Here is a 71,256-nt window from a genome sequence, read left to right as displayed (position 1 = left end):
ATGCAAGGGAGGCTTTGGGTATCTTCCTGTTGTAAACAGTAAGCCAGGCTTTGGCCAATGAGAAAGGAGATGCATTTGGATACGATTGAGAGGTGGAGGAAGATTTGGAGTAACAAGCCCATAGAAGAGTTGGGTCTCCTCAGATGGCTGCCCCGCATGAAGAACTACAGGTGTGGTATAGAGGACAAGGTCCTGCTGGCAGAGCTCTTATCTGGCAGACCACAGACGCCTCTCAACTAGAGATGAGACATGAGGATAGAGATGTGAGGGAAATGGGGTGGAGCAGAGCTGTCGATCATCCCTGGTCGATTCTCTATTAAGGAAGATCAGCGGAGAATGGCCTGCTCTTGGCTGCTGGCCTAGAATCTTGGGACAGAGAATAATTCGTTTGAGGACACCAGAGGAGGGGGAAGCAAGAAGGTGTGGCTGAGGATGGAGCGGGACAAGGGCTAGACAGGGATGCTGTGAGAGTATTTGAGAGGATTTCAGATACAGGACTGGCAAATTCTGGTACTCTATGGCTCCACACGGTAAAGAGAGTTAACAACAATGCAACTTATGGTAATTAGAAGATTCTGAATGAATGAATCATAATGCAACCATGGGTGTTTGCACTATGCTGAGTTGGTCACTATCCATTTACCCAGAAGTAAAAATATCACAGTACACGTCATAAGTATGAACAGATCTCATCTATCTATCAAAGACGAAAATAGAATGTATTAGCTCATAATTCATGTACAATGTCTTTATTCAGTGTTTACTGTGCGTGTACCCAGAGGGGAACCTCAGATTAGACACAGCAGGTCTTTCTGCTTCGGAAGCTGACAGACTGCAATGTTTGCTGGAAGGGCATAAAGTGTTCAAACCCGAAATTCCAAGTGTTTCGGGTGGTTCTCCAGGCCCTCCTAACATTCTTTAAAAGCAAATGTTTAACATTATTTTACAAATTATATTTTCCACCCATTTCAACTTTCAGTGGTTTGGATTTATTCTTTCAGACTCTGCCTCAGCCAGCACGTTAGAGTTAGATTGCCTCCAGGCTTCTGGTTCTGCTTGCTGCAAAATACAAAAGTCCTTGAACCTGCTTTCCTTACACTGAACATCGACGATGGTCTCCAACGGTCATCATTAAAGACCAGAGTTGTCCCTTATGCTGGCAGTGCATTCTGACTCTCCTCACAACAGACACTGCATGAGCGGTATGAGAGCCTACCAAAAGGCGTTCCTCAACACTTCAGGATCTATCTCCCCTCTGACTTACCAAATACACCATTTTATTTTTTGTTTGTTTGTTTGGTTTGTTTTTGGTTGTTGTTATTTTGTTTTGTTAGTTTTTTTTTCCTTTTCTTCCTGTTGCCATCATTTGAGTTCGGTCTGTCCTCTCCAAATGCCATATTGACAGTTGATTGCCACGTGGCAGTGCTCAAGGGTAGAGCCAAGAGATAAGTCAATCACCTAGTGATAAGGTCCCTAAGAGAGACCTTAGTGTCTTATCACTTAGTGACCTTATCAGTAAGAGAGATAGGAACTTCCTTTCAGGACATCAACCCAGAACCTGGTCTCTCTTCCTCAAGTGCCTGCTTGCCCTTGCCCTTTCCACATCGCTGTGGGCAAGCCCAAGGTCATCCACCAGATGCAGCCACTGACCCTAGCCTCGCAGCCTCCACATCTGTGAGCTAAGAACCCATCTTTCCTCTGTGAAATACCTAGGCTCTGGATGTGCTCAACAACAGAAAGCACATGAAGACATCTATCTTGGTTTGCTTCACTTTGATGCTGAAAACGGTGTGAAAATGTGAACAGAACCAATGGAGAAGGAACATTCCAACGCCTGGACCTGCTAAAAGGTTCCTTGCTTTGATCTGCATCCTGTTTAGCAGCTCACACTGCGGGCTGTTGCCAGCCTTTCTGGAACATTCCTGCTGATCACTAGGCAAGCTGAGTAACGTCCAGGTTGAGACATGTAGAGAGGGACCGTGGCAGAAGGCGCTGTGTTCTTTTTTTACTTTGAAGCATCTTATTATTCTATTTTCTCCCTCTATTCTTTCTATCTGGTTATGCCAAGGCTCCACTTCTCCCTTTGACACCTGTGTGGGTGGTGCTGGAGCCACTGGAAACCAAGCTGGAAAGGAACGAATTCGCTGAGGCTAGAGCAACTGAGAATAAAGGATGGAATTTGGGAATCTGAAGTCCCAGGAACACATGCATTCAAAGACATGGAGAGCTGTGTGCTGTGAAGCGTCAGCAGAATTAAGAGATGCTAAAATGCAGAGGCAAGGCTTTTTGTTCACAGGTGAAGGAGCAAAGGTGGTTTCCAGCCCCATCAGCCTGCAGACATGTAATTAGACATGCCTTGCCCTCCAGAACGGTGTAGGTTCAGTGCTCTAAGGAGCCTTAGGGTTTATGTCCGGAAATGTGGCTGCCCCCAACCCCTCTGAAGCTATAGGTCAGAGAGTTGCAGTGGTTGGCAATTTACATAACCTCTGGCTGTTTATTTAAAAATTCTGTTCAATGCAGAATTGAAATGTCTTGCAATGAGTCTGCAGTGCTTTAGGTTTGATCTTAGGAGCTGGAAATTTCCATTAAATTCTGTAGAGCTGGTAACTCTTACCAGTGAATCTGGGGCCAAGGAGACTACTATTAAAAGCCCAGATCCAGTTAGAGAATCTCACAGAAGACCAAACTAGAAGGTCTATGGTCCCCAGTGGACACTAGGAATAAGGGCAAACCCCTAAGCACAGGACTTTGGCATAACTCTGGAAACCTGATTTCTGACCATATCCTGTCCTTGGTTACTACCAAGGTCTCAGGCCATCCTAGCAAGAACAGAAGGAGAGAATCTTCTAGAAAAAAAAAAAAGATTGAGGAGATCACAGTCCTATGGAAGCCCAGCTTCCGGGGAAGGAGTTTCCTGACCAAAAGGCTATCACCAGGGCACCACATGCCATGAAGTCCTGGGTCTAATTGCAGCTGAGGCAGGAAGGATATCTGAGAAGCAAAAGCATTCTCAGGTTACCACACTCTGAGCAGCGAAGCCACTGAGGCAGGCAGAGCTCCATTCAGTAGTCACAGGGGAGCACTGCATATCCAGGACCAGGAGTTAGCCATCAAAGCCAGCACCATGCTGAGAAAGAAGGGAAGGCCTGTGCACGGGGCGACTGAGGACTATCTAGGTCTGCTTGCGGGCCAGGGTTACTCTCCTTCTTCCCATTGGACAAGTCTGTTAATACCCTGTATCTAGAGCAGCCAGCATCCACCTCTGACTGACCTCATTGATACAGTTTAGGAACCTTGATTTTGGGTTTGTCTTTCCTGCCAGTTAGAGAATTAAGAGGCAAGACAACCTCACAGCTCATAGCCACAGAGAAATCCAGTGCTGCAAACAGGAGCAGAATCAGCAACGGAAGAAAGACAGTGATTGGGGGAGGAAACACACATAACAAGCACACAGAGGAAACACACTCACATAACAAACGCTCAGAGAAAAGGACCCTGTGTGAAAGAAAGTGGGGGAACCAAAAAACAGAAAAACCCAGTTTCTTCCTCAGGGCTGGGGTTTTAACGTCTCTGAAGAATTTTCCTCTCTTGATTTAGGACAGATGAGTTTGCGAAAAGACAGGATGGCTGACTGGTTGTCAACTGCTATGTAACATGTCCTGTTCTGTCCTCAGTCTTGCTGAGGCAGACCCTCAGTAGAGTCCTGCTGGTGGGATACAGAAGCCATCGAGGCCTTTATTTTAAGCAACCAGACTTTTGTCTCAAGGAGGCAAGGCAAGGAAGAAGCTGGCCACCTTGGAAATCTGGCACTTTTATTAGCCAGCCATGGATTCTTTCTCTACCTGTTTGTATACCAGGGAGTCTGGCTAATTCCTAGTATCTCATAATTTGCACTTGACATAACTTTATTGATGATATTTCTCTGCGTGGTCTCCATCTGTGTCAAGAGTCAAACACTTCCTTTTCCCAGTTCCAGGACATTTCTGCCACTTGTGAGCCCGTAGCTTCCTCTGACAACTGACTGAGCAGCATGCCCGGTAAGAGACACATTATGCACATGGCATGTGCCGGGCTTCATGTGCCAGGCTTTTTGAGGATTCAAACCCTATCACCTCTTATATCCAACAACAGCTAATAGCAAATAGACAGAAGGCAAATGTGTGTCTGAAGATTCCTGTTTGGTTTCAAGGCAACCCCATCCAGTCACTGCAACATCTTCCCACACCTGACATCTTCACATGTCCCTCAGGGTCCAAATATCTATGGACCAAACAGTTAACTCCCCCTCCTCCCCCTCCTCCCCCTCCTCCCTCTCTTTCCCCTCCTCTCCCTCCTCCCCCTCCTTCCCCTCCTCTCAGTCCTCTTCCTCCCCCCTCCCCCTCCTCTCCTCCTCCTCTTTTTTCTCCTGAGTTGTTGCTCCAGACAGGGTATATGCATTATTATTCAGTTCAGGTTTTCCTAACACTTCTTCTAAAATGACATTCATTCTAACCTAGAAGCATCCTTAGACCTTGAACCCACATCTTCTTCCTGAAGCCCCTCATCTCTGCCTGAGGCACTGTGCAAACTGCAATAGACAGACTGAAAATTGCCATCAAACAGCTTCAGAATGCTCCCTGCCCCTGCCCATGGGGAACAGAGCTTCTACCATGGGTGTGCCACTTGCTTTCTTTGTGTCCTTTACAAGACACAGTGCAGAATATTGGCTACAAGTATTTGAACAACTTTAAATGAAGCTCAAAGTGCTATGGGTACACACTGTTCCTGGAAATGTCAGTTGAACAGAAAGCACCTGATCAAATGTCCTCTGGCCCCTAGAAACTCAGTCCTGCAGAGCTCTGTGAATGCATTAGCCTCCCATTCCCCTGGGCCCCTGAGCAAGGCTCCCGTGCAGTATGCTGGACTGGTACACTCTGGGAGTAAGAACTGGAAATAGCTGGTTCTTGGCGAGCTTCATTCCCAGGTGTTGAAGCACTAGAGGGTTCTCGTGGTGGTCAAAGGGAAAACTAGTGCCCCGAGGCTCAGGAATGCCCAAAAAGGTTAGTCACTCATGACTTACAAGCCCACGTGTCCTGGGCCCACAGTTCCATGTTAGGAATTCTCTGGAAAGAGGGAAGGACAAAGTCAGCCTGTGGCTGCATCTGAGGCCTCCCGGACTGGCCACGGCCAGTCACTCATCCTGGCCCATTTCTATGGCTACAGTTCAGAAGATGGAGGTCACCGGGAATACTGGACACAGTCTTCCTTGCCAGCAACCCAACAGTCCAAGCTCTCAGCCACTAACCTCTACTTCCCCCTCAACTGGCCAGCTTTAGCAGACAGTAAGCATCTCTCTGTAGTCTTGTCCAGAAACCCAAGAAGTGAGACCTATACCTGGGCAAGGCTATGAGAAAGGCCCAAAAAATTCCAGAATGAATGTAGAAGGAAGTCTTGGTGATGGGTTCATGTTAAGAGCCAAACAGGTGTCAGATCTTTAGTGCACTGCTTCTTGGCTGTACCTCTTTTTAAGGAAAGTGGCTTCTCGCCGCTGATTCCTCATGGTACCTTCTGTTGGCCTTTTCTTTTCTGCTTGACACTATCTGTGAAATCATGCTCCTCCAGGGCCCTGGATGCATCTTATGAGTCAGACCTGTGCAGAAGCACTGGAGGCTGACCCATGACCTGAGGGATCTGCACTTGCAATGGTGGCTAGTCCTACCCACCCAGTCACTGGCTGCAGTCTAGATTGACAGGATCCTAGCCCAGCAGTGATCACCACTATTGCCGTATGGTCTGCAAAAACAGTGTGCACAGGGCCTGAGGAAAGAAAGGCATGCTGGGAGGGAGGCGCCGCTGGGTACACAGATGACTTTTTAACTAGACGTACAGGACATGGGCCACTCCAGTTCATCTTGTGCTAGAACCCTGGGGGGAAGGGCCAGATGCCAGATTCTAGAGCTGGCACAGTATGTAATTTAATTTCTGAGAAATATTGGCATGACCTGAATTTTGGCTCAAGTAACAACTTACCAATGTGGACATGAGTGTACAAAGACATGCATAATCGTGAGAGGCAGCCATTGCTGCCTTTGCTGTCAAAATGAGCGAAGAACATGTGTAACATGTTAAAAATCCTGCTGATTTATCAGGCGTTCTTCAAAAACTCTTTCTTCAGTACTTCCCGTATCAGCCAAAAAGATCAATTAAGCAAAAAGACAAAGACCATGGCATGGGGCAGCTAGCAATACACCGGAGCATCTGGTCAGGGAGAGCTGTGGAGACCAGCAGGAGGAGGCAGCGCAGGCATGCTGATGGGAGGGAACATCTGTTAGGGGGTCTCTGAGGAGGCTACATGGGCAGAGATGGTAAGAAGGGATGAGTCATGTCTTATGAAGGCTATGGAGGACTTAGTGGTACAAAAGCCCTACTAAGACAGGTGTCTGACCTGTTCAGGGAGAAAAGGTCAGAGTGACTATGACAGAGAGGGGTCAAGTTAAGGGTGAAGAGAGATGGTAGTACAAACCTTTATATACAAAGTTTATATATATTACTTTATATACAAACCTTTATATACATATACTCATATAAACTTTATATGTATACAAGCCTTTATATACTTGTAATCTGTATAAGCCAGGGGATCACCAGAAGGTTTGATCACTTTTCAACAGATACGGTGGCCTCTGTTGAAAAGTGAACCAATCAGGAGGCTAGTAACATATGTGGTTTAGACCAAGATGGTAATGGTAAAAGGAGATTAGGTTCCGGAAGTGTTTTTCAAGTAGCTCATTGAGTTCATTCATGAGGCAACTCCGAAGTTGAAAGGTGAAACAGCCAATCAGGTGGCGATAGGTCTTTGCCGGAACCATTGGAAGGATGGAATGGCTGTTTGCAGAAACAGGCATGGTGGGTTGTGAGAGAGGGCACAAGTGGGTTTTGAGTTAGTGTTTTGCATGGGGTATTGTTTACCAAGGAAAGCATATGTGCAGGTTTAGAGCTCAAGAGAAAGTGTGAGTTGGGATCAGCAGTCTAGGGTGAGTGTCTTCACGGCTGCACAGTGTTCGAGGCCAGAACTGAAGGGAAATTTGGTGCTGTGGAAGAGCAGTCTGAGGTAGTTCTGGATGTCTGAAGTAGTTCTGGGTGTTTTGGGACTCAGATGTCAAGAAGCAGCTAAGAGTCATGAGGAAGTGAAAATCTGAAGAGGAGGAAGAGTCCTGAAAGCTAAGCAGGAAGTCTCCTTCTAGGATGGAACAGGGTCACATGATGCTGATGGACCAGTTAAGCTGGAAACTCATAAACGGTGGTATGGTTTGTATATACTTGGGCCAGGGAGTGGTGTTATTAGAAGGTGTGGCCCTGTTGGAGTAGGTGTGTCACTGTGGGGGTGGGATTTAAGACCCTTATTCTAGCTGCCTGGAAACCAGCATTGTGCTAGCAGCCTTCAGATGAAGATGTAGAATTCTCAGCCTCTGCCTGTACCATGCCTGCCTGGATACTGCCATGTTTCTGCCTTGATGATGCTGAACTGAACCTCTGAACCAGAAAGCCAGCCCCAATTAAATGTTGTCCGTGGGGCTGGTGAGATGGCTCAGTGGGTAAGAGCACCCGACTGCTCTTCCGAAGGTCCGAAGTTCAAATCCCAGCAACCACATGGTGGCTCACAACCACCCATAATGAGATCTGATGCCCTCTTCTGGTGCGTCTGAAGACAGCTACAGTGTACTTACATATAATAAATAAATAAATAAATAAATAAATAAATAAATAAATAAATCTAAAAAAAAAATGTTGTCCGTATAAGAGTTGCCTTGGTCATGGTGTCTGTTCACAGCAGTAAAACCCTAACTAAGATAAAAAGATTTCCTGATTTGAGTTTCCTGATGTTCTTGTCAAAGAATATCCTCATGATGTAGCTGAAATCCAGTCAGGGAAGATAAGAGGGAAGAAAGCAAATATTTACATTATGAGAGAGAGAGAGAGAGAGAGAGAGAGAGAGAGAGAGAGAGAGAGAGAGCGAGCAGAATCATAATGTAAATGTTTTTGGAGATAGGGTTTGGCAAAGGAGTTGTGACGCACAAGTTGAGAACCACTTCTTGAGAAGACACAGAGTTATATGCATAAAACACAGGAGCGCTTTTATTTTTGCTTTTGTTTTTCTCTTTATAGATTTTTGTAAAGTGGGCTGTAGTTTTTTATAATAGGGAATGGATTTCACTGTGACATTTTTATATGTATCTTTCATTGTTTGTTACTATTATTCCTCTTTCCACTGCCTGTCAATATGCCTCCTGCACCATTCTACTGGTTCCTCGTGCCTTCTGCACCATTCTACTGGTTCCCTTCCTTACCTTAGAGTCACCTTGTTACCATGACATATATATTACACTAACTATTCCTTTTCCCCTTTCCACTTAGACCTCCCCATCCCATGTAACAGAGCCTGCATAGTTTGCTTTCTATTGCTATGATAAACACTGTGACCAACAGCAGCTTAGGGAGGTTACAGTGTGTTCATCTTACAGCTGACAGTCCAACAGGAAGAGAAATCAGGGCAAGGACTCAAAGCGAGGCAGGACCATGGAGGTAGGAACTGAAGCAGAGACCATGCAGGAATACCCTTTACTGGCTTGTTCTCCATGGCTCTCTCCGATTGCATTTGTTTTTACAACCCAGAACCACTTGCCCATGGGTGATACAGCACACAGTTGGCTACTCCCTTCCACATCAGTCATTGATCAAGAATGACCCACGGATGTGCCAACCGGCCAGTGTGATGGAGGCATTGTCTCAGTGAGATCCCCTCTTCCCAGATGACTCTAGCTTATGTCAAGTTGACAAAAACAAAACAAAAAACTAACCAACTCAGACTCCTCTCTACTGTCATACAAATACAATATACACAATGTATACACACACACACATATATATAAATACAAATAATATATATACAAATGTACATATATGTGTACATAGATACAAGTATATATAAATTTAAATTCAGATTCTACCCATGAAAGAAAACATGTAATATTGTCTTTCTGTGTCTCACCTATTTGTTTAATGTCGTCATCTCCAGTTCTATAAAACTGTTTCCAAAAAACATGATTTCATTCTTTATAATTAAGTGCAATTCTATTGAGTGTGTCTCTTTCTATCTCTTCTTTTACGGAAGCACTGTAGGCTGATTCACCCTATCTGGGCACTAGTGTTATTCCTACAAGAAATGTGTAAGCATTTCTCTTTTCCAACATCTTCACTGCCAACATCAGTAGTTTTCTTCCTGGGGTCAGATAGAATCTCAATGCAGTTTTAATTTACCTTTCCATGATGGCTAGGGGTGTCAAAGCACTTTTTCAAGTATTTCTTGAGTATTATCTATGTAACTTATTATCCTATAGATGGATTGAATTAGTTGAGTTTTTGTTTGTTTATTTTTACTGTTTCCCTCCTGTTTAAATTTCGGGGTTATTTATAGATTCTAGATAGTAATCTCTTGCCAGATGCACAGTTGTCAAACATTTTCTCCATTCTGTAGACTATCTCACCATTTTGCTGATTGCTTCCATTACTGGGCAGAAGTTATAAAAATAGTTTTCACAAAATCCTGCTTGTTGACTTAATGATTTGCCGGGTTATTTCCTGTGCTCTTTGAGTCCTTCAGAGAAAGCCTTCACCTATGCCCGTGCGTTAACGTGTTTAGCTCAAGTTTTCCTCTATCAATTTTAGAGTCTCAGGTTAAGATCTTGGTCCATCTTGAATTGATCTCATTTTCTGTGCTGCTGAAGACATGCAGATCTAGTTTCATTCTTTTACCTGTGGACTCTCAGTCTTCCTAGGGCTGTCTGTCTGTTGAGCAGTCTGTCCTCCAATGTCTCTGAGGCCGCACAGGTGGCTACAACCCCGTGTGTTTAATTCTAGACCCTTCCTTCTGTTCCACTGTTGATATGGGTTTTTGTGATTGATTGATTGATTGTGCCATGCTGATTTTATTACTTTGGCTCTGTTATATAACTTGAGAATAATACTGTGATTCTCACAACATTGCTTTATACTTAGGGCTGCTTTGGGGTGCTTTCGGGGTGCTTTGTGCCTTCATATGCATTTTAGGATTGAGTTTTCCTAGTCCTGTGTAGAAAATAATTGAGATTTTAATATGGCTCGTATTGCATCTGTGGATTGCTTTTAGATACTACAGCGATTTTCATCACAATACTGCCGTCATGTGTGAGTGAAGGAAGTCTTGCAGCATTCAACTGTTGTCTTCAGTTGCTGTATTCACTGTCTTAAAGTTTTCCTTGTACAAAAGTTCACCCTCATAATTGGGTTTATTCCCAACTTTTTGGTTTGGATGAATCAGCCAGCCTTCATTTAGGGCCTGAAAGCCATTTTATAATAAAGACAATTAAGTTTCATTCTTGTTTATAATTAATTTTCTGCTTCTTAAAGACTGGGCTATGCCCCACCTGTAACTCTAACTATAAATGGTACTGTACTGCCTGTTGCAGAAACCAGCAGCCTTTTTGGTTTGCTTGTTTCAAAAAGTTGTTATGACTACCTTGCAACTGTGCCTTTGTTTCTGGAGGTTGCTGTAACTATTTTGCAACCCTACCTCTGTTTCAAAAGATTTATTATGACTGCCAGCTGTTCTGACCACCTTGTTAGGTTCTGCTTCTGTAACCCTGCCCATTTGCCTGCCCCTCCCTTTGTAATCCCCCTACTCCTGAGCTACAAAAACCTGTCTTCCTCCATCCACCACTGACCTCTTGAACCCTGACTTAGGGGGAGCAACCCAAGTTCATGAGTAAAAACCAATTGTTTTAATCTAGCCATGATAATTTGGGTCTGTGATCTTTTTCTTGGCACCTTTGGGATTAACAATTTGATTTTTAAACCATTATGAGTGGGATTTTTTCCTGAGTTCTTTCTCAGCCAAGTCATTAGAGGTATATGGGAAGGTTGCTGATTTATTTTAAATACGCATGTGTATGTTCAGGCACACACATACATGCATGTGGAGAGCAGAGAACAACCTTGTGCATCCACTTCGTTTTAGACATCTTTTCTCACGGGCATGATTGCTTTAACACCTGGAGCTACATTTACCCACTCACCAGAACTGCTTTCCAGGGCTGTTTCTCATATTGGGCTGTGGCAGGGTAAATTCAGTCATGACTCTCCCTTCTTCTTCATCTCTCATGTCCTCCCCTCCGCTGTTCCCCCCCCCCCGCCCCCAGGGATTCTCCTGCCCCTGTGTTCCCAGTGTTGGAATTATACATGTGCCACTATGCCCTGCACGTTTACCTGAATCCAGGGGTCTGAACTGAGATCCACACTGTTTCCAGGCAAGTATTTTAGCACGTAGCCATCTTCGGAGCCTGCTGATTTTTGTATGCTGGCTTTCTAACCTGCCACTCTGTTAAATGTTTTCTTTTTAAATCAGACCTATGTCTGCTGGTACAGTCACTACAGGTCTCTAAGAATAGGCTCCTATCATCTGGAGGCAGGGATAACTTAACTGCTTTTCCTGTTTGTATCATCTGCACCCAGCCCCCCTAAAACACTCAACTTTTTCTTTCATTTATTCTTGGACTGTTCTTTTAGCTTCTGTTTCTTTCATCTCTGCCCTGATCTTCAACATTTCTTTCCATCTACTGATTTTAGGTTCAGTTTGTTCTTGTTTTGTTATTTTTTTCCCAAGACCTTGATGTATATCATTAAGTTGTTTATTTGAGCTACCTCTGGTTTCAGAATGCAAACACTCACATTATAAACGTCCTTTTTAGAATTGCCTCAGTTGTATCCCAAAGCCTTGCTGTAAATTATGAGAAAGAGAAGAGTAGACAAGGTCCACAGACCGTTGAGCCTGTGTTGGACAAGTGTCCATTGTCACCCAGAGCTGTCCTTACTGCAGCAGCTTTGCTTCTGTGCATGCCAGAGGTCTTTGCTGGCAGGCTAAGCAGGTTCTTGCACACTTATGGGACTTTGCAGACCCTGTTCTCTTAGCTGGCTTGTGTTGGGCAATGTCTTCCAAGTACATTAGGAATGTGGGAGACAGTGACAGCCCTGGGATCTACACAAGCATTTCAAAGTAATCTGCTGAAGCCCCAGAGTTTTGGGACCCCACAGCAGTAATGGAAGACACATGGCTTCAAACGCTGACTCACCTGCTGACCTCAGGCACAGGACTAGGGAAGCTCTGAGTTACTCCCCACAGATGGGGTGACCTGTTCTTACCACAGTTGTTTTCCAGGGCTGCTTTGAACATTGGGTTAGTTAAATTCCAGTAGCGTGGCCTGTGATGCTTCCAAGTTCTCAGGTCCCCAGGGTCGCTCAGTTTTAAATAGGTTCATTCTCAACACAGAGCCAAGCCACTGTCTTCTGAGTCACACAGAGTGATTAGAAAGTAGAGATGGCTCAGCAGTTACCTCTGCTTTCCTCCGAGCCTGAGGGTTCAATCCCAACAGTCAAATAGTGGAGAGAACAGACTTCTCCGAGTTGTTCTTTGACTTCTCTGATACAGATATGCATGCACATGCATGCATGAGCATACACACACACACACACACACACACACACACACACACACACCCGCATGAGGGGAGGAGGGAGGGAGGGAGGGAGGAAGGGAGGGAGGGACGGACTAGGGAGATGAATAATTAAATAACTGTTTAAAGTGAGATTTCTTTCTATTCCTGACAGATCTATAAAAGGAAACACTGTCTCATCAAAAGTTGCAACAAAACTTGCAAGTCCATTTGCTGTGGGCTTCTCCAGTGACAGGAACCACCAGTCTTTTCTTATCAGAGCCTCTAGAACCTCCAAAGTTTGTCTACCTTAGTTTACTCCCAAAGTTTACTCCCTTTGTTCTGTTTCCTGTCTCATTCTCTACATTTTCTAGTCGTGTTATTATTGTCTCTGTGAAGTTCCAGTGTTATTCCTCTCTGGAATAGTGGATGATTTTTTTTTTGTTCCTTTTCCTGGCTTTTGCTTTGTTGGCTCACAGCAGGGAAGCAACATCTATTCTGCAATTTAACTGGGAGACAATTATATTCTCTTTGAAAGAGAAGATTTATTTTTATTATGTGTATCCGTGAGTGCCTGCATGTGTGTGTATGCACACTGTATGCGTTCCGGTATGTGTGAAGGCAGAAAGAGTGTGTCACACATTGAGGCTGGAATTACAAACTGTTAGAAGCTATTCTTTGTGGGTGCTGATTACCAAACCTGGGATTTCCACAAGAGCAGAAAGTTCTTTTAACTATTGAGGAATCTCTTCAACCACAAACTTTTATTTTAAGCAGAGATATATGTTAGCATGTTGTTACAGAGCAGGCTCATCCAACCTGTTGCATGTACCCCAGGATAGCTACAAATGCAGCCCACTACAAAACCACACGCTTACTTAGAACACCACAGGATTATTTTTAGTTACTTGACAGCATGGTTTTTGAGCATGAATTTTCAAGAAGACAGTATCATGCCACAACACCATGCAAAAACAAGCCTATTTGTGTTCTTGATATTTGCATGCATGTAATGTCTTCAATTTTACCAAGGTTTGTGGTTTTTCAGTTGTGTTATCTTCCAGGCAAATGCTCAGAATGGCCCACAGAACTTACCTATGTTCATAGTTAACTTGGAGAGTGTAATGTGGCTGTTGTCAATGAAGTCTTAACTTTCCATTACAAATTCTAGGCAGTTAAAGTTACTTGGAAGACAGGTAAGTATTTTGATTTGATTATGAAGGGTGCTCCTCACTTCAGCTATGACTCTTGGGCTGTCAGCAGCCTCACTTGGCCCTCTGCCTCCCCCAGCAGACCTTGAGTCAACAGCAGACCACTGTACCCACATCCTTTGCAAGTCTGAATGCCCAAGCACCCCTCGCCTCTCCACCCAGGTGGCTCCCTTCCATTTTCCATTTTTATCGATAACCAAAGGGCCTGGCTTCACTCTGCTCTGTTTCTATTTGGTCTTCTTGGTGGACCAAGAAGTAGACGCTACTGTTTACCCCCAAACTTATCAGAGCACTGTTGCTGAAAACTGAGAGCAGTTTATGACCTAGTAAGAGCACCAGCTCTTTGCTGTTGGTGTTGACTTGTGGACACCAAGTCTCTCTTCATATATGCTCTAAACACTCATCATGATCAGGTGCTGGGAATAAACCTTCATGAGCTTACAGCTCAATAGATACTCTAGGATGGACTTCACCTAGAAATTCACGGTCTTCAGTTTATCCTTAGACATCCAGGCTGAGATTGGATTCTGAGACCCATCATGGACCTGTAGGGCTACAGCTCTGGACAGGACAGTAGATATTCAACTGACTCCCACAGGTGATTCTGGGCCACTCAGTTTGGTGCTCATGGGTATCTTTAGGGGAGGAAGAATATCCAGGCTCTAAATGGACCCTAAGCAGGTTCTATATGAGGAGATCCTTGGCAACACATCTGAGACTTTTATCAATCTAGGGTGACAGGCATAGTCTAGGATGCTTCTATAGTCTCGATAATCTTTTCCTAGAGTTCCATCTAAAACCAGGATGTGGGCTGTAAGATCTCTGGGGAAGCTTGGCAAAGAAGTAAGGAGACCTCTAGCAACTTCCTGTGCAAGCACAGGCCTGTGGCCTCCATATCTGATTCACTTGGCCTAATTGACTTAGAAATGGCTAGTTGGGTGTTATTGGAAGATGTGGATCTAACTGGAGTCCAGGGTAGGGAGTATGGACCACTGCTAATGCCTTCTGAGCCTCTCTACCATACGTTCCCTTGTCTCTTATCTACATCTCTCTGAGACCTGTTGATCAAGACTTAACCTTTTCTGCCTTCTCCTCTGTCTACAGTCCTGAGTGTCAAGTCCTCACTATGAGCACAGAGAAAAAGGAGCAGAAGGCGAGGCTCTTTGCGACATATCTCTGTAACCCTGGAACAAGATTGGTCCACAGCTGGCTTGGGTGTCCACGCATCCCGTCACTGTCATGGTTTTCTCACACCTTTTCAGACTGCTGGGACCTTCTCACCAAGGGCATCAGTACCGCCTTTGATCAATCTATACCTCTCCTAAAAGGGCACAGCCAGAGTGAAGAAGCAGATTCCTAGCTTCCTTAGCTGTGCTGGACTCCCCACGTGCAGCCCCTATGGAGCAACTGCTGCTTCTAATTCACAAGGATACCTTCTGAGCCCTCATGGCCCAATGTACTCAGTAGACTGGCTCTCAAAAGAGCTCACTTTTCTCTCCTATCCCAGGGACCTTTCACTGTAGCCTGAATCAGACAGCTTTCTGTTCTGACCTTCCCCGACTCTGTGCTGTATGCAAATACCCAGCCTGTTTCAAGTGCAGAGGGAAAGGGACGTGATGGGTTGTGTGTGGACTTAAGACTGTTTACAGTGAGAACTGGTGATCAGTTCCTGGTGCCGGAATAGCAGCTTACTGTTCTTGAAGGAATGCTGCTCTGACCCCAAGGAATCCACGAGGACCCTCATTGGCCTGGAGGAATAGGTTCAAACTCACAGGGCTTTGCCGTAGGCTGTTTGAGAAGCAAAGTCAATTGCTTTTCCTCTAGTTCATATCACAGGAGGTATAAAGAGGGGACTTTCTGGAAGCATGGGGTGGGCTTTTCATTCTAGCTGATCCTGTATCTCTCTCAGTTTAACTCTGTTATGGATGGTATATGACTGAGACCCCCAAGAGCAATTAGTATATCTCAAGTCACAATGTGGGCAGAGAGAATGGGATCCAAGCTCTTGCCTGTTCCTTACATTTTCACACCCATGCAGTCAAATAGTCCCACAGTGCCTTTCCTAGAGCCTCCCACCCTTCTAATTCTTGTGTGTTAATCAACTTAGAACTCACATGAAAACTACCCTATAAGTAATGGCAAATGTGTTGGTATGGAGGAGGCGCAGTGAGATCTCAAACACTGCAGATTTGGATATTTGGAGCTGGTGCTAGCCTCTCTTTTACAAAAATGGCTGAATGTGGGATAAAGAGAATCTGAAGACCAAACTATAAGAGACAAAGGCTCTGTCTGTTGGGGAAGCAGGATTCTTGGAGGAAGCTGGCCAACAGCAGTTAGCAAATTCCCCTTTGACTTCCATTAGCGTCCTCACCCAGGATAGGAACATGCAGAATATTGTGGTTTCCAGCTGTCTTACAGGGACAGAGTCCTTCCTCTGTCACCTTCCACCATGACCTGCATGTGTAGTGTGGGCCTTCCTCTTCCAAATTCTTGGGACTGTAGGGAAAACTCCTGGGACTTTACCCTAAGCCATTGCCTTGTACAGTGCAAGGCTGTCTGACCTCTAAGGAGCAATCCAGGTCATGTGGAGAAAATGGAACACCTCTCCCTGTAGAGATCTTCTGACACCAGCAGTTAGACCAAGAGTGAACACTAGGACCTGCTAAGCTCTTCTGCTAAGACTGCACGGTCAGAGTCAGGTTTGAGGGGGTAAAACCAAGTGTGGAAAATTCCACATGGTAACATTCACTGAGGATGCTTGGCAGCTATATTTGAATACAGAACTTTATTAGGAAAATGGTAGGTGAAGATACATCACTTTCATCGATAATGACTTCAAAGTAGAAATGGCTTCTCAAATAACTGTCATATATTAAAAATAAGAATAAGAAAGCACACGCTGCATATAGGAAGCTGCCTTCTCCTGGACCGTTTTCACATTATCTGGGAGACAGAACTGAAACAAAATACAGTATTCACCACACACAACACTGAACCCATCGCTGCTTAGACACTGCTAGCCCGTCGAGGTTGGCAACTTTGCTGAGTGGGTTTTGGGAACTTGGCGAGGGTAGAAGTCTGCTGGGGGAATTTGGAGGATTCTATGGAACATTTTGAAGAATGAGATTACCTTAAAATGGGCCAGGGTAGCTGTTTGGAGAGAATGCATCCCTGGCTCTCATCCAGCTGAAAAGGGTGCACGGCCTGGGGATGACTGACTTCTGGGAGGAAGCCCCTGGTGACACCACTGAGATAATCACCCATGAGAGGATAAACAGAACCCACTGGAGAGGCCCGAAAGGCCTCAGGCCAAGTCCCTCAGAGGAATGCAGCCCCTTGCCCTCCAAACCCTCTCTCAAAGCCGATCAGGCAATGAACCAGAGGGCTCTTTACCCCTCGGCTGCACTTCCTTGCTAAAGTCCCACTGTCCTCGGGAGCCAGCAGCAGTGTATAAACACAGGGTACAAATCTGGGTTTCAACACAAAGCAGACTGTATGTCTCCACCCCTTTCCCTATCCAGATGCAAAGGCTTGTAACAGAGGGACTGGCTACCTGGCAGGTTGCTTGGCGCCCAAGGGAATTCTGGCAGCCCCAGGACCAGCAGGGACAGCTAGGTGCCCTGGGTCAACAGCCATTCAAGGACTGCTGTGCTTGTATTTTGAAAGCAAGAGAATGGGGGATTAAGGTAGGGAGAGACTTTTCCGATGTAAATGTCCTATTTAAATTCGGATTTGCTTTAAGCAGGCTGTCTCCATCTAGAAACTGACTGTCAGCGGAGGAATTGATACACAAATCCGGCTCCCTAAAGTTTCTACCCTTCTCTTTTTCCTCACTGTGAAGGAGACTTTGAAAGGATCCCTAACTGGAGTGAAGATGGAAGGCTGTATTTGTTTCCTCCCAAGCAACACCCTTCAAAGCTTGGATTAGATGCAAAGTGGCTGGTGCACAGCAAGCCAGTGTGTGGTTTCTATTCCAGGGTTGAAAATAATTCGCTATCCTCCTGAGGATCCAGCTCTGCAGCTAGCCCTGTGCTCCTCATCGCAACCTGCTCAACAGTTTTAGGTTTTTGGGTTTTTGTTCAAATTTGATCAAAATTTTGCTGGTTGGATTTTTCATCTGCTGTAAACTCAACTTAAAGGACTATTTTGTAGAAATCCCCCCACCACCACCACACACACCCCACTAACAATTCTACAGAGTATTCACTCTCAAACACCTGTTTTTGAAGACTATCTTTCTGTAGCTTACTTCCCCGTCTTTCTCGAGTGTCCAGCCAGCTGGCTGCCACCCTCCTTCCTTTCCTTACTCTGTCTGTTTTGTTTAAGGAACTAGAGACTGGCTTCTAATTGGGCTTTTGTCAAAGTGGCAGTGAACTTGCATTAAAAACTGCAGAGGACAAAACTCCTGGGGCCACGCTTCCCAGAGCGGCACCAATCCCACCCTTCGGCTGTCTTGAGGAGAGGTAGGTAGTTCACCCCCTTTCCAGGGAAATGCCTGCCCATCAGGGCCCAAAGCCGATGCTCTTAGTGATTGACTTTTAAAATTAATTGAAAAGAATTGAGACCTGTTACTCCTCAACAGAAGAATGCATTTGGTTCCAGGAAGGTAAAACCCCACAGTTTTAAGCTAACAGTTATGGAAATATGGAGGCTCGAGCTAAGCACTGTTGCAAACCACCTTTCTTTGGGCTTTGTGTGTCTAAAATGGGCCCCCTGAGAAGGGAGACAGCAGGGCTCTTTCCATGACTACAACCTGGACCTCGGGGCCATCACCTCACACTCAGCCTTTGCATTTGGGTTAGAGACAGTGCACAGACAAGACATCGATCATGAGTGAGAAGGACATGAACAGGGGGTTGAAGAGACAATATTCCAAACAAGACATAGATGCGCGCAGGGTAGGGGCGGGGGGAGAGACACCAGACATTGGCTTTTCCTTCTTGCTGTCCCATTTGAATAAAGGATTTCATCTCGAGAGTCCTTTTTCAGGGTCATGGAGACAGTCTTGCGGACACATGGCGATGAATGGATGGATGGATGGATGGATGAGACAGAATGATGAGCATGGTGGGTTGAGGAGGACAGCGTGGGATGAGGGTGAAGCTCACTCTTCCCTGGCCTCACGTTCCTGCCTCAGCTTGGGAAAGCCCTGCAGTCCTTGGGGGGTGGGAACACCCAGTTCCTATTCAGAAGAATGGGTGAGCCTCCTGCCTCAGCTCAAAGGACAAACCTGGGGAGCCACTACTCAGAGAAGGTCCTCCAAGGGAAGGATACCAGAACAAAGGAAATAACATAGTGGCCTTGGCCTGTCACCAATGACGTTGGAAAATCAGGCTAAATGAAAAAAAAAAAAATCACCATGTATCTTGCTACATAATAAAATGTGAAAGTACAGCAAAACTGTGCAAAGCAAGTCCCTTGCAAACGGCTTCAGCCCTGCTCAGGAGCAGAGGAAGTGGCTATGGGCCCTTCCCTAACACTGACTTCAGACCTAGGCTCCTCCTGTAAGTTCCTCGGGCGTCTGACTCACACCTCTCACATCTTGAGCCTCCTGTTGACAAGAACAGAGGAGACACATTAAGGCAGTTTCTCACCACATGCCTGGGATGCTGCGTGCGTGGCCTAGCGCTGAGCCACAGGCCCTACTCCTTAGTTCAGCTCGCAGCCACCGATCTTCCTTCCGAGGCCTGAGAGAGCGGGAGAGCAGGGAAGGGCACAGCCGGGGCGGCCGCTGAGGATCTGGATGGTGGCGGGAAGCAGAGAAGATGGGTGAACATGTCAAGCACAGGGTGAGGCAGACACACACTGGCACAGATGGCATGGTACAAGGAGCACATGACAAGGCGCACCGCCTTAACCTTAGGACACCGGTGCTGAGACTATGCATTGGCCCTAACAGCAGCAGGTGCCCAGTGTTCCTGGGCATCCCCAGGCCTCAGAACTCCAAGAGAAGAGGCCATTCCCATAGCATTCATCAAATAATCACTCTTCCTTGAAATCTCTTGGCTGGTTCCACACCACCAGAAGAGGTCTTGGTGCTCAGGAGGTGGTCTCTGGAGCTGCAGGTCCTTCCGGAAGGCGTTTATGCTAGACAGTGTAAGGACTACCCCTCTCACCTGCCTGAGAAGTCGCAGGAGCACATCCTACTTCAACCCATCCTTAGATGAAATCAGCTTCCCAGGCATTTCCATGAGGACTCTGTCCAGTGGGCTGGGGTTGCCCACCAGACGAGCTTCATAAGCACAGAGGGTTCCCTGGAGCTTGCTGTGCCTCCTAAGAAACAGTCTGCACAGACAGCTCTGCTAGGAGTGAGAGACGAATGGTTGGGAGGCAGAGTCCATGGGCATTTCAGAAAGTGGTCTTCCAACTCAGGGCAGCCTCAGTTTGGCCTTTGGTTTCTAGGGGCCAACAGTTCTTCCCAGTGTCCGGTAAGGGTGGGGCATCCCTTTCTAAGCAGAACTATGGCTTGAGCACAGATCTGGCCTCCAGAAGCGTTTTATTAATAACAGGAAGGGTCCAGATGAGGCCACTCAGACGAGACTGTAGCCGGCTGCCACAGGACAAACAGTAGCCCTGGGCTTGAAAGGTGCCCACCAATAGTCCAGCCTGCTATCCTCAGATCTGAGGAGAAGATACAGGGTAGGAGAGCTGTCCAGATAAAGGGTAAGAGCTGGTAACACGGGTCTTCCCTGAATCCCCCTAGCAAGACTCTTCCTCAGCCAGGACCATGAAGGGCTTTATCTGTTTAATGCTAGAACCTCTAAGGAACATAGAACTTAGGAACCCAAGAGGGCATGACACACAGGGCCCTGGGCCTTCCTTCCCCTGCAATCCATTTAACACATCTTCAGATCATTTCTTCTTTCTGCACCAATTATGAAAATTATACCCAGAGGTCTGGGGTACAAGATGTGTGTGTGTGTGTACACATGAGGCAAAGAGGAAGGTGAAGAAAAAAGTCCTTTTCCAAAACACTACTAAAATCAGAGCCTTGCCTTCTAATTCAAACTGGCAAAAGACAAAAACAAACAAACAAACAAACAAAAACAGACAAATATTGCCAGGTGAGGGTAGTGGATTGGGATAGTAGATAATTCCAGAGCTTTAACCCAACTCACAGAAGGCAGAAATCTCTCAGGAGTGAGGATGGAGACCGTGGTGCCCAGACAGCACACCATCCCAGGGATGTTGGGACCAAAAGTGGGGAAGGACAGACTAAGAGTCCCTGAAGCTGCTGGTCCTTCAGAAAGTTCCAGAGCACATCTATCCTCCCCACGAGAGACCCGTTTAAAGACTCTAAAGTGAATTGTCCAAAGAAAAGATTTCCTGAGAAGCAGCTGACATGTGTTCTGAGATTTCATCCTTTCTGCGTCTCACCCAACACAGTCTGCAGAAACCCTTCTGGACTGGAGTCAAAGCTGCTCCCACAGGCAGGGCAGCAGGGCTGAAGGCTGCAGGTATTTGGAAAAGCTGCGGGTGGGCCTGAGAGCAAGTCAGTTACCACATGTCCCGAGAAGGCCACAAGGGGCAGTGTGGCCGAGGGGAAGGCACTTGCCCTTTCCTGGCTAAGCAGACCACCCTGGCCTTCATGGGATTGTAGGTGTGAGCCTTGTGAAGTCCTGGCCAAGGGGGCTCAGCTCGGGGCAATGCTGCCAGGCTAGGCAGCTCCTCTTTGGCTTAGTCTCCACCCCAGTCTCTGCACATCTTTCTTCATAGCTTTAGCAGACAGAGCAGGGCCTTATGAAGCACATAAATACAGCAGCTGGTGTGGCCACCAGGGCAGGAAAGCCTAAGCACCCGCCCCGGGGTATGGGGTCTGCCCCCGAAGAGGGAAGAGTTTACCGTCAGGTTTGAGCACCTGCCCGGAGTGTGGGGTCTGCCCCCGAAGAGGGAGGAGCGAGTTACAAAGCGCCAGAGCAGAGCGCACTGCGGTCCATCGGCAGGAAGCGGGGAACTAGTTTTTCCTTTTCTGGGCAGCCTTTCTCTTCTTCTGTCGCTTCTTTTTTCCTATCTTTTCTTTTTTCCCCACTTTTTCTTCTCTGCGCCCCCTTAGATAAAATTAGTAGAACCATTAATCACATTGCAACATAGAGGAGTGTATCTATCTCAGTTCCCACAATCTTCATTCAGCATTGCCTTCCGAGTCGATTTAGCTCGGTCTTTGAGTTTGAGGCCTGGAGGCCACTTGGCAAATGTGGTTCACAAGCAATTTATCAAAGAAAACCAGATACTTTCCCCACCCCAAAGTTAAACAGGGGTGCCCTAACCCTATGACCCGGGAACCGCTTACAGGGACTGCCAGTTTGTCTGGCTGGTCCTGGTTTTGAGCATTCCTACCAAAGCTCATCCATCCTGAGACATAAATGCACATCTCAGAGGGCAGGGAAGGAAGCTCTGGGCCTGCCTTCCCTTTCAATGCAGAGGTGAACTCTGCCTTCACTACAAATCTGCATTTCAAATTATACAAAGCAGGGGAGGTGGAGGCCACGGGCTCAGGCAGCCCTCCAAGAGAGGAGGGGGAGAAAGGCAGGATGATTGATCCCACTTCTCTTTTCTGGATGCTGGGGAGCATCCCTAGGGATAACTGAGATTGTTCTAGAGAGCTAAGGAGAAGGATGGTTAGCAGAGTTTTTATTAGAGCAACTGGTTTGTGACTGTCACATTAAAATGATTCAAGCTGAATGGTATTTAATGATTTATGGGGTGAGGCCACCTGTTCCCACAAAAGCCTGATATTAACATGGCCCAGAGTCATGGGATTTTTTTACATGGGAAAATAGGAAAGCTTGATATTACTGGAGTTGAGTCTGGGGATCACATGAGGATGTTAGGAGAACTGAGGAGAAGGAGGAGGAGGGGAAATTAGTGAGTCAAGTATTATTCATTAGAAAACTAGCTTGGGTTAAAAAAAATACACAAAAACTTTCACTGCAGAGGCAGCCTGTTCATGAGACAAGCCTGCCTCAGTGTCTGTCGCTCACCAGGACTGCAGGGCAGCCCACAGCACCTGATCAGCAGGCACACCTGTTTTTCTCCATCTTCAGAAATGTATGTGCACTCCATCTAACAACTAGTAGATTTTATTTCAGGTAAATAAATTCCCACATACGGTAGGAGGTTTACAGCATGAAACAATTAGCATTTTATTGCTAGTGCATATAATGTCACAGTTGATACAATTTCATTCCAAGTGGAAAAATACACCGTGGCTGACACCGGAAAGCTACAATACATTTATATGTCATATATATTTCTTTACAAGTTGCCAGTAGCTCAAGATCATAGAGATATCTACTGGCATTACTATGGCTCCACTTCAAATATATGAATTGACTACAAATATATTCTGAAATACATTTGTCTTCCAAAGAAACATAAAAAGTGCACAAAAATATATGTAAAAAAATGCCTTGTAAATAGTTACCAAAAACCACCAGGGCCGTCTGTGATCATAAGAATGTATGCAAGTTTTATCTTGTCTCCATTTCTGATTGGAACCCAGAATCCCCACTGTGGCTTCATGGCAAGATTCTGGCTTATTCGTTATTATTATTATTATTATTATTTTCATCACTGATATTCGATCAGAGCCCATAGAGCCACTGTTGAAATATATAGGACTCAGGGACAATTACCAAAGTCCAAATCCTCATTTAAACTTCCGTTTATGATTAATTCTCAGACTTGTGTTTTGTGGGTAAATCTAGGCATGTTCTCACATTATCCAGGATGGTCTGGCTCCATTCTACAGGAGGCCAAAGAAAAATCTCACAAAGGGCCCAAGTGAGAGGAAAGCAAAGGGAAGAGAGGGAGGGGGCACCCCACATCACTCTCCTCCCTTCCATTGCAGCATTGGTCCGTCAGGCTACAGAGGTGAGAAGCGGAAGTCAGATGAAGCATGCGTTTGGAGGCAAGCAGAGAGCAGGAACGGCTAGGAAAGGGTCTCTGAGCACAGCTTCAGGGATCACTTCTAAAGGAAGCTTCCCGACCCTGGCACTGAACTGGATAAAGGAGCCTCCCTCTGCCGGATCTTGTGTTGACTCAGGACAAGGCATCTGTCGAGGAGCGCCCCCTGCAGGACAAGCCCTGCAGCGTTCCTCGGACTCTGCTCTGGTGGAAGGTTTCTCTCTAGGGCTCCCTGCAAAGCCACCGTCTATAACTGTGCCCAGAGGCCCCAGGGCAAAGAGAAGCTCCAAAGCAAACTGAATACAGCCCTTGAAGTAATCACTGCTTTTTAAAATGAAGATGAGGATGAGGAGAATGGGGATGAAGCTAACTGGTTAGGGTAATACAATTCCTTAGAAAAACCCCAGTTATAAAAGCTCCATTGTGCACGGGCGAGGGCAGGGATGAATATAAGCTGCAATATCGTACCATATGCTATGGCGGAGTGTCTTTATGCTGGCAAACCTTAGCATGACCCCAGTCAGTGCTGTCCCGCCGGCCATCCTGGCCAGGGTTCAGGCCCTCCTCCCCACCACTGCCCTTGCATCTCCCACGGATGTCAGCCTTCCTCGGGGGTCTACTGGAAAGTCCTTTGGGCTGTTGTGCTTACTTGTTTAAAGCTTTCTCCAGGTACTCTTGGATCCACTTTAATTTCGGGTCAATGCACACTTGTCTGTTGTTGTTCTTCAGCCGTGCACTGCCAAAACACAAGGGGAGAGACGCTGTACAGCCAAGCGGGAGAAAGCGATCCTGTGGGCTCACCCAACACACCCAGCTAAAGGTCCTCACTGCAGGGCCCAGCTGCTGCTCCCGGAAGCTTCAGTTTTGGAAGACATAGCACTTGAATCGTGTTGGGACCACCACCGCAGAGTTAGGGACGTGCTAAGGATGTCTCCCAGGGGACACAGAGAAGAGACCACAGTGGAGGCATTTGAGCTTCTGGCCAAGTTGGAGCTTGGCAAGTGAGGAAAGCTAAAGGAAAAGGAAGGACGAATATCCCACAGGAGTCAAAGTGCCCAAAGGGTGTGGAGGAAGAACCACCCAGAAGGCGCGGATGACTGATATCATGGTGGGGGGGAGGTCTTGGAAAATTCTGGAGAGTGCCAGAAGCAGCCTAAGAACTTTTGACAGAGCACCTTGATAGTACATGGGACAACCTTAAAGGTAGCTCTGGAGGAAGACGGCAGGAGTCCAGAAGGGGAGGAACAGGGCAGTTCAGGTGGGCAAGGAGCAGTCTAGACAAATTGTCCAATGGTTGCCTGAGCGCGTTTACAAGTTCACAGAATGCTTCAAGGTCTTAGCTTTGTGGATTTGTTAATTGACGCCGTGTTCTTTCTCCCATCCCTAGAACTTCCTAATGGGCAGATGAACCGGTGAGCTTAGCTCTGGTTATTTTCCATCAAGTCCTGGATGCCAGATAATTAAAAAACCAAAACCAAACAAAAACCAAAAGCAACCAAACAGAAACTACGGGAGACGACTCCTCTCCAGCTGGTGAACTGTCTTCTAGGAAAAACAAATGCCTGTTCAGTGTCCTAGGGACAGGTAACCCTCTTCAAGCAGGCTGCCCTGCAGTTGACCAGTCGTTCAGAGGGATGTAACTTCAACAGGGATCAGGGGTGTCAGTCTGGATCCTGCCATTTATTAACTTAGTGATCACCCAGAATCAATAGTTGTATTTGACCCTCTAAGTTCAAGGGCCCTTCCCGGGACAGTGCACCAGCACAGCCTATTCAAACGTAAACTCATCATCTTTAAAATCCCTTTCTCGGGAGAGTATTGTATTTTAATCAAAACAGCAAAAATAATATTCATCATCTAGGTCTCTAAAGCCTACTGTACATAACACAGCAGCGGAGGCTGGAGAGGAAGGCTGATGAGCACAGAAAGTCTGAAGCAGTCACCGTTGGGTGACAAAGCCGTCAGGCTAGCATTGCTCCAGCTGCTGCATCCTTATACTGTTGTTAGTGTTGAGTCTCCCGAGGATGGGAACCCCTGCTGGGGGGCAGTGAGCAGGACAGACTAGCACAGGACACATCTCTGCCAAGTCTACCAGACTCTGAGTGAGATATTCACATCATTTATACCTTTTTTGGGCTTTTCTTATTTCCCAGGTAAATTTAAATCAAATACTGGCAGCTACCATCACACTCCAGCAAACTCTAAAACTCTAAAACAAAAATGACCTCTGAGCAAGTGAGTGCAAGTGAGTAAAACTGAACCCCCCCCCCCCCCGTGCCATCCGGGTCTTGTAATTTTTTTTTCTATGTGAGAAAGGATTAACTTTGGACACCAGAACCTTGAAACTGACAAGACAGACCCAACTGTCAGCTGAGGGCTGACCTCCATCAAGTCCATGGCTTTTTCTGTAGAGAGGCGGCCCACTGTGCTGCAAGAAACAGCTTGGAAAGCAAGAGTGAGAAACACTGAGGACATCAGGGCTCTGGGGAACAAAAGTATCCTTTGAAACCCATGTCTGATGGCATATCAGTGTCCCCGTGGTGGTGGTGGTAACAGCTGCCCCTAGTTATGCCAAGTCCGAGGCTTCTATACCATGCTCCTCTTTGGGGGATGGCGGCTAGGACTTACACAATCTGAAGGGCACAGTTTGGAGTGTTGAGGATTTTCAGATGCTTGACGTTGGCTCTGGCGATGTGGCTCTCGAAGAACCGGCAGGGGCATCGGTAGCTCAGGCTGACTGGTTTACCTAGAGGAGGTGTAGAGAGAAAAGTGGGGCCAGTCATTATCTGCCTGGTGCAGGGGGTTTGGTGGCTCTTGTGGGGAAGACTCAGGAACATCAGCAGGAATGGTTACAGAAAGTTTCTTGCAAAGACCATCCCCTCGGCCAGGGATCACAGTGAGATCTGACTGGGCTCAGCCTCTAAAGGACAAAAGGACCCAGGAGAAGTGGGGTGGCAGAGTTCTGGGCTCCCTTGTGGCCCTCTGGTGCAGGCCTGGAGGTGGGGGGCTTCACTTCTACCACCTGCAGTTTTCCCTCCTCCCACTCACCCTATCCTAAGCCCTGGAAATCACAAAAGAATCCAGAGGGGAGGACCCGGATTTACCTTCTATCCAGCTTTTCCCAAAAGCTGGGGTCAACCGTGGCTTTTATGGTCACTACCTGGATGCCTAGGCCTCCTGGATCCTATTACCAGCTTTGTTTGCCAATTCACCAATTTGCAAAATGCTATAATTGACACTCATTAGTGTAAATTAGCAAGGGGCTCCTTTAGAACCCCCCCTTAAGAACCACCCTTTAAGTCTAGAATTGCAAACCCTGAGGACTGCTGGATTTGTAGCTGCTCCCCCAACAACAGGGTTTTATCCTAGCTCTACTGAGCATCCCCAAATGTTTCAATTTATGGGTCTTTTCACCAAAGTTTAAAAGTATGACTGAGAATAGTTAGCCCCAGGATTTTAAGTTTGCTTATTTAGAGTTCCAGGAGACTTCTGGGTATTCTGAAGTTCACTGCCTTTGGGAAGCAGCTGGAGAAGTGGACCGAATTAAATATATGATGGGATTATCTTCTTCTGCAAGCATTATTTAGCTAAGGGATGCATGCCCCAGGAAGGGTAGTGTCTTTAGACTCTAAAGCATAGGAAAACCAGACTTCAGGTACAGACCAAAGTCTAATCCAGCTCTGCTGCCACCCTGGACTTGGGAATCTAGAGAGCTTGGCTTAGGGAACCAGGGGTCCATTCAATCTAACAAGCCTGGCAAGCCTGCTGCTCTGGGTTTAACCAAAGAAGCCTCCGGTGTCTACTATCTAGCTTCTGAGTTGGAGTAGCTGATGGGAAAAGACAGGAACCACAGCAAGGTTAGCCGTGCTGCAACTTGAGGGCTGTGTAAGATCAGAGGGCACACAGGCACTAGGAGGTAAAAAAGTTCATTCGGGCAGCACAATGGGGTCCTGCCTAGAGAACAGGTCTGATCCAGACACTGTCAACAATCCGACTCTTCCTAGGGTCAGAATATGTTGAGGGTGAGACAACTTTTACTCTGGATAATTGCACTCCAACCTTGAGGACCTGAGTCCTACATTCTTGCCCCATACCTAACTTGCCAGAGGCTGTGACCCTTGCAACATCACCAGCTCATTCAATTATTAATGCCCAAATCAATGTGCTCCATGACGGGGCACTGGGGGACCAGTGGGAAGGCTCAGCCTCCCGGGTGTTCTCGGTAACAAAAAAAAAAAAAAAAAAAAAAAAAAAAATCGAAACTGCCTTTCATTTCTTTTTTTTTACTACTCCGATCAGCAACTGACTATTCTTTTACAGAACATTTCCCTCGGACTAGGCAACTCCAACCATTCCCGTACCCCGTTGTCACAGGGAAAGAACCCAAACGAACGAGTTGGTGTACTTGGGCAGCATTTAGAGCTCAGTCTCACCAAGAGCCCCGACTGTCCCTCAGTTCTCTCCAGGAAACACCACTGCGGAGGAAGGCAGGGGATCGACTAGTAGGATTTTGTTTTGTGTTCAGAGGCAATGGTTTGTTTTGTTTTGCAGCAACGGTGTCTTGTAACAGCGCTGAGAGTTTTCTCTTCAGTGTCAAAAAAAGAAAACAAAATGAAAGCCCTTTCCCAGTGAAAGAAGACACCACCCTGGGTCTGGGAGACTGAACTCCGCTGCAGCTCTCATTCCAGAGCTGAGGACTCCGGGGCTGGCTACAAAAGCGCCCGTTTGCAGGTGTGTTTGGGGGTTGGGGAGAGGTGTGCATATAGCTTGGGTAACTGCTGAGCCTTTGTCTAGTGACCCGGGTAAGAAGAAAAAGGGGCAGTGAAGAGACGCGTGCTCAGGTCCGCGTCGCTACGGACCAACGAACTGTGCAGAAGCGCGGCCCTGGCTGGCAGCGCGAGTTCAAGAGCTGCGCTGCGCTGCTGGTGGCCCTGAGCCCCTCGAGGGTGCTGTAAGAGAACACGCTACACCCGCAGGGGACGAAACTCAGCCTCACCACTGAACCTATAGCCAAGCCATGCACTTCGAGCTACTTGACCGGTCTTTGAGAGTTTGCTGACACACGCACCACCCGAGTGAACCTCTTGCACGGTCAACTCCGGGACCGCGCTGCCCTTCGCCTCTGGAAACATCTGGGCGCCGGTAGACACTAGCTGAGTGCAGCTGGCGCGCTCCGGGGCCCAAGCCCCGGACACAATCGCCCACGCTTCCATTCCGCGCCGAACCCACTCTTGCCCAACAATCCTGCGGGTCCTCCCCTGCAGCCCTCTCTAGGTCCTATGGCCGCACTTCGCAGAGCACAAAACCTCGGTGCGACCCGTGGGACACGGGAAAGGGCACCCGGTGGGAGTGCGCCCTGCAAAGTGGACTGCCCCAAGTTCGCTTGTAGTGAACGGCGCCGACCGAGTTCTTTCTCCGCGACTTCGGCGCGGGCAGAGGAACCGCGGACCCGAAGGAGCTCCGGCGCAGAGCTGCGAGCCTTTCCCGGGCCCGGCCGCGGATTGCACTCACCGTCACTGATGCAGAGCGCGGCCAGCACCAGGGCCAGCACGGCGACGACCTTGGCGTCCATGGCGTGGGCGGGAGGGCGCGCCGGAGGCTGCAGAGCTGGACAGCAAGAGGACACCGAGGTGGACCGAGAGTGAAAGTGCGGCAGCGGGAGGCGAGCGCTGGGCGCTTTAGAGGCGAAAACCAGGCGGGGCGGGGCGGGGCTCATCAAGGGGCGGGCCTGGAGTGTGGCTGGGGTCTCTGACGCGCATCCCCTGCGGAGCAGCCGCCCTTCCAGTTCCCTACCTACCCACCCCCTTCTTGGCGCCCTCAGTGTCCGCGGCTCCGCTGGGTGCTGAGACCTTTGATCTTCCCAGTCCCCAACTTGGGCGGGCTCTTTGGACCTGAATTGTAAAGAGGCTGGGTCGTAGAGCTTAATGCTCCCATCCTGCAGATAGAGAAACTAAGGGGCTGTCAAAGGCACAAGCCGTGAAATAAGAACCTGAGAGACGAAACAGTCTGTTTCGCCGCATCCAAAAGTTGCCAGAGTACCCTTTCTTTCGTGCCAGGAACTTAAGCTGACCCACCTCATGTCCAGGGTGTCTGTGCCGCAGTGGACTGCTAGGCTTAGGGCAACGTGGACCAATCTACAGTTAGAATAACTTGGATTCCCAGCCAAAGTCTCACTACAGTCATTCCCGGGAAGATGCATTCTAACGTAGGGCTGCGCTACCGAGCAAAGAGACCAAACAGGTCTCCCAGAGATACTCAGTATCGTGAATTTTCTTTGCCACCTCCCCTCTGTACCCCTATTCTCTCGACTGGGGGTGGGTGGATGGTACGAATAGTGGGTGGGTGATTACAACTCTCACCCTGCAGAATGGAAACGGAGGAGAAATGACTGGGTCTCACTCCCGCGAAACGTCCTGATTCTCTGTGCTTGGTTTTAATGTGTGTTCAGTTAATGGAAGCTGGAAACAACTTCTTAAACTTCAGTGTTTCCTGCCTTTCCAGAAGAAAGTCCAGTGTTCTAAAAAGGACCAAAGAGTTCCCTAAGGCCCCGCTCCCTAAAACCCTGCTTCAGAAAGTGGTCATTGGCGCTTTACAAATAGACCCATTGGTGTTCAGCCCTGCCAATAGATCGTTGTGTTCCACTCTGGTCAACCAAAACAACCCCAACCCGGGTGTGGGGAGACACGGGGGAGGGGGCAGACTGAATCTTGGAGGGCTAGAGGCTTTGGGCAGCGTCCTTTGGACCTTCCACTGCCACAGGCAGTGTTGGCCATGCTTCGACCACTTTTCCCACATAGCCAATTAGCGATTTGGATTCTGTTATCATGTTCACCCAAGGGAGTGCACAACAGAGACTTGCCTCTGTCTCAGGGCAATCTGGGAATCATATTTGTGAAGCAGTGGCCAGGACCTTTGGGCCTGGGGCTCCACCTAGGGACTAAAGAAGGGTGGAGAAGGTCAAGAGGAAAATGTTCCAGCCATGAGAGTATCTTAAACAATTCCGCTAAGCACTTTGCATCCATTCATTTGTCAGACACACTTTAGGGACTCAGCTTCAAATCTGGAACCGCGCCGACCTGGTCCCTGTGTTTAAAAAGTAGCATTTCAGAGAAGGCAGCCATCCATTTCTACCGGCTTTTGCGCTATCCTGAGCGTTCAGTATGCTAAACTCTGAACTTGCTGGCCCTGTTGTACTGCAGGATCGGCAGAGGCTAGGCTCCGGCGCCCTCTGGTGGTCTTATCTCCCATGCTCCAGTAATCCGAGATCAAGCGCTTGGGATACCTGATGCCTGTAAAACAGTAAAACAGTAAAAAAAAAAAAAAAAAAAAAAAAAAAAAAAAAAAGACCAGATGCTCCTAGGCAAAAGCTCTGAGCACAAAAACTTGTCTGATGCTCCCATTCAGTACATCTCTGAGGCAAGGCAAACCTCTCCTGTAAGTTTGTCCAAAGCAGGTAGGTGTCCAGATCTCTTGGTGTTTGCTATGAAATCGGGAGAGAGGGACCCACTCACAGCCAAGGAGTGAGGGTGGGGGGAGGGGTGTCCTGTGCAGGCTAAGAGCAAAGCAGAGGCCAACAAAGACTCTGGCAGACTGAGGCTCCAGAACAGAAGCCGATGCGGGCCACATCTGTCCCTACCCTCCAACAAGCATTCACTAAAATACGTTCAGTAGGTCCTCCTACGATGAGCTAGGCATGCACTAAGAGTTCGAAATATTTAAGAGAAAAAAATCCCGGGGTAGGGAAAGAAGGAGATGTTGAGCAACATAAAAGCCAGCCATCTAACATAAGTCACATAAAACATAAAACGCCAGTGAGTGGAGCCACCGCAGTAAGCGCTTAGGATTCAAATAGGGTGGCCAAGGACCTGGATTTTAGATTTTAAAAAAGAAAAAAGAAAACTCTACGATTTTACACTTGGTGAATGATTTTTATTTAAAACCATGTCCACTTTAGAAGACTCCACAAAGAAAGAGATGCGGGGTGGGGTGGGGTCGTGGGGGTTGGTCATAAGCCTTTTGAATTTTCTCTATGCTCAACCAAAGAAGTATCTCCCAAGCTTGGGGCTACCTTTGTTTATGCAACAATCTCTGCTCGGTTTCACCCAGTTCCTCTGTGGGAAGCCTTGTTTCAGGGAAGGCACACAGGCAGCTCACGTCTCTGTCAAGTCTGCAGGTCTCCTCCACACAGCAAGGGAACAATGGGGGGTGGGGGTGGGGGGGAGGCTGCTGCTCATTGGTCACTATCCCTTGGCCACTACTCCTTGGCTTGTGGTGTAGACTATCCAGAAATCAAGATGGGAGCCTGGAGGCTGACTTTAGAGTTACAAAACAGGCATGTCTGCACGGCCAGCCTCTGGGTCCCTGGTGCAAGCATCTGCCCCTTACCCCTCTGCTTGGCAGCTCCCTGCAAAGTTCACTGGCTAGCCTTCCCAGGTTGGCTTCTCAGGGCACAGTCCTCATTTGCAGTGTAACTGCTAAGATAACTTCTGTTGTCTCTTTCTGAAAGCAATATTATTATGGTCTTTTAAAAAAAGACAGCAATAGTGCACAGCAAGCAGTTGCATCGTGATACTTGCATGCATGCATGTAATGCATCTTGAGGACAGACACTTGCATGTGTGCATGTAATAGGCCTTGATGATATTCACCTTCCTATTAGTTTTATCCCCTCTTCTTCTCCTCACTTCCTCCTCCTTCTTCCGCATGCCCTGTAGTGTCGTGGCTTCCTTTTCTTCTTTTCCCTATATTCCGCATATGAGCGGAAACAGGCAATGCTCATTTTTTATGAGATTGAACGTATGTTCCCTTGCCAATGACATGGTTTCACCTGTCTTTATGGCTGAGTATAACTCCGTTGTGCATATAAACCAGATTACCCACTCATCCATTGGTGGCATCTAAGCTATTTCCATAATTTGGTGGTACAAATATTCCATAATAAAATGAGCCCAGGAAGCACTGGTTTTAGATGTAGATTTATGCATTTTTAAAGTAATATAAAAATATGACCCATACAACAGTTCAAATATCAAGACTGGTCCTATTTTTATATATGATTTTAGTTTTACAAAGCGAGTTGATTTATGCTAACATATGATAAAATGATCTAGGTGGCTGGGGACAGCAAACCTTGAAAATAATATAAAAAGTCCAGAAGTCTTATATTGCACACTGTCTTAGCCAGGCTCTCCATTTAAAGTGAACTATTTGGCTTCAAAGTGGTGAAATGTAAAATTGAAAAGGAAGTCCTCATCGTCCTCACTTATACCTGACTAGGCAGGAAAGAGATGACCAAGGAGTGTGCAGATGCTAAGAAGAGGGTGAGTCCCAGGGGTCCATCCCATAATCAGCCACCAAACCCAGACACTATTGCATACACCAGCAAGATTTTGCTGAAAGGACCCTGATATAGCTGTCTTCTGTGAGGCTTTGCCAGTGCCTGGCAAATACAGAAGTGGATGCTCACAGTCATCTATTGGATGGAACACAGGGCCTCCAATGGAGGAGCTAGAGAAAGTACCCAAGGAGCCGAAGGGGTCTGCAACCCTATAGGTGGAACAACATTATGAACTAACCAGTACCCCCAAAACTCTTGTCTCTAGCTGCATATGTAGCAGAAGATGGCCTAGTTGGCCATCATTGGGAAGAGAGGACCCTTGGTTTAGCAAACTTTATATGCCCCAGTACAGGGGAAAGTCAGGGCCAAGAAGCGGGAGTGAGTGGGTAGGGGAGAAGGGCGGGGGGTGGGGTATAGGGGACTTTTGGGATAGCATTTGAAATGTAAATGAAGAAAATATCCAATAAAAAAAAAGAAGAGGGTGAGTACATGTAAGATCCTTGGGCATCTTTGGTCCTCCCACCCCCATCAGTGCTCCTGGTCCCTCCTCCATGCAAGTCTAATGGGGCTCTCTCAGCAGACAGAAGCTTATGCTGTCCACCTCCCCCTCCCCCCGCCACACACACTGTCTCTGCTCACACAGCTCTGACACCTTGTTTAAATGTCCTACTTGTATGGTAGTGGAGCTGAAGTAGCCAAATGCCCAGAGCCTTGTTGCTGTCCCTTGAACCATTTGTATGCACTCCATCGGTGGTGGGGCTGGGTGGCTTATCAAGTGTCAAAGCACTTGCCCCAGAGAAAGTACTTCAAAAGACAATTGACAAGTCTATTTCTGTAGGACTTGGGCATCCTGGTTCTGGGTCTATCACATTGGGCTTTCACTAAGACTACATTTTCAGTATAAGCCCTCCTAGCTTCCAAGACAAGAAGCTTGGACTGACATGGAAGAATCATCCAGGGAAAATGTCGCAAGTGCATGTGACCACCAGTAAGTCATAGAAACATATATGGGGACATAAATCATTTGTGTGACAGCCATCTAGGGGTCTCTTGAAGGTTTATAGTGAAGACTGAGGCTCAACATGTGCTGAGCTGGCCATGGCTTCCTTGACTGGATCCCAAACTGAAGTTCTTAAAAATCCTCTGCCACCAGGTGGGGAAGGATCCCAGGAAACCTGAGTCAGATAGCACTGAATTCGGGATACATGCATAGGCAGGACCACCTGCAGGGACCACCTGCAGGGAGCACGTATGTCCATCAGACCAGAATGTCTGTCTAACACCGTCCTGCTCAGGATGACCAGACCCTCTAAGCACAAGTATTTGCTAACGCACAGCTAGAACAGCACCTAGATTTAATGTTCTGTGGAAAACTTGAGTTTCTCAGAGTCCAGGCGTGAGGGTAGCCCACTCCAGCTCCCAAGCAAGGAGAATCAGGTCTGGATTTGTTCCACCTCTCCGTGCCTAGCCACCTTGACTTTAGCCAACCTTCCTTTCAGCAGACAGGGCTCAGTAGCTAGGGTAACACTAAGAATCTAAACTGGAAGACAGCAGTTGTACCTCACCAGAGGTATTGATTTCTGTGGTTCTAGTCACCTACAGTCATGGTCCAAAAACACTCGGTGGAAAATTCCAGAAGTCAATAATTTCACGTTCTAAATTGTATGATGTTCTGAATGTGATAAAATCTCTTACCCTATTCGTCATAGCCAGGATCCCAGTCATCACTCGGCCCAGCATATTCACAGAGCATACACTACCTACTTGTCTTTTAGTGCTGCCTCAGTTACAGATGAAAGCCACAGATCACCTTTCCAGGACTTGGTGTTACTCATGGTTTCAGATATCCAGGGTTGTTCTCAGAGCACACTTGCAACTACTGTGTGTACCACGTTCTACTAGCCACAAATCTGAGTGACAGACTGTGAGCTTGGGAGCATGTGTAACACCCAGTCACTCAGTGACCCATTCATGTCCCCTTTGTGTCCTCACACCTGCCATGTGAGATTAGTTCAGTGTTCACTGCTCAACTTGCAGAGTCAGATCTTCCCACTCCTTTTTATTTTTTATTTATTTATTTTTAACTCCGAAGACCTGGGATTTAAATGTAGTTTGCAAGAAAACCAATTTGCTACACAGAAATTCAAGACACCTTTGAATTTCAGATAAATATATGTTGTTTGTTGTTGTTCTTGTTAGAATGTCTTGTGGGGTATGTTTATGCAGAAAAGAATTATTCGTTGTTTATCTGAGATGCAAGCTTACCTATATATCTTGTAGTTTCTTCGGTAAGTCTGACAGAGCTACTTCAGGATCTATACTTTAAGAGATCCCCCTCCCTATGGGCTTTCTGCCCATTCAGAACTTGTGGATAGAAAGAAATAAGAGGCATATTCTTGAATTGTCCACTTTCTCATTGAGGGGATAAATTGAGTTTTATCAAGACAGGGATGCTGATGGTAGTGTGTTGATATTATAGAAGAATGCCCTTTCTCTGTTCCTTTTCTCAAGTTCAAGCAGACATTTGTCCCAGCCCTGGTTCTTACCCTGAGCATTGCCCATGCCCCCCACCCCTCCTCTAGCAGAAATGCAAACAGCCCAGGCACTGACATCCTTTCTGATACAGGATGCTTAAGCTGACTATCGGGAGGAAAAGATGATACCCAGAAAACAGCAGCACATGAATGTATCCTGGTGGAAAGCCAGGGAAAGGGACAAAAATTCCTGGGAGTTGTGGAGGGCTAAGCCTGGTGCTTGCCTGAGCAGTCATTCCCCACTCCCACGTCAGAGAAGCCAGAATTCTGTCCTTGCTTGCTGCTCTTGGATAGAGGGGGATCCTGTTCTCTGTTCTCCACTCCATGTCACTTTGGCGGAACAGCTGGAAACTGTAGTACACAGACTCCTCATAGAACTTTTCAAGGCCAAGTTTGAAGATAGGTACCACTGAGAGCCTGGCCCAAAAGATATGAGTAGAAGATGAACTCTTGAAAATAATCTTTTTCAGCATGTCTTAATTATTCACCTACCTGACCACGTGTCTTAGTTTTGTTTTGTTTTGTTTTGCTGTGACAAAGTACTCCAATAAAATCCACTTAAAGGAAGAAGGGTCCTTTTTGGCCTGGGGCTCCAGGTTAGAGTCCACCATGACAGGGAAGTCCCAGTAGCAGTGGCTTGAGAAGTGATCACTTTATATCCAGGGTGATGTATTATATTTCTTCAACATCGAGCAATAGAATACCCATGCCTGTTCAGCTTTCTCTCCCGGTTTCATTCACTCTGTGGCCTACAAAATGGTACCTTTAATTAAAAATTCAGAATGGCCCCGCTCACTCCAACCAAAACTCAATTCCAAAAATCTCTCATAGGCATGCTTATAACATAATGTGATCAAGACAACTTCATTAAGACTCCCTTTCCCAGTGCCTTTATATTGGGTTAGGTTGACACTAGTGACTTTTACATCATCTCTCTACCCATTCATATATCTATCCATCTATCTACCCAACAATCACCTGTCAATCTAGCCTACTCAACATCTGTCTGCCCATTGACTTACCCATCTGTCATTTCTTCCATCTGTCATTTCTTCATTCATCCATACATAAATACCTTCTCCTTTTACACCTTCATCGGTCTCCACCACCACACACAGCGCTATTTATCTGTCCACTCACCTCTCCATCCTTCTAGCCTTACACTCATGCATAGCCAGCGATTCCACCTGGCTAAGTTTCCATCACCATGTCTCCACTACCCTCTGTTCATCCACTCACTTCATCTACCCATCTATTTACTACTGGTTCTTTCTCCCCAACTATGCCATGCCAGTGACTTTAAGATGTTCTAAACTTAAAAGGCTTTCTCTAAATAAGATACATGTCTTCTGCAACCCTGAACCCAAAGCAAAAAGACAAACAAACAAAACAAACAAAACAAAAACAAACAAACAAATAAAAACAGGTCCGAGAAGATTATAAACATGAAGATCATGCCGCAAGCCTCGGTCTTTTGCGGATTAAAACCTTTACCTTTCATTTTGATGAGGGACTAGTCCTCTCTGAAGGGCAGGAAACAAGGCTGGGGATACCCACCCAGTGAGAGGAATGGTATCTGAACATGCCTCCCTCCCTGGGTTCACTCCCTGAGTTTTCTCCATAAGTTAAAAATAAATAGAGAAAAAGGAAAGAAACAAACCTTTCCATCTCTGTTTACCCTCTGCGTTTAATGAACAGTTGTTAACATGACTGAAACCATCTGATGATTTTTACCAAATGGAAAAATCTCCCTACAGGGGCAATAAAATAAATATTCAGGACAGAGAGAGGCGGTCGTAAAAGGCATTACCCGGTTGTAAACAGAGGCGGGTCGTGGTGATCTATTACCCCTGCCTTGGCAGCTTTCAACAGTTCTGGGATTCCAGGAGAGGATCTGACCCAAGGCAATATTTACTTCTGTGGCTTTTTCGGCAGGTCATTGTGGGTATAATTCTGTCCACCAGTTGACTGGAGTTGAGGTTTTGAGCAGGAAGCCAGAGCCCTAAGCACTCATAACTCAGGAAGAGTAAGGCACCCTTTCCAGGGTGTGCCAAGAAAAGCTCATGGTACCGTCCTGGCTGTCAAGGTGAGGGTCCCACATAACCAGGCCATTGTCAGTGGGATATACAGCTTGTTTGTACTTGGGCAGACGGTACTGATGGCTGACACAGATGTTGGCTGGATTTCAGCCTGGAGGCCCAGCTGCGTTTGGTGTTCTAGTATGCAAATGCATGGCCATTAGATGCATTTTCACTCACAGTCTTAGACTCTTTAAGGATCCCAAACTCTAGAGTGAAGCTTAAACTCACAAGGACAAGAATTATTCCCCAAGGAGCAAGAACTAAACTGGTTCTTGAAGTGGCCACATTTAGTAGCAGCCTCTGTAAAAGCGTCAGTGGGTTCAAATGTTGGACAGAGCAAAATGACCGCACAGATGGACCACACAGTGCTGCCTGCAGAAGCGTGTTTATGCTATCTTCTGAGGCGGCACTCAGGCTCAGAGTGGCAGCTGTGTCTCGGGAGTCAGTCTTGTAGCCTGGCTTTGGTCTTGGCTCTTATCGTTGGCTTTAAGACCCTCATCTCTTGGGTTAGCTTGCTACTAAACCTGACCCACATGATGGAAAAGAGAGGACTTCTGAAAGCTGTCTTCTGGCTACCACATGTACACCGTGACTGTGCACATGTGTACCCATAAATAAGTAAATGTAGCTTAATTTTGTTTAAAGTTCCCTTCCTGTTCCCTGGCCTGGCTGCTGAAATGTTTGGTCGTTGGTGGCTTTGGGTGCAGAAGAGTAGACACTTCCCGATGCTACAGTCCAGTTCAGGATACACTTGTTGGTGTAGATATGAGTCAGTGTATCACAGACAGGCCTTGCTTGGTGGTGAAGAGGGCAGTTTCGTAAACTTAAAGAACTGACTATGAAGAACAAATTGAGCCTGATGTCACCTCAATCTGTTGAATAGTCAGTTGGCCATTGGGTCTGTAGGACATGGAAGCCCAAGTGGGCTGGGACTGGAGTGGGCTAGGACTGAAGCGTGGGACAGATTGCGTACCCAGGTAGGCCATGTCACCAGCTTCCACTGCTCTTTGACAGCCAGAGCCTTCCCAGAACATCCCAGGCACAGTTTTCTAGGCTTCTGAAGATTGAGTTCCTCGTTCCTGCCCTCGCAGACCTGAGATGTTTGTGCCTAAACTCAGACAGAAGTTCTCAGGATGCAATGATTAAGATCAGTGTTGGAGAATTACAGAGGCTGGAGATAGAGGCAGGGTCTGTTGTTTTTTCCCCTGTGGTGTTTCTATAAGCTCTTGGTGTCCCGAAGAAGTGTGGGTATATCTGTTTTTTGTTTACCAACTCCCAATTTACAGCTGACTCAGGAGGCTGATCTCTTTGTGCATTTATCTCTTTTATGGGTGTGTGGTGAGACAGAGTGCTCAACTCTATCTGTATATGAGAAATATGGAGCTCAAGACCAGACCTGAGGGGGGGTTGCCTGAGTAGAGGGCGCGGGAGAGTGATTAGAGTATCTATCGTCTCTTGGGTATGTGGACTCTGAAGGCTGATGCACGGCTGCAGGTCTGTAAGTAGAGAATGTTTCTATCATGGCCTCCAGCATATCTGCCGTTAGTCTGTCAGTCAGATTTATGTGGCTTTAACAGATACCCGAGATAATTACCTTATAAAGAAAAACAAAACAAAACAAAACAAAACAAAACAAAACAAAACAAAACAAAACAAGAAAGCCCGTTGGAGCTGAAGAGATAGCTCAGCGGTTAAGAGTACCTATTACTCTCACAAAGGACCCAAGTTTAGTTCCCAGAACAATGTCAGGTGGCTCACAATTACCTATAACTGGAGCTCCAGAGAAATAGATATCTTTGCCCTCCATGGGTATCTGGCACACACATGTATATACATATATACATTAACATACACATGTGTGCACACACAATTATATATATTCTTTTTCATATGCATGTGTGTGGTGTGTGTGTGTGAAAAAAACCCTTTACTTAGACTCAGTTTTAAAAGTTTCAGTTTATGAGCTGCTCCCCCTGTCATTTTGATGTGGTGAAGAGGCAGTGCATGGTGGAGCAAGCTGTATGTCTGGAAAGAGAAAAAGAGGGAAGAGACCAAAGTCTCACAATTCCCTTCAGTGACTCACGAAATGCCAGATCTCCCTCCGGGCCTCATATCCCTGCCTGAGAAGTAAGAATTTACACATGGAACTTGAGTGAGACATTTAAGAGGCACACTATAGCAACAGGACTTTGGTTGAAAACCATAGACTCTTGTAGGCTTCCAGGGAACCTGCAAACCCCTAAGCCTTCATACTGGGGCTGCTGAAACAGTTGTCCAAGCAACCAGATCCTAGTCTGAGTCTCAGGGTCAACTGGCCTGCCTGCAGCCCAGGAATATTTTATCAATGGCCAGCACCGTACTAGTGTTGAAGAACAGGAAGACCAGTCTGGAGAGAGTAGGAACAGCAGCCCAGGGAGCCGCATTGAAGAGGCTGGGATGTGCACACAGCACTGCTCCTTAGGAAGAAGAGACTGCAGGATAATAGACTTCTGTGCCTCTCTGTAGCCAGAGGGCAGGGCTGACCTGGGGGTGGACCGCCACCTGCTCCTTTCTTTCCCAGGCTGCAGAAGTGAGATGCTCTTCTTGCTTTCCTCTACCTAGCCAGGCCAGGTGTGTGCTTGCCCTAGAACACATCTGGGTCCAGGAGGAAGAGCAGACTGTGAACAGCTGGACCAGTTCTGGGAATGACAGAGGATTGAAGGGGAGAAAGGAACTTGTTTATTCAGGCGGAAATGCTTCTTGTGTGCAGAATGTGACCTCCATTTCCAGGGTACCAGATGGTAGATGTGTTTAGTTTTCAGATGAGAGAAAGGAAGAAGAAGCTGCATGGAAAACCAATGGTCGGACTTCCCAGTGGCCTGCATCTCAACTGGGACTCAGGACATGGTCTCTACTCAGCAGGAACATCCAATGTGTCTGTGGGAGGAGCCTGTCCCTATTAACCTGGACTGGGCAGCAGTATCCTGGCAGGACCAGATGGCTCTTTAGTGGATGCTCAGCCCAGTTTAGAGGAGCACAGAGGAGAAAGAGGTACATTGGGAATCATGGCCAGCCTGAATTTCTTCTCTCAAGACTCACACCCTGAGGATAGAGTTTGTGTGGTCTAGAGCTACAGTTCTGAGTTATTTCGAGTTCAGAATGGGTGTGGGTCTGGCACTCTCTACTCTTGGCAGGTTGGTTTCAGGAAAGGAGGTCATATTGAACCAATCCCCATCCTGGCTCTGGACTCTGGGCTCCCGTAGATTATGTATTTTCTTCCATTGTGTGTCCATTTCGACCAAGTCATAAAAGCCATGCCTTATGTCAAAGAAATAAGCACCAGGGCCTCTTGCCTTATGTCTGTGTGCCCTGGACATATAGGGCTGTCACCAGGGGCTGCCAGTGTCCTTACCTCCAGCTTCCTTTTCTACGGTGAGCATCTTAGTCTGTAGTGTTCTATTGCTGTGAAAAGACACTAAGATGATTCTTATCAAAGAAAGCATTTAATTAGGAGCTTGTTTACAGTTTCAGAGGTTTAGACCATGATCAGTCATGGGAGGAGATTAGCAGGAGGTACATCCTGAGAGGGGAGAGGGAGAGGAAGGGGGAGGAGGAGGGGAGGGAGAGGGGGAAATGAAGGGGGAAGGGGAGAGAGAGAGAGGGAGAGAGAGAGAGAGAGAGAGAGAGAGAGAGAGAGAGAGAGAGAGAGAGAGAGAGAGAGAGAGAGAGAGAGAGAGAAAGAAAGAGAGAGAGACAGACTACATCTGATAGTTTGGGCTTTTGAAACCTCAAAGCCCACCCCTGGTGACCCATGTCCTCCAGCAAAACCACACCTCCTAATCCTTCTATCAAAGAGTTCCACTCCCTGGTGACTAAGCATTCAAATATATAAGCAGACAGGGCCATTCTTTCTCAAACCACCATAGTGAAGGTGTACTCCCTACTCACAAGTGTCTTGAATTATTTGTTTTGCCCTTCTAAAAGGTTCTATGGCGTGTAGCTTGAATGTCTCCCTAAAGCCTGTATATTAAAGGGCCGATCCCCAAAGTGGTGCCTCTGGGAGGTGGAACCTCTAAGAAGAGGGAGCAAATTAGGTGACTGGGGTCACTGGTGAGTTACTGGAACCTTGGTCATTCCTTTTCTCTTTGCTTCCCAGGTGCATGAGGTGAAGTCTTTTTCCATCATAATATCTTGTTATCATAAACCCGAAATAACAGAACCAATTGTTCATGGATTGAAGCCTCTGAGATCACAGGCCAGATATACCTTTTCCCCTTATAAATTGCCATGGACATTTTGTCATAGTGACAAATGTTGATGAACATATGAGGCAACTAGAAGTCCTGTTGATGACACATCCAATACAGCTTTTGTGCAGAAGTCCAAATGCTTACCTGAAGTTCTTAGAATCCATCCCTGTCTCCAGGAGCAGAAAGGGAGTCTATCACAGAGCAGAAGGGACTCATCTGACAACCAGAGGTGTACAAGTCATCTCACCTCCCTTTGACAAGGAAAGCAGTCATGTCAGGGACTTTGTTATTAGGAAGCAGAAATGGAAATTTTGGCTTTATTAACAACTACCACTCCTGACTTCCCCATTTCTTCCAGCTCCCTGAAAATCTTCAGGCAGGAAAGAAGAGACCTTTTGGCGTGACTGACTGCCTCTCAGGCAAAGACCCAGGATCTTGAGCTATACCAACCCATGCACACTCCCCAGAATAGAGACCAAGCTGTAGGGGCAGCATCACGAACCTGCTGTCTCAGCTCGGAAGAATTGATGAAGGTTTATTTCAGTTCATTGTCAGAGGCAAAGGATTTTAAAAGTAGACTTGAAATGGGTTAAGGGGGATTTTGGGGAGCAGAGAAATGAAGATAGAATCTGGGGTCATGTTGGACACAATAGAGAACATATTTGGGGGGTGGGGGACATGAGAAGTAACCATAAGGCCAAATGGGGAGTAGGGGGTCACAGAACTGTCAGACTAGAGAACAAGTAGGCACTTTTTAGGCCTGGCCTCACTGTTTCCCTGGTCTGGATGGTGCCTTAGGAGGACGTAGGTGTCCAGTCTTTTCTTTCATATTTGGTCCAGACATTCACCAGCTTTACTGATGAGGGACAATCGCTCAAAGCACTGTCAGCCTCACTGTGCTCAAGCTGCACAGTAGGAGCTGCGATTCTCTTTGTGGTGGGCATGGCCGCTTTCTTATCCAAGGTGTTCTCGGAGATAGCACAGGTGTCCTGTAACTCTTGCTAATGGTAGCTGGACCCGAATGCTACCCTGTTCTCTCCAGATACCCTTTCTATCTCATTCCATCAGCTGAACCTGGGGAAGATGTCCAGGATGGCCAAAGAGTGGCCTGGTAGACTTCATCTGGGAAGGTAGGTGGCTTAATTCTAGAGAGACTTGGCAGTCTATCAGTTTTAACATGTAGCACGTGTATTTGTGATTCTTTTCTGGATCACTCAAGAGGAAGGAAGAGAGGAAACAGGATCAGGCAGAAGGGACCTTGGTATGTGACAGAGTCTTAAGAATTGCTCTAGCTGACCCTGAGAGAGCTCTAGCTCCTAGGAATCTGTCTATGATTATATATACTCTAGCAGCCAGAAAAGGAAAGAGGAGCAACAACCTCGCTCCCATTGAGACCAAGGCAGGGTCATACCATTCAGGTTTGCTGTGCCCCAGAAGGATGCTGGTGGGTAGTCCCTTGGGATGTCTTCTGCACCCACTCTGATGGGTCGGTTGATGGATGCTGCTGTCCAGTGATGATCAGTGATCATAGGCAAGGTTGCTTTCAGATTGAGGGCCATCTGATAGAGCAGCAAACACTGGCTTCAAGGTGATTGTCAGCCAGAGGCATGCCCAGCATTTTGGAGAAACAGCTCTTTCAGGTCAGTAGAAACCTTGATGAGCATCCATCCCTTTTCTCTTATCTCTACTTTGCCTAACTAGATCATGCCTCAACAGGGATCTGTGGTAGCAGAGATGTCCGGCTAGGGAAAACACCAGAGGATTCGGGAAAATTCTTGCATATAATAAATAGGTCCACATATGGAGCTGGCCAGCTTGGTTAACCTGTGTGGACAGGTCTTTGGTGACATCTCAGGACGTTCAGTGGAATTTCATGGGACATTGCGGATTGGCCAGGCTTAAGTGACTTTTGAGAAACTTTTATCATGGAAACAGCAATAAAAATTCCACCAGCTTGCTGGAGCAGAGTGTGTACAAACCTTTTGCAAGGCGTTTTGTATTCGCCAAACCTTTTTAACAGTCAGAAGTGACTAAAACTCAACCAAATTAACTCAGGCCGTGGTTGAGGAGGAATTTATGAGTTCTCATAAATAGACCAAAGAAAGAAAGGCAGGGGAGGGTGGGCTGGCCTCGGGGGAGTCCAGATCGCCCACTCCTCCATCTTCCAAGGGGAGAAGAAAGGCCATTGCTGTCTGTATCCTGAGGGAGGGACTGCCCACTAACATCTTTCTGGTCTCAATGGGAGGGAGGTCCTCACTCCTCTCTCCTACTGTAGCTGCTGGATTGTGTATAATCACAGTCAGAAATAAGACTTGACTGCTCATTAAGGCGTGCTAGACAGCTTGACAGAAGCATTGACAGTGCATAGATAACAGTCGATAGGTAACTCCGTGTTACGGTATGGTTCTGCTGTATCCCTAACCATCAGGTAAGCTGGTCTCTCTGAGGAAGATTCTTAGAGAAAGAAACGAGTAAGTGACATTTCTCTAGGCCCTGCCATTTGCGCTCCTTCTCAAGTTTAACCCATTTCTCTTCAGAACGGATTTTAAAGTAAAATGCTGGAGTGTTACCATTTATTTTTCTTTGGAAAGACCAGGTTTCTTGAAAATTCCTGAGTTGATACTCAAAAATTCCACAAAATTAAAAACATACACTCATCAGTATGAAATGTGCAAAACCCTTCAAAACCTCCCCACTGCACTTAGCAGAGAACCCGGGGGAATTGGCAAGTGTAGGGGCTGGCACCTGGCCAGCTCCAGAATCCCACCCAAGCACTCACAGCTGGCCATCGGCAGCTTCAGGACAGCACTGTCCCTTGTCCCTTACTGTGCTCTCCCCACACCTTAGCAAGATGGGCAGAGGCAGCGTTGCCTTTCCACTGATTCCAGACCCTGGCAAGGCCCAGTGTGAGTCAGGTAGCATTGGGTGGCACACAAAGGTGCTTTGTGGGTTCAGGAATTCCAGCCCCTTCTCCCAGATCTCATAGTAAACAACGGTGGCGCCAACCATACAGTATGTGGCCCTACGATCAGACCTAGAGTCACTGGCATTCATAGCCATCCTCCCAAGTCCACAATGGACCATCATCTTCTAAACCCATGTAGTATCTTCAGTGTATGAAATGCTGAACTACAGAAGGGGTTGAAGTTAGGAAACCTGAACGTTTACTGTTATTTACTGTAGTAAATAGTTCTTATTTACTACCATAGACACAGAACATAGTCTGTAGGCAGGCAACTGCATCCTCATCTGTTAATCTAAGAAGGAAGCAGGCTCAGGAGACATCTGAGATATGCCTAACCCTGGCAAGGATGAGGCCTGTAAGGCCTGCTGCCTGTCTGTCAGGTAGCTCTTCCTGCTGATCCATTTCACACCTTGAGCCAGCATCCTCATTTACCAACATGATTGAGCAAAGCCTTTGGCTGCAAAGGTATTATGCCAGTGCGAAACTTTTGGAAGCGTCCTGATTCTTACTGTTGAAGCTGGTCACTCTCCAGGGACCTCAGGTGACAAGGACATGCATTTGAAGGGTAGCTCTCCAGCATAGAGAAGTATAGGAATTCCTGGCTTTTTATCCCATGCTCCTAAAGTAGTTGTTATTTTTTTGTCTGCAGGCAAGTGTGGCTTTTCCAAACAAGACTCTGGCCCTGAAGCTCAAGAGCATCAAAGAGACCTCATCCTACCCCCCACCCGCTCCAGACTCACAATCCAAATGCAAAGCACAGAGGACATTCTTAGGTCTCAATCCCCAGAGGCAACACCAGGACCGGGTGCGCTAAATTAACCTGGAAGGACCACAGGAAAGAGATTAGACAAATCAGAGATGAGACATGACCTGACATATTCATTATTTTCAGTCTTGACCCAGAGGGCTGTAAACATAGGAGAAGCTGGTCCCCAAGCCTTGGACTTGGTTGCAATGGACAGTGAGAGTCCCAGGTGTTAAAAAACAAAAACAAAAACAAAACGGACTCTTTTGCTACAAAGATCTCAAAAGCCCCGCCCCCTCGTGGACCTGTAAACAGACTGCCGCAAGACAATGCAGGTGCCAGACTAGTCTCCATCCCTAGTGACAGATGCTCTTTCAAGGAAGGCCTGGCTCACTTGCACTTCAAGGTAGATGTTTCTGTTTGTTTCCTCCCCAAAGACAAAGCACTGAAAGTCCCGCCCCCTTTTGTGTTCCACGCTTTTCAAGGCCTGTTTAGTAAGGAGCCTGGGGCCGGGCCTGAAAACATAGCCCATCTCACTGCGCACTCGGGCCAGAGAGCTGTGTTAGGGGGAGTTTCAGCCGTTCGTTTCCTAAATTCATACCAGATGCGTTCCAGAAGATTAAAGTTATTGCAATAAGCCCCAGGGAGCCAATCATGCTCTGCCTTATAACCTTCTTGGTTTACGGTGCCATTCACACAAATCGCTTTCTACAGGGTCTTGAGGAGACACGGAGCCTGTGGAGTTAACAAGTGGTTCAGACGATTCCTGAGTGAAGCCTTTCGATGCACGGGGATTTAGCTCAACCAGGTCCCAAGAAAACAGTTTAGAGAGCTGACAGCAAGGTAGGCTTGGTTGGAGTGCTGGGTCTGGCCTGTATCTCCTCGTATGTCTGTCACTGCTAGGACAAACATCCAGGAACAAAGTTGTAGCTCCCTGGAGCCCTCAATTTGCCCAAGGTATGATGCTCTTGGGGTGGTCATTGTCTAAAGCTTCATTTTTTTTTTTTTTTAGAAAAAAAAAAAAAAGACTAAATGTTAGCATTTTCTCTAAGCTCCGCCCAATAGTTACCTAGCAACAGCCAGGTACAGCCTGGCTCACCTATAAAAGGATTAAGTCTCTCTCTCTCTCTCTCTCTCTCTCTCTCTCTCTCTCTCTCTCTCTCTCTCTCTCTCTCTCTCTCTCTCTCTCCCCTCTCGCCCTCTCTCTCTCTCTCCCTCTCTCTCCCCTTCTGTTACATGGCTTGATTGTTGGGGGGCGGGGGGAAGGGGCGGAAGGCCAGGGCCAGGATGCCCCATCCCGTTGTGTTTTATAAAACGCAACACTAAATGCCAGAAAACACACAAACCTGGGAGCTCTGGTAAAGGGTTTTTGTTTTTGTTTTGCCCTTTGATGCTGCTCTCCTGTTTTTGAACTTTACACTGCCCCCCCACCCCCTTTTTTTCTCAAAGTGCCCCTGGGAATCAGAGGGTAAATCTTCCCAGTTCTCACTTCCTGCATTCAGTGTCCTCAGGACAGCCTCCAGTGACCCTGCCTGACTCAAGTTCTCTCCCTGACACACTGGAGGACACCCTCACCCTCCAGACCCCCAGCATTCCTGTTCCTTAGCACTCCAGACTAGGCAGCCCTTACCCCCATTTCTAGAAAATTCTCCAGCAAGGAAGGTTGGGAACACACCAAAGAGCCTGCACAGAGTCTCTCATCCTTACCCTGGCTTCTCTGTTTGACCATCCAGATTCTAAGTTCCGAGACTCTGAAACTCAGGGTACTGCACTCTGGTGTTCACTCTATGCTTGGAGACACATCGGGGTGCCCCACACTGGTGTCCACACCCCTCCTGAAGACTCCATTGTGCTTGTGAGTCAGAGAGGAACTATCATTTTCCCTCTGAGACGATCTCAGCCTCATTTGGGTCAATGACAGAACAGGGTGCTGAAGGCATCCTACAACAGCAGAACAGCTCTTCTAAGAGTCTGAGGATCACTGAAAGAAGACCCCAGACTGGAACAGTATGCAAAGACAAAGCATTTATTCTGTAGAAACAGCTGGCAGGCGGGGTCAACCATCCAAACAAAATGTAGGCAACTGTGAGGGAAGCTCGCAGGCCCCCTTTAAAGCCAGTGAGGGCTTTCCCAGTTGTGGTTAGGTCACCTTCATCAGGATTAGTTGAGCTTATGATATGGAATATTTGTGCACTTATTTGTTCGTACCTTGAGGGAGAGAGGGTTACTTTATAGGGGCGTTTTCGTATCTGCAAGCCCCTGGCCTGATGTCAGGGCAGTTGCTGATTGACTGTTCTTTTTCTGGGCTTTGTCTGAGAAGCCTGGGCTGTCCTGGGAAGTTGAAGCTTAAGGCCGAACATGGCTGCGTGTTCTAAAATGGAGTAAGTCATGTTCTCTGACCCTCAACTCTCAGTTCTCACTTTGGCCTTCTTTTCAATGCGAATATTTAGGCAGATGCACTGGAAAGGTGTCTGCTGCATTCCTGATTTTGATTCTGTGTCAGACCTGCAGAAGCAATTGCAGGGCCCTCGTCCCTCACCACCCCAACACACCATGCTGCGGGGCAGCTTTTGAATGCTCAGGAAGGCTGAGCAGGTCGTGTCTTCTGTGGCTCTCGCCTTTGGTTCTCACTTCGGGCACTCCTGCCCCCTGGGCTTCCCGGGGCCTTTTACTTGTTCTTAAAAAGTGGCCACTTCAAGTTTGTGCTCATGAGTACATTTCGATGATTATATTTCTCTCTTGTTATGCCTGTTTGGACATGGATATCTGTGCTTTCTCTCTGCCTCTCTCTGTCTCCCTCTTTGTCTGTCTCTCTGTCTTTCCTTTCCTTTTCTTGCTCTTATGGTTTTTCTACCTAATGGTTCTTATCTATCTATCTATCTATCTATCTATCTATCTATCTATCTATCTATCTATCTATCATCTTTCTATCAATATCTATCACTTATCTATTATCTATCATTATCTATCATTATTCTTCTATCATATCTATCATCTATAATTATCTATCACTACCTATCTATTATTTATCAATGATCTCTCATTATCTACCATCTGTCATTTATCATATCTATCTATCTATCTATCTATCTATCTATCTATCTATCATCTATCCTATCTATCAATCATCTACCTGTCTGTCATCTATCTATCTATCCATCCATCTATTTATCTCCTTCTCTCCCACTGTCTTCCATATCTTGTCGATACTCTCATGCTCCTGGCTCAGCTTGCTATTCTTGAGTGGGCAAATGGAGGTTTCCTATCTCATTTCTAACCAAAGGACACATTTCATACACTGCTCTTCTCCTTCCACTTCTGACACCATTTTTACCATTTTGCCTCCACTGGCACTAATTTTAAAAATACTTATAATTCTGTAATTAATTTCTGCACACTTGTGTTCATGAGAACACATCATATGTGGAGGTCCTAGTACAACTTCAAAGACCAGATCTCTTCTTCCATCACATGGGCTCCAGGGATACAATTAGGGTCATTGGGTTTGCAAAGAGTGACTTTACCAACTGAGCTATCTTCCCAGCCCAGAATTCTTCATTCATTTGTGTGTGTGTGTGTAAAAGTTTGTGTTCATATTCATGATCCAAATTAGGAAAAGCTGTTTTTCTACAGAAAAAGCAGATTTAACAATATCGAAAGGTGCTGTTGGGCATGTTGCTTTTAAGAAGCATATGAACCATTTAATAATTTCTCTTTGACCAAAGTATTGCTTAGGAAAAGATTTCTAAAATTCCAAATATTGTTCTTTGCAATGATTGTGATGATTAAACAATAATTTATTTTTTAGTATATTGATGTTAAACATGGCATCTTCTGTCCTTTTCATCTCTCTTTTGAATATAATGTTTCCTACATGAAATAAAGCAAGTACAGTGGACAGAAGGAAAGAATGCAAGCATTCTGGCTAGAGGGTGTGGAGACACTTTTGCATATAGACAATCATGTCTATATAAAAGTGTGTGTATGCTGTATATGGGATACATTCAATTAACGGTTTTATTTAAGTTGTCTCTATTTTACCTTTGACTGCCGTTTAAAAGGTGAGGTCCACATGGTTGAGTGAGAGATTGAGATGCCTCCCAGTTGTGTATTTTGCCAAATATTTTAAATGCTCTCCTTCTTGTTTAGTGGGCAAAGGCCCTTGAAAACTGCATATTTGAGTCAATATTCATATTTGGGTAGAATATTTTTGCGTTAAGTACAGCTGGATGCAGTCGAGCCGCCCTTTTGGTCCCAAACAATTGTGTAAGCGACTCATCCCCAGCTGTGTGTTTATGTAGAGTGAGCTCAAATGTATTTTACTCTTCATTCTGCTTCCAAACTCCAGAAGTTCCTTTACTTTAATTACATATTTTTTAGAGTACAGATGACTAAAATTGGGTAGGGGCTGTTTGGTTCTGACTAACAGCCTTAGCTTTGTGGATTAGATTCTTGTGTTGGCAGCTATTGTGTGAAGAATGTGTTAGAGGCCCAGCTTCCGGGGTTTTATGTGGGGCTCGCTCAGTCTTTTAACCATTTTCTATCTTTTGATGTATTGTCTGTGCTTTTTCACAGCAAAACCCCAAACCCATCACCAGAAATTAGAAGGCTGGAAATTGTGTGTGTGTGTGTGTGTGTGTGTGTGTGAGTGTGTGTGTGTGTGTGTGTGTGTGTGTGTGTGTGTGTGATGTATTTTTTCAATGTTGGAGCTGAACTCAGTGCCTTGCACATGCTAGACAAATGCTTTACTATCCAGCTATTCTCTCTCTCTCTCTCTCTCTTTCTCTCTCTCTCTCTCTCTCTCTCTCTCTCTCTCTCTCTCTCTCCCCTGTCTCCTTCTCCCTCTCCTTCTCTGCCCAGAGCTGTTAGGCAAGGTCTCACATTGTACCCAAGTTAGGTTCTATGAGATTCTTCTGCCTCTGCAGCCTGAGTTTTGAGATTTCAGTATTGTTGGACTTTTACATTAATGTACAACCTCAAAATGTGAAATTAGACATACTACAGAGCTGTAACATCTGGGATGTTATTGAGACTTCAGATTGGAGAACTGCTCTTGGGTCAAGAACGTTTGGCTTCAGTGTTCTGTTTGTTTTGTTTTCCCTCAGTAGTTTCCTGTGACCTCTCGCTATGGCCGTGCACCAGCTTCTCACATGGGAATCTGGACCAGGGAGACATGATGCTCCGTGGTGAGAGGCGTTGCTTTCGTCCTTTGGCTCACGATGACCAGGGCTGGGGTGGAAGAGCTGATGGGATTTGCTGTCCACCCAACTGAATAGGCTTCACTGGGACACACTGAGCGCCCTCCTTCAGCCAACAATATTGTACTGGCGGACTTCTTTTCAACTCTGATTCCCAATGTGCAAATGTTAGGAGACAGCTGCCCGAGTCCAGCCATCTCAGGTACAACCTCCATCTTGCTGGCAGGGCCAAAATGGAGTGCATGATCCCAGGTTCAGGAACTAACTCCTAGCCTGCTTCTTCAGGGGTTTCATGTTTGTCTGTTAACCAGTAAAGAACGAAGAGGGGTGTGGTGCTGATTTTCTAAAATAACGCACACACGCTATATATGTACTGCCTGCCATGACTTAAATTAACAGCATGCAGCTTGCCCACTCCTTTGTTCCCTTATCATTCTGAATTCCAGGCCAGAAGTCCACTAGGGGACCTGACTGCAAAAGCTGAATCAAGGACCCTGAAACCAGGTGACCTGGATAAGGCTTAGTCACCAACATTTATTTCCTTGTGTCAACATATGATTGGACGATGCTGCAGCCCACCCTGCTCCCTCTTGCTTAGGGGTTCCATCCCTTAAAAGTGCTGTACAACTTCTCTTTGTGGTTGCAGTTCAGCTCCCGAGTCTGTTCTGCAGCTCTGATCAGTCACTAGCAGCCTGTGTACAGTAACATTTTGTTGTCTGCTTAAATACTTACTAAGACATACGTACAAAGACACAGTAGGCTCCCGCGTCTATGCTGTTGTCCCTGACTGATCAGATTTTGCTGCCCAGTTCAAATAAAGATCTTGCTTTGCTGGACTCTTGTGACTGCTTGGGGAGTTTTGGTTTTTCGAACCCAACAGTCTCAGCTGCAGTCTACAGCTAATGGTTAGTTTTTTTACAGACAATCTAGGATGTTCCTACTTCTACGTAGAAAGTTATTATTTCTATTTGCAGTGAGAACCTTGGTACATATGAGAACTTACTGGGTAGGAGCTTGTTAATAATTACTTAAATTAATAATTACTTAAAATACCATCTTCCCTTACCTCCGGTCTGTCTGTCTGATCCAGGAAGTAGCTCTTTGAAACAGGAGTACATAGACTCCCTGCTCTTCTGTGGTTTGGCTTTCAGGTACTTGTAGTTAACTGCAGTCCAGAGATACAAAGGAGAAGATTCTGAAAGTCAGGAGCAGAAGGGAGTCTCATGCAGGTTAGCACTGTCTTACTGGGGAAGTGAAACATCTACCTGCCTGTTCTCCATGCTGTGCACATGATCTAACTGTTTAGCACTCAGCATCCTCCTTGTCATATTGATTTTAAAACCACAGTGCTTATTTTCATGTAGTCTAAACCTGTGTCAGAATAACTATGCCCCTAACATCACTGCATATCATGGAGGCATCCCAAGTCCAAAGAACGAGAAGGAGGAAGAGGAGAGGGAGGAGGAAGAGGAGAAGGAGACGAAAACCAAGATCAAGTATAAAGGAGAGAGCACACTCACATTTGTATTAAAATATCTTGCTATAATTTTTCAATATTCTTACTGGTTATTATATTAATCTCTTACTGTTCCCAATTTATAAAATTAAACTTCACAGTAGATATGAGTATATAGGAGAAACATGGTATATACAGAAAGTCTTGGCATATATTTCTCTCAGATAAAGGGACATACCTATTCTTTTTCATGCCTGTCACAGGTGGCAGTTCTTGTTTGTGGAGACTCCGCAGCAGCTGAGTGGCTGGACCGGGAAGTGGAAGCCTCTGTAATGTAGCTCCAACAGCAATGGTGGACACCATCATGGTTACCTGCACGGCACAGGTGGTTACAGAGCAGCACAGGACATATCTCTGCTGTCAACACCTCATGTATACACTGTGGCCCCAGAGTAGTAACTTTACACAGTGCTGAGATAAAACCCGGGCAAGCACAATGGGAGGGAGGGAGGGTTTAATCTGGCTCACAGCTCTTGTCACAAAATGCAGGAAGGAATCCACAAAATTCTATTGACCCTTCCTCTACTTTACAAACCTAGACTCTAATTTTCAAGCAGATGAAAGCGGTTCCAGTATGCCCTCTTACCCCTCTTTGTCATTTCCCTTTTTCTACATATTTATCAATTTTGCCTTATTGTTTATTTCTAAAACTTTCACTCCCATTACACAGTCATCTAATTGTGTTTATATATGCTTTCCATTCTTGGCCAATCTCTGACTTTTCTTTTTTGCATCTTTTATTTCCCCCTTTTTTTTTCTCAACTATAATTTTTGGAAGAATTTCGATTTTACTTAAAAAAACCCTCATGTTTTAAGTTTTATTCTCTCTTATTTATTAATATATATAATCTCATTTTGTTTTGAGTTTCCTTATTAGTAGGAAATCTTTGTTTTTATTGCTTGCTTGGTTTTTTTTTTCCTTAAAAATTTTGTCACAATATCTTGCTCTATTCCACCTGTAAAATTCTTCTCCATTTCTCTTCTTCATATTTATTTATTGTCTTCTATTTCATTTCAACTTCTTTCTAAATTACATTCATTTACTCTTTTCACATTTCATTTTTCAATCGAAAACATTAACATCATAGGACACTCTGCATTAGATCTGCCTCTTTGGTTTTGTGCTCATTGGTGATGTATTGGAGGGACTGCATGGGTTTCCATTGTGTCTCTCTATCTCAGTTTGATGTTGCTATCACAAATGTTTAACTTCATTCTTCTGCTTGTTACTGAGAATTGGGCCCAAAGGAGTAAATCAATATGATCCCCAAATAAAACCTGAAAAGATTTAACAAGTTAATAAATGTATAAATTCTGGTCAAGATTCACAAGAAAACAGAAAAAAAAAAAAAAAGCAAAAAAACAAGGCAACCACCCCTCCAAATACCACAGTGCCTCCAATATCAAACTCAAGTCTGAGATTCATAACGGTTTCAAAGCTGTGTTCAGTGACCTCAGATAGGATATGGAAAGTCGGGTGGATTCAATCCAGGAGCTGAAGAGAAAGGCCAGAGGCAGGAAGGGTAAGCACATGGGCCAGAAGACCAGTAATACATGATCTGGGGTGAAGGTCAGAGACATGGAAACGTTCAGCAAGAACACTGAGGTTTTGAATTTTAAAAACCCAGAGAAATGTTGAAACGAGAAACAATGGATTAAATACAAAGTGCAGAGGCAAGCATCATCAGCAACGCACTCGACCAAATGGAAGAAAGAATGTTATGGAAGTGGAGAAGATCAGTGAAATGACTTCAACTACCGATAAAGGAGACAAAGCATCCAATAACCAGCAAGCCTAAGAATCCTCAGAATAGAAGATGGCGCTGAGACGAAAACTAAAGGTCTAGAGCATCAATTCAATGAAAGTAGAGTGGGAAAATTTAAAAGGATAATTGAAAACTCAAACACATGAAGCATCAATCCCCCAAATATTCACAACCAGAGAAGAAACTTTCTGTAGATCTTAAAGTTAAGCTGCCAAACATACAAAGAAAAGAAGCAATGCTACAATCCGTAGGGAAAAAACACCAACTCTCCTACAAAGGCAAATGCATGGTCAATTCAGATCTAGCGCCAGAACTCCTAAGAGTCAGGAAAGCATGGGACAGTGCATTTCAAGCCTTGAAAGCAAATTTCTGACAGCCAAGATTTCTGTGTCTGGTATATTTACCTTTCAAAAATGACAGAGAAATGAGACAGGAACAAAGTAACATAGCTTATAGTCATCAAGCCAGCACTGCAAAACAATTAAAGAACCAAAGACAGACTTAATCACAAGAAAGGATACATTTTGACAGAAATAGGCTAACAAGAGAGTTAGGAAAGAATTCATCATGTCTAATTCAGCAAGCCAACACATCTCTAATAGTAATAAAGAAGAAATAAAAGAACAAACAGCTATCTTACTAAACAGGAAAATAACCAACAAAATCATGGCAAATAGTAAAAAACCTCTCAATAATAACTGTAATTGTAAATGACTTTAACTCATACATAAAGAAATACAGCCTAGGTTGTTAGGATTGGTCTAGTACTTGTATCCAAATGCTAAATACTGCTTCCCAAGGCCAGATTGCTTCGATACAAACAAATTCTCATGTACACCAGCTTTTCTTGTGCAGACCTTGCCCTGATTGGCTAATAAAGATGCCAACAGGTTGGGCTGGGCAGAAAGAGGAGGCAGAGCAATGGTTCCTGGGCTTGGGGGTCTGAGGCAGGGATGAATAGAAGGAAGAGGGTGGAGAGAGAAGGAAGTCTCCGTGGGGTAGGTTCATCGTGAGCATGTGGTCATGAGGGCTGTCCTGATGGAGTAGGAGCAGCCCAGTCTGAACATTATCTCAGGGATCACCAAAGGGGAGAAGATAAAATAGCATAGAGAGTTGACAGCTGCCCAGCTCTGTCTGATGCTTTTAAGCTTATCATAAATTTAGAGGTTTCAGGGTGTTTTTTTTTAATCTGGAAATAATATAGTCTGAAGTGGGGTAGAAAGCCCTAATAGATATTTAAAGACCAAAGGGGGTGTAATGACCCCCAAAAACAATAATTACTGCAACACTAGGTAACTGTTAAAACAAAAACAATCACAACACAAAACCCAAGCAACAACTGTCTGTTGTTTCAAAGAACGCAACTTGCTTGGAAAGACACCCACAGAGTGACAGTGGTGACACAGAGTGACAAAGAAAGAAAACAATCTATCAAAAAGAACGGAAGCAAAAAGGTAGCTGGTAGTTATTCTCATATCTGACAAAGTAGATCTCAAAGCAAAGTCTGAAGATGTGAAAAGGGCCACTGTGTATTAGTAACAAGAACACATCATTAAGATATCAATTGTATAAGATATATAACTATATAAGATGATATAATTATAATTTTACAATAATTGCATAATTGTATGTTATATGCATTGATGTCAGCATTCCTAATTTTACAAATAACAAAAAAACCAGTTGACTTAAAATATCAGCTAGGTCCTGATGCGTTAACAGTAGGCGAATTCAATATTCCACTCTAATCTTTAGACAGACCATAGAACCTTAAAGTAACAAATTTCAGAGTTAAAGTGTATCACAGATCAATGGTTGTAACAGCTATGTACAAAATTATTCTGTCCAAAGGATATAGGATGCACATTCTTCTCAGCAGGTCTATTCTCAAAACCATATTCTAGGTCAGTAATTCTTAACAAATGCAAGAGAAATTGAAATTAACAATCAGCACAACATGCTTTTGTTGAGTAGAACTGAGGATTGTGCCTTTGGGAGTAGATGTGATGCTTCATATTAGCCTCCATTTGGCAGGGAGACTGGGAGAGAGAGGGTGAGATGGAGGAGATGGAGGAGATGGAGTGCTATTTCTTATATCTGACAAGATGCATGAGAAAGGCAGTACAGATTCTGTCTCTGCTAACTTGGGACCACTGGGAAGAATCAGACAATAAAGGAGAGAAGGGTGAGACTGGAGTTCAGGAGATAACTCTCAGCTCTATCTGTAATTCAGGAGAGAGGGAACCCATGGTTCAGCACAGAGATGGGATCCCAGTAATGGCTGAGTAAAGGAAACTACGTGTCTTAGTTACACTTTGGTGTCTTTGTGCAGAGACACCATGGCCAAGGAAACTTATAAAAGAAAGCATTTAATTTGGTGGCTCACAATCTCCAAGTGTTAAGAATCCATGGTCATTGTGGCAGGAAACATGGTGCAGCGGGCAGGCAGGCATGACACTGGAGCAGAAAATGAGACCCTTACTTACGGGGGGGGGGTGAGAGAGAGAGAGAGAGAGAACTTAGACTTGGACTTCTAAAATCTCAAAGCCCACCCCCAGCCACACGTTCTCCAACAAAACCATACCTTGCAGTCCTTTCCAAACAATTCTACCAACAAGGGACCAAGCATTAAAATATATGAGTCTACGGAGGCCGTTCTCACTTAAACCACCACGCTATGCTAATTTAAGGAATGTTCTGCTTATGAGCTGCCTGAATTGGAAAAGATCTTTAAACAAGGAATGTAAGAGCCTTATAAAGACTTGCTCAAGAGACTGTGAAATATGGTGACACATGGTTTCAGTCTGAGTGACACAGAAGCAGAGAAACTGAGTGTGTAACTTCCTTCCACACTCCTCAGTACAAAGAAAGTCACTCTGATGAGCTGGCTCATGGGTGCCACTGGGAACAACTGGGTCCACTGCCTTAGATCTCCATGAGTGTTAAGAACTGGAAGACAACAGAGATAGGGCAGGTATTACTGAGAGACTTGAGTATGAAAGGGGCAATGTTTGACACTCAGTTCACTGGTCCAGATATATTTAACTAATCAAATCATGTTCACGGGAGAGTTACTAAAGTGGTTAATTCATCAAGGACCTAAGAATTGATATCGGGCTTTAGTGGTGTGGCCAGGTCCCATGGTGGTCTGTCATCCTGATGAGGTAAGTGAAGCTCTGGCAAATATAAATAACTTAGATCATCAAAATGTAAGGCCAATCAAGAGGGGGGTGAGAGAAAGGCAAAACAGACAAAGGGTCCTTTCCAGACCACTTGAAGGCAAATGTGGCAAGACTTGTGTTGAGCTAGAGTTTCTGGGAAAGAAATTAACTGAGCAAATGCTGTCCAAGTTAGCTTTTGGAAGGATCTAAAGCCTGAAACAACAACAGTTCACAGAAGATAAATAATAAAACTGCAGATTAAAAACCAAGTCAAGCTTGACTGGAGTTGGTGTATTCTTCCCAACCGCTGCTTCTCTCCTTCCATTAACTCTACTGGAATGGAGATCATCTGCCTGCTCAGGGAATTTTTAGCAGCCAGGTACAGCCGAAAGAAAGCCAAGGATCGCGGTGCTGAGTCAGAGGCTTCAGAACAGGGGAACTAGCAACAGACGTGGCAAGTTAGAGCATAGCTCTGTTCCCTCTTGGGCCTGAGCCAGGTCCAGCAATGCAAACAGGTCCTATAGAGATCATCAGAGGTGAGGAGGTGTTTAATGGTTCCACACCAGCACCAGTTCCCCAGGATGAGGAAACTGGGTAGCCTGTGGACAATGACCGTGGAATGTGGAGACGTAGATGGAGTAGCATCTCCCATCAACAGCACTGTTCCTAATCAACACAAGTCATGAGATCGTTTCGTGCTGTCTTGGACCTTGCCAACATCTCTGTCATTGGTATCCCTTCAGTTGTCCAAGACCAACTGACATTTGCTTAGAACAAACAGTGGGTACCATTCAGAGATCATGCTGACCCTCTGTAAAGTGTGTCTTTCTAGAGGGTGCTAACTCTTGAGTCTCACAGATTTGCGCAAAGAGTTGAAGGAGCAGTAAAAGAGTAGTTAAGAAATTTAGATGGAGTCTTTCTGCACAAAAAGGCACACCCACAAGACACAAGAGTTTGGTGTGAAAAGCCCAGTAGTAGAGGTGGGCTATTGCCTTATGAGTTAATGGCCAGAGAAGTCCTAGAGGCCTCTCAAACCGTAGGCCACTGTCACAGCTGTTGGTTATGTGCCAGAATTAGACAGCAAGACCCTCTGGCTGAAAACTGTATGGTTTTGGCTTCAAGACATGAAAAAAATCAAGGTGGGACTGGGCTGGAAGATCCTTTCTTCTCGGCTGGCTTTCATGGTGCTGGAAGATGCCATTTAGACTCTTGAGAGAGAATTCTCATCAAAAGTTCTGCTCATCTATAAAGCCTGTGTGTTCTAGTATCAATATATCAAGCAAGATATACCCACATGCGAAATGGTGACATAACTCTTATGGGTGCAACCAACTGTCTTCTGGTTGTATTTAAGGCCTATTCTAACCAAGGGAACTCATGTTTAACACTGCAAGTCACTAAGTCAAAGGCACTCATAAACACCCATGGGGATACCACTGCTATTGTTTGTTAAATGGGTATGATATGTTAAATTGTCTTCTCAGTTCTTGTATTTATGATCATGGATTACTGCTTCTGTCTTCTATCAGTAATGAAGGAAAAATTATTTGTAAGAGGCAATTTCATTATAGAGATTAATAACTGGTCAAGCACCTGGGAATATGTAACTTCTTATGACATAGTAGTCCAGTGCTCAGCTATAAGTGGAAGAAGATAATCAGACACCTATATTACTCCCCCTGAGAGTCAGGGGATATTGTAGAATAGACAGGAAAAATAGCCAGAAGAAGAGATGGGATGTTGTGTAGCTCTCTCCTACTAGAAGGAGGGTCTTAAGACTTAGATAATAAATAGAGGTTACAAGGTGCAGGAAGTTCCTGAAACTTACAGGACTCATAAGGGTTCTCCACAAGGTCTTAAATCAGCACACAACTACTGAGCAGAGAATGGTTGTTGAAGTTGCCAGCAAGATATGAAAGGAGCTACTGGGATCCAGTTTCTGTGAGTTGTGGTGCAGCTACTTTTGAGCAAGTTATTGATTCACTAAGATAGAGATTTGGGTAGAAACATTTCTTTATTCTCTCATCGATGTCCTATCTAGAGTGAGCACACATTTATTTATATTTTGTAAAAAGTCACACAACACAACAGTGGCTCACACAGGGAAGTCCTGAAAAAGGGCCCTGCATCTCCATTGTCTGAGGAGCTTGGTTCTCACACCAGCTCACCCATAGTATTCATCAATTTATTAAAATTAACATTTGCTAGGTACTAACTCACCTGTGGTATTTATCTACTTATTAAAATGGTTTAACTGAATCATTTTATTAGCTTCTCTGTCACTTGGAGATATCTGCCCAGGTAAGTGATATTTAAACCCTGTTTAAGTAATAGGTTCTCCCTGTGAGAACTTGTTATTAACCAGATTTTGGGTTATTTGGTTGACCTATGACCACATTTCTCGGGTGAGTTAAAACAAACGTATTCGTGTGAAATTTATCTTTGTTTGTGTGTTCCCCTTTACCTACCCCAACCCCATGCAAGGGCAGAGATAGCTTTGCTTCCTGAGCTGACAAACGAAGCCAGTTCCTCAGTCTTGAATGCACAGAAAGAGATGCACTCTCAGCCAGATATGTGATCCCAAGCTACTGGCCCTCCTTCCTGGAAAGATGACCTATGTAAACTAGTTCACAGGGCCTGCTCTTGTTTGGAGAGGCACATCTGCATGGAGCTGAGCTTGCCAAGAAACCTCAAGCTGCTCAGCCAGTCTCCTGAGCATGGCAACATTCCCATTTCTCATGCTGGAAAGAGCTTCGGAAAATAGGAACAGGGACTAAGCTGTGCTTCAGCCCGGGCTTATATCCTCCAACATGAGAGGAGCCAGCTGGGGGTGGGGCTGTCATGGTTGGAATGGAACCTCAGCAGAAACCAAATCCTAGGTATTGGGGTTGCTAGGGTCAGCCATGGTCAGTATGCCAGTGTTGTGTGTAGCACCCAGGGCTTGTAGCTCACTGGACCAGGGCTAGGAATAATGGCTCCAGAGTGGAAGTAAAAACTTCTCGTTTTTAAATCAGGGCATATGGTAGAACAGTTTTATTTAAGGGAGATTATGGTTCTTGGGATGTGTCTAGATAAGGATTTTACTCTTGCCTAAGGGAAGTGAACATGCCTGTTGCTGAAGGACAAGTCAGCCCCATCTCCTCCCTCCAGGCCCTGGGGAGGGTGGAATCCAAGCACCATGGAGATGACCCTTCCACTGAATGAGTTTGTCCAGTCTGCACTGAGAGTCAAGCACAGCTTGTTTGCTTTTGACACCATAATCTACGGCCCTGTAATTCTGGAGGCCAGGAGTGGAAACTGAGGTACGGGCAGGGCCGATTCTTCCCAAGGGCACAAGGAAGAAGTGTTCCAGAGCCATCTCCATCTATATCTTCTCAGGCATTGCCTTTAGCCTCTGTGCAAATACTCCCAAGTTCAAAATTCTCCTTCTTGTAAGGACCTGCTCTAGTCCAGCATCACCTCATGTTAAGCAATTTCCTTTGCACAATGCTGTTTCCAAATAAGGTGCTTTACCGAGGTTCTAGCGATTAGGAGGACAGTTCATCTTAGGTTGGCCACAAGTCCTCTTATACAATTCCTTATATTAGGGGTGGGCTACTGAGACCTGAAGGAAAAATGTAGTAGGTGAAGAACATTTCACCATTGATACCACCGAGGCCCAACTACACCAACTGCAACGGCAAAAGCTGTTGATTGATTCTAGCCAGATTCTTGGTCATTTGAAGTTACCATTGTAATGAGTTGACCTCTTAGTGACAACCTTCCCAGAAAAGAGTTCCACAAAGGCACAGTGATTTTTTTGAGGATCAGAAGAGAAGGTGATACATTGAAATCAGACAGAGCTACACACATGTTGGGAGGGAGACTAAACTGAGCCTATATAACAAGCCAGGAAACAGAGACTAGCAGAAAAGTTTTTCAAAACCGGTGGTCTTAGCCACTCAAAGGCCCATGGGGCTGCACAGGTAGGGAAAGGGGAAATCAGCAGAAATGAATTCGGGGAAGGAGCCTATTCCTCTGGACCTCAGGGACTGTAGATGCAATATTAAGATTAAAGGGAGCAAGTGGAGGGATTAGAACTCTGTGCCTAACTTGTTCTTCCTTACATTTGAAGAGGACAACTCTTAAAGTTGGTGACACATGATGAACAAGTTGGTGCACAAAGCCCTTCCTAGGCCTCAAACTTAATGGCTTTGTCGTGGCCCCATGCTCAGCACAGGGGAATGCCATCTGTCACCTTCTATTTTGATTTGTTGCATCAGGTTCTCCCTCCCTGGAAGTGCTGACTTGGGGCTAGGTTTGGTAGATATTGCCTCATCCTAAAGGAGGGTCCATGTTTGAAGAGAACAGGAAGAGAAAGAAAGAAAGGAAGAGGGGAAAGGAGGGAGGGAGGGAGGAAGAGGGAGAGAGGACAGAGGCTGTATGATAATGCATGCATGTGTGCACAGCATGCGGTCACCTGGCTGTCAGTTTCTCCTCCTACATGGAGTACATACAGTTTCAGTGACCTGCATCTGGGATGCTTGGCATGTCAGGGACAAGAAAAGTCACATGGGGTCTGAATCTCAGCTGCCTTAGGCATGTGCCACAGGGACGTGGTGAATCCCTTGTGGCTTGTGTCTATCATGGGCCATGCTTTCCCCTACCTGCTGCTGTTGCTGGTTTGTGGTGCTGGAAGGGGTATCGAGTGCCATCCTCCCTGAGTTACAGCCTAGCCCTGAATCAGACTACAGTGTGCTTCCATAGACATTGCCGATATTATATGCCTGTGAGGAGCAGATCCCTATAGTCGTGTCCGACCAGGGCCATCACAGTAGTGAGTCTCCCTTGTCTTTGGCCTTTTTCTTTCTTTTTTTTTTTTTTTTTACGTTAGATAGCAATTATCAGCTCTCCCCATAGTGTCCTGAGAGCCAAGTGCTGCCCATTAGTACAAATCTTTTCTTCTTCCACTGATAAGAAAGCCACAAAAAGCCTCCCTCCCTCTGTCTCCCTATACCACTGGTTTTGTGTCAACTTGACACAAGCTAGAGTCATCAGAAAGGAAGGAATTTCATTGAGAACACACCTCCATGAGATCCAGCTGTAAGGCATTTTCTCAATTAATAATCAGTGGGGGAGGGCCCAGCCCATTGTGGATGGTGCCATTCCCGGGCTAGTGGTCAGGGTTTCATAAGACAGCAGACGCAGCAAGCCAGGGGAAGCAAGCCAGTAGGCAGCAGTCCTCCATGCTCTCTGCCTCAGCGCCTGTCTCCAGGTTCCTGCCCTGTTTGAGTTCCTGCTCTGACTGCCTTCCATGATGAGCAGCAATGTGGAAGTATAAGCTTTCTTCTCCAACTTGCTTTTTGCTCATGGTATTTGGTCACACCAATAGAAGCCATAACTAAGACACTTCCCTCTCCTAGGAGAGAAGTATGAGAGCGCGGAGCTGTATACCCATGTTCTCACTCCACAAAGCTTGGAGATGCTAGAGGCTGGCTGAGTGAGACTCCTAGCTGGCTGGCAAGTCATTACCTCTCAGGGCCCTACGCTTGCTTTCACAGTGGCTCCCTGTAAGCCATGCAGTGATGATGGGGTTGTCAGACCCCCTGGGGACACAAGTAGATAGCAGGGTGAGAGTCCGAGGTATTGTTTAGACCACATGAAGATCCAAGGTCTTGACTCATGGGAAACTTGAGTTTGAAACTTGGCAAATGAGCTCGACTGCCTGTTGTTTCCTTGTTAGAGCACCCACTTTTCTCACTGGGAGGCATTCATGTCTTTGAATACTGCACAGCTCTCTTTCCAGACTGAGCCTTGGTTGTGATATGGACGTCTGGCTTGCCTGAGCATGCATGCAACCCTATATAACTCTGTTCCAGGGCCCCTGTGGACCTATACTCTCTGCTAGTCTCACTGAAGCCAGAGGCTTGTGAGGAGATGGGAAGGGTCATCTATTTATATCTCCAGTTAAGTCCCAGCTGCGTAGTGTTGGGATACTGTGGTAGGAATTTTCCATTAGAGTGGAGAAGGCTATTTTTTCCATGGCTGGAAAAAGCCCATCTGAGTGGACTTGTCCTGGGGCTCCAGGCATGGGCAGCTGTGTCAAGATCAAGCCAGGGAATCGCCTCTTCTCTAGAGGAGAGTGCAGTGGAGCTCCTACCACTCCTCAGCCGCCCTCACTCAGGTGCAGAGGTGAGCCCGATTTGGCTGGAGGCTATCAGAAGGTCAAACACGTCAATAGCCCACCTGTCTAAAGACCCTCTCCAAGAGCTGAGGGGGAATTTTTTCTTAGGTCTGAATTTCCTGGACAAGGAATAGGGTGGGGGTTGTCTATTACACAAAGCTCCTGTTCATTCAAATTTATGAAACCTTATTAGGAAAGGTACCCATGACTTCAGGGACCTTGAGTGCCTTTCACAGGCTGAAGTTGACTGGAGGCGTTCATTTAATGTAATGTTTGCTGCTTGTGTTAAGTAGCAGTTACTCCTTAGGAAACGTCTTCATACAGCTTTGAAGGAAGTATCTTGATCTTGGTGGCAGGGTCTTCTGAAAAATTTCCTGCAAGATACAGGATTCCATACATTTTGCACTATTGGATAAAATAGTTGTAAAGGGGTGGGGTGGTTTAAAACAATTGCATTCACTGCTCCCGCACACATAGTCTTCCCGGAAATCCAGGAGGATCCTAACCCGTGGTAGTTCCTTTTACTGTGACCAATCTCCTTTCTCCTTAGTTGCTAGAAACTGTCTTTGAGGCTTAAGACAATTGTCCCTCACAACTGTGTGCACCATGACACCTTTGTGACAGAGTGCAAGTCCTGTACTGTGGTGCTTTGGTGGCCGAGGATAATTTGTTCCCAGAGTTTCTGCAGATACCAAAGCCTGTGAATGCTCAAATCTCTTGCATAGAATGGAATAGTGTTTACATATACACTATGCCTTCTTTCCGTATACAATAAATCATCTCTAGAATATTTTTGATACTTAATAGGGTATAAATGATATGCACATAATTGCTATACTGTTTAATTATGGAACTATGGGAAGAAAAATGTCTATGCATGTTTAGTAAACACACATTTCCCCCATCTTGTCGTCCATGCCTACTGGATGCCAAGGGTGCCTTATGAACAAAAGTGCACTCAGGTGTCACCTCCTTATATTTGGTGGAACCCATGGGTGGGGAGCTTAGGAATTTAAAATGACTATAATTTACTGAGTTTTATCACATGGTGGACACTGGCCAAGGGGCTTACAGAAGTCATCTTTGCAGGACTACAGCCAGTCACTGTTACTAATTCACACAGGAGCTGTGGAAACTGGAGCAGTATTGATCACACTAAAAGGTACTCTCCTGTGCTGGGATCCTCCTGGATTTGGGGAAGACTATGTGTGCCTGAGCAGTAAACGCAATTGTTTTAAACCACCCCGCCCCTTCACAACTGTTTTATTTAATAGTGCAAAATTTATGAGATCACATTCCCATGATCCCCTAGACAGGACAAGTTGTCCAAAATCACACAACTGTTACTAAGGAAATAGCAGAACCAGGTTCGCACTTATGCTTGGTCCTCTCTTAGCTGCCCTGCCCTAGAGTGACAGGGCTCAGTGTTCAGAGGAGCTACTGACAGGCTTGGTGTGATGCAGACTGATGCTGGCCATCTTTAAGGGAAAGGTCATCAGTCAGACTCCAAGGGATGCTCAAGGGAGTGCAGAACACAGCCACATGGCAAAACCAGATGATGTGTGGGGCTGGAAGGAAGGGATCCAGAGATCGGATTTCCCAAATGTACAACCTAGTACTCAGTTTGTGCTTCTACACACAGCTAGGGGAGGCTTGCTGGGGGAGACACACTGGGAGGCGACAGGAGTCTTTTGAAGCTGTGTGTTTGATGTTGCATTTTGGTCTGCAGGGGGCTTTGGAGCCATGAACATCTGCCTGCCACCTCCTTCCGTTTATGAAAGGCAGTATCACTCTTGCTTCTCAGAGTCAGAGGGCTGCTTGCCCAGGGCTTTTGACCTGGCTCCAGATTCCTCTGTATGCTCTGTTCCGGGTCCAGGTGGAAACACTGAGCAAAACACGACTGTTGTTTTTCTATAGAAATCTGAACAAGAAACTAATTGTACAATCGGAAAACAGGAAGAGAAATGCCGAGTTCAAGGCCACAGGCAGAAGCAGTTGTCCTGGGCTGTCTTGGCCAGGACATCTGAGACATCAGGAATGCACAAAGTCTCTTCCTTAGCTCCAGGGAACACTGTCAGAAACAAAGACACAAGTCCAGAGCAGTAAGAGGTAGAGAGGGAATGTCTTCTATCAACTACAGACTTCTAGTAGACACATATTTCATATAGGCAAAGACCCTCGAGCAGGAGGCACATAAACACTGCACAGACTTTATGTAGATGAATTTAGACGAGCCATGACCATGTGGCACCACGGCTGTTGATAGTCAAGCTATGGTTTTAGACTCTTCACATGTTTTATTTCTTTATTACTGATGATGGGTTTGGAGAGGAAGGAGTCAACTTCAGAATGATCCAGGTTGATCCAGGGTGCCCAGGAAACGCATGAATCCTGCCATGTCATAACCAGGTTAAGATGGAATTGGACCAGACACCCCAGACTTAGTGTTCTAAGTGCAAAGCAAGCCAGGGCTCAAACTGCCTCAGGGTGTCCAGCTTAGAGCACCTTCCCAGAACTAGACTTCATTCCTCACTGGGTTAACCTCTGAGTCTCAGGCTCACATCCTCTGTCTCATTCATTTCTCTGAGTATCGCTCCAGACATTCTCCTTTGGGAGAGACTACCCATTGTTGCCCCAAAAAGCATCAAGTTCCATCTCTGCACATTAATCTGATGACTGGCTGGGATTTTTCTGCTAAAGGATTGTCATGAGGATGGTGACACTCCTGTTTACATATCCCTCTTCCTGTGGGAGTCATCCAGCCGAGGCAGCTGCCTTTGGTACCATCACCTTATTGCCTGAGAAATCCAAGAACAGAGCAGTGCCACAAACACATGTTCTGTCCACCCCGACTACACTTAGAATTTCTCTCAGAAATTCTGCCTGCTTACAATTGCTTCTGAATCAGATGCACAGATATATCTGCATTTGTATGGGTCACAGATCATAGGCCTTTCAAAGGAAGAGAAAATGTGATGGAGAAAATTAGGGGCCAGTGACTAATGTCAGCCGTATAACTAACAAGCGGGGGACAGAGCACTCGAGAGCTGTTTAGAGTTGGGAGACAGCTAGCTGTTGGATGCTTCTCTAGTGTGTGAGACTTAAAACTCATCTAGCTTGCAGATTGTCCTGGGCTTCAGTGCCTCCCCATACCCTCAGAATCTGCAAGCATTTGTGTGTGCTGGGGGTGGGGTGGGGAGGGCCTTCACCAAGACAGGGAAGATGTGTGAGCTCTGACCAATCCATTACAGCGTTCATGCAGAGAAACAACGGTGTGTCTCAGTCATTGAAATGTCATGTTTTCAAGTTGTTTTCCCTCCTTTCAAGCCTCAGTCAGCCTCAAGATCACTGCAAGAAAAGTTTTCCTTCAGAATGAGTGGGCTCGAATGCATTGTGGGAGCTGTCCGGAAACCTCAGGAAAGTCCATTGCAGATTCGTGCTAGAAAGAAAACACAGACGGGCCGATGCGGGTGGTGGTGAACAGAGGACTTCTCCGTGTCACAATAGTGTGTAAATCAGATCTAAGGATGAATGGACACATCCGGTGGTGTCGCCCCCACTGAGTTCTCCGCATTTTCGGGGAGACATGGAGTCTGCTTGCACATCCAAGGTGTCTGTTAAGCAGCCAAGGGCAGTGCTTACAACAGAGCCTGGAAGTTTTCATTTTCGTTTTTCTTCTCAAGTTTACAGACTGTAGCAGGGGCATCACATGATAGCCACACATAAATCAAAGCCCAGGCTCTTTTCTGCTGCGCTTCGAGGCCAGTTCCAGCCACTAATGTTTCTTTCTCGTTCATTCATCCATTCCGAGAGCATAGAGGAGAGCGTCTGGCTCCTGCTGTGTGTGCCTAATGCATAAATTCACAGGAGCTCACGCCTGCTCACAAGGGTCTGTCAGGAGCCGAAACAGAACTGGTCATTGCAAAATGCAGGTGCTCAAGGTGAAGCTCGGCCCAAGGTGCAAAGGACGAAGGGAGTGTGTATCTGGGGACTTAACCGAGTGTGAAGCCAGTGTCAGACTAACGGAGGGTGTGAGGAGCATCCTTCGAGGAAGAAGGGCAGCGAAACCAGAAGCACAACCTGGCTCTAATATACAGTAATTGGAGGCCATGAAGGAGTCACCCCTCCTGTACCCCCTTCATATATCCCAGGGAGGCTGAGATATACTCAACTGGTGCAGGTTCTGACTGCTCCCACCCAGTCCCAGGGCACACATGGAGGTATGTCACAGACAGGTAAATGCCGCCCTCTAGGTTCCCCAACTGTCCATTTGTCTCTCCTCCAGCCCCACAGCCACCCATGCTTTTCTGATGCTCTACGCTCGCTCCAAGCTCCTAGGATTTCATTGCTTTTTAATTTTTTAAAACTCTCTGATTTTTTTTGAAGTTCACCTTCAGTTTCTGCCTTCTGGGAATCTCTGCAAACCCACCTTCCCACTCTGAGAAACCTGCTTCCCCTGTCATATCCCATAATAGCCATGACATGGGATATGCAACATGCATGATACAAATCAAAGAGAGGAAGAGTCTTGGCTTTGGAAACACCTTCCCTGGAGCCCTCTTCTCTGGCAAGCCGTCAAAGGCACTGCTAAACCCAGCCCAGCCTCAAGAGCTATAAGGACGAGTCTCGATGCTGGTTCTGTTCCCCAGACAGCTTTCACGTTTTGACACTAAAAACTCCCTAAGACGGCTGACCCTGATGTTTACCAGAGTCCCACTTCTGCCACCTCATTGCTTATTAAGAAAACAAGGTGCAGCATCAACTTGGGCGTCCCTGTGCGTCCACTCAGGGGTGCACCATTTGTCAGGCCTAGTGCTGATGGATGGGGCCCACGGAAGAATTCCTCATCACCCCACCCCCACTGCCTTGGTGGCCCTTGCTGCTCCTCTCCATAGGGTCAGTCTTAACAAATGATTATTATTTTGGCCATAAGCCCAGTGACAAATATGGCTTCTGTCCAACAGCTTCAGGCAGGAAGGAGTCTGCTATTTCTTCTTCACCCTGATGCTGTAACTTGATAGAGGGGTAGAGGGGATGCAGCAGAGAATAGTTCCAGACCTCAGGCCCACAGTCTTCTCTCGTAAGTTGGCAAATGGCACTCAAGAGACACTACAGAACTATCTGCACTGTGTCCATAGGCCAGAAGCACAACCTGGCTCTAATATACAGTAATTGGAGGCCATGAAGAAACATAGGCAAGGGCTGTTGATGGGATGGAAGGGAACTGGTTACTGGGTCTCTTAGGGAAGTCACTCATGAGGGGTGAGTTCACTTTTTAGAGTATGTGATAGTTAGCCATGGCCCAGCCCTTGCCAGGTGTGGGACCCTGGGTAGACACTCAGGCATTAGGTGACAGGCACTCCCCACTGTCAAGCAGGATGTGAAGGCAGTCTTCACCAGTATGCAGCTCATTTGTGTCCTGGAAACGCAGCCTTGCGTTGGCCCCATTCGAATGTCTTATGTGAAAGTGCAGACGGCCTCTGGCCGTCGCCATTCCCAGACTGCTCCCAACCTCACAGGCTCCTCATGAGGAACAGAAGTTCTGAGGACTCAGAGTGACGCTCGAGAGTGGAGCTTGGCATGGTCCTGTGGTTTTCGATGAGGGGGGACCTGCCCTCCCCACCCCCGACACCCCCCCCTGCCGAGAGATCTGGCAGATGCTCTGTAAGTTGTCACAGTACAAAAGACAGAGACCCACCTGTGTCTGTGTCCCCACAGGGAAGCTGAGTCCAATATGGAGAAAGTTGACATCTACTGGAGGGCTGAAGGAATCAGGCTAGGGCAGCTCAGCTTAGCAGGGGACGGGGGACACTGAACTAATATCAGACTGTGCCTCCAGGTCAGCTCTGAGATTGTAGGGAGGTCGAGAGTGAGTTCTTTTCCTGTGCACCATAAATACTGTGTGGTGGATTTGGAATGTCCAGTCATGGTAATATTCATGATAATAGTGGGGGCTGATTGAGCATCTTGCAATGGTCTGGCCTAGAGGTGTAGCTATAAATAGCATCATTTGCTTCCCCTGGTTTTACACTGCCTTGATGACCTGGCTCCGACCACCAGGGTATTCATCTGGTGTTGCCCCTTGGGGGAGGAGGCATCCAGGCTCCAAGAAAGCCTCTTCTGGAAAGTTCTAAGTCTAGCCCAAGGTTCTGTAGACCTTCTTGCATTTGGGATTCAGTTTCAAGGTATGCCATTACCTGAGGTCTGGTGGCCTGTGGAGCTGACAGAAGTTGGGGATGTGGTTGGGACCGTTCCCCGAAAGGCAGTTTGGGAACCACAGACTTCCCTGAGACATCTTATCCTTGGGATAGATGTCATAATGTCCACTTTCCTCTCTATTCGGAGTGGCTCGCACTAGGGCACAGGCTACCATTATTCTCTGCCTGAAGTACAACGCTGCCACCTTCTAGGTTTGCAACTCTGGCAAGTCCAATCCATCTCTGGAGTCAGCGATCTTCCTGTGAGCAGAGGATGGTCGTAATGTCTGCAGCCATGGCTGACTCCTTATGGGGTATGAAATAAGAGAGGGTCTTGTTAAGTATACACAGCACATTGTAAATGTTGACAGGACTCAAGACACACACTTCCTATGTGCCTTGCTGAGGTCCTGGTGCCACAGTCATGAGCTTCTGTACTTGGCTGTGGTCTTTGCAAAAACCCAGGCCAGGGAAGGGACTCTAGAAGGAGCCCTAGGCTGACGGTTTGTGCATAAGTGTTAGGAAGCAGGTTGCCTGGCCAGCATGAGGAGAAATGCTTCTCACAGACTGGTTTTTATTGAGCATGTGTCATAGTACAGGATTCAGGTAAGAGTAGGGCAGTGTGCCTTTATTTGTAGCTTAAGTTACCTGTGACAAAGTGCAGTTTGAAATATTAAAGAGAAATTCCAGAAATCAATTCTTTATGTGATTTTAATAGCCCTTAGAGTGTCATTATTATTATTGTAATTACCCTATTTGGTTATTATTGATCTCTTTCTATTTGTAACTTGCAAGTTAAGTTTTCCCATAGGTCTATATCAGGAAAAAAACAGTACCTACTAGCTTAGATCCTGTCTGTATATCTGGGCGTCTTTGGAATGAAATTCCTGTGGATAAGTGGAGGTGCCTGTCTAGGAGTGGCACATGGAGCCCCAAGGGTCACAGCAGAGCAATGGAGAACCACTTATATGATTTAGGCTTAGGCAAATGTTCTCGGAGCATCTCTCTCTCTCTCTCTCTCTCTCTCTCTCTCTCTCTCTCTCTCTCTGTGTGTGTGTGTGTGTGTGTGTGTGTCTCTGGTAAAATGTAGATTTTTTTGCCCCCATCCCCATCTCCTACATTGCTGTTAGCTTAACTTGGCCCATCACCCCACCTGTCAGACACATTCCTGAGGCAGGACCTGAAGTGCTGTGTTCTGGATTTTGCCAGATTTGCCTTAGGGTGTACCTAGGCTTTCTCATAAATGGCTTAGACTTTCAGAGCAAACCCCAGCATGCCTAGGGATTCATAAAACGATGCTCTTCTCCATAAAGGGCAGCATGGTTTCAGGGCCCCAAGCTGGATCTCCAGTGTGTCTGGACCTCTTCACTTGGTAGCCCACCTCCCAGTGCTTACCCGTGGTATGCATGATAACTTCAGTGTGAGCTCTACAGGCCCAGGGGCTGCCTTCTATTCAACTGACTCAGCCGGGGCTCTGTCCCTGTCCTGTTCTCTCTGCCAGCTAGTTTTCTCTTTAACTACGTGGGGTACCTTGTCTCATATATGCCCTATCCTACACATAGATCTTTGTATGGGTGGTATCCCGAATATTTCAAATATCTCTGGTTTTGTCCACTGCTTCTCTGCCCTGGGTCTCCTCATCAACAGGGATACATCTTGAGGCAAGAACATAGTCTTCAACCTGGCCAGACATCATTATAGACCCAGGAATCATTTTCTCATAGCTCTGACCTCTAAGTATCCT

The 71,256-nt window shown here is 46.1% G+C and overlaps 1 protein-coding gene and 1 long non-coding RNA gene across 9 annotated transcripts; one reads left to right on the top strand and one right to left on the bottom strand.

The window, feature by feature from the left end:
• Positions 1–16,479: 16,479 nt before the first annotated feature.
• Positions 16,480–29,313, bottom strand: Cxcl12 (chemokine (C-X-C motif) ligand 12). 3 transcript variants are annotated; one of them, NM_001012477.2, is made up of 4 exons: positions 29,132–29,313; positions 26,249–26,366; positions 24,270–24,356; positions 16,480–21,762 (listed from the first exon to the last, which is right to left on the bottom strand). In NM_001012477.2, exons 1-4 carry the CDS (start codon positions 29,190–29,192, stop codon positions 21,669–21,671), a joined length of 360 nt encoding a protein of 119 aa, NP_001012495.1. In that variant the 5' UTR covers positions 29,193–29,313; the 3' UTR covers positions 16,480–21,668. The 3 variants fall into 3 exon arrangements, with proteins under 3 accessions (NP_001012495.1, NP_038683.1, NP_068350.1); NM_013655.4 differs by having other exon boundaries at positions 16,480–19,265; NM_021704.3 differs by lacking the exon at positions 16,480–21,762 and having other exon boundaries at positions 22,779–24,356.
• A 15,992-nt stretch (positions 29,314–45,305) lies between these two features.
• Positions 45,306–52,686, top strand: 2810048H02Rik. 6 transcript variants are annotated; one of them, XR_377983.3, is made up of 4 exons: positions 45,306–45,917; positions 46,226–46,354; positions 50,617–50,911; positions 52,429–52,682. It is a non-coding gene; the product is annotated as an RIKEN cDNA 2810048H02 gene (long non-coding RNA). The 6 variants fall into 6 exon arrangements; XR_377985.3 differs by lacking the exon at positions 45,306–45,917 and adding an exon at positions 51,861–51,938 and having other exon boundaries at positions 46,187–46,354; positions 52,429–52,686; XR_377987.3 differs by lacking the exon at positions 45,306–45,917 and having other exon boundaries at positions 46,187–46,354; positions 50,617–50,697; positions 50,788–50,911.
• The last annotated feature ends 18,570 nt before the right edge of the window (positions 52,687–71,256 follow it).

This window comes from Mus musculus, chromosome 6 (assembly GCF_000001635.26).
Source record: "Mus musculus strain C57BL/6J chromosome 6, GRCm38.p6 C57BL/6J".
Taxonomy (NCBI): Eukaryota; Metazoa; Chordata; class Mammalia; order Rodentia; family Muridae; genus Mus; species Mus musculus.
The sequence above is the reverse complement of the archived record's forward strand: the minus strand, read 5'-3'. Positions and strand labels throughout refer to the sequence as shown.

Coding starts and splice junctions, on each gene's coding strand:
- Cxcl12 (NM_001012477.2), bottom strand. CDS start 29,192: ATGGACGCCAAGGTCGTCGCCGTGCTGGCCCTGGTGCTGGCCGCGCTC. Junction 26,367..29,131: donor CGCGCTCTGCATCAGTGACG/GTGAGTGCAATC, acceptor CACCTCCTCTAG/GTAAACCAGTCAGCCTGAGC. Junction 24,357..26,248: donor AACTGTGCCCTTCAGATTGT/GTAAGTCCTAGC, acceptor GTGTTTTGGCAG/TGCACGGCTGAAGAACAACA.